Source organism: Coregonus clupeaformis, chromosome 7 (assembly GCF_020615455.1).
Source record: "Coregonus clupeaformis isolate EN_2021a chromosome 7, ASM2061545v1, whole genome shotgun sequence".
NCBI classification, from domain to species: domain Eukaryota; kingdom Metazoa; phylum Chordata; class Actinopteri; order Salmoniformes; family Salmonidae; genus Coregonus; species Coregonus clupeaformis.
The window spans coordinates 60,872,708-60,944,796 of NC_059198.1; the positions used below are offsets into that span (position 1 = coordinate 60,872,708).

General features: G+C 42.4%; 1 non-coding gene across 1 annotated transcript; it reads right to left on the reverse strand.

Annotated features, from left to right (window-relative positions):
• Positions 1–16,447: 16,447 nt before the first annotated feature.
• LOC121570800 lies at positions 16,448–16,504 on the reverse strand. The gene has a single exon (XR_006001540.1). It is a non-coding gene; the product is annotated as a U7 small nuclear RNA (small nuclear RNA).
• Between the last annotated feature and the right edge of the window lie 55,585 nt (positions 16,505–72,089).

Below are 72,089 nucleotides of genomic sequence, written 5' to 3' on the forward strand. Positions count from 1 at the left end.
AGTCAATAATATAATATGAGATCATGTAGATACAGTACATAGAGTTCATTAGAATCACCCAGACTGGAGGGTGTGGGTCCTTCCTTAGGCACATTTAGCAGTCTAATAAAGCATGGAGGGGCTGTGAAATATGGTGCGGTGTGGCATGCGTGTGTGGCACTGGCAGGCGTTTGTGTGTTGGGTGCATGCGGCAGGAGTAGAGCTTCTGATTTTATAGGCGTGTGCTTTAATACATGCTGACTGAACAGGGTTCTGGAGAGCCGCACACGCACACACACACGCACACACACACACACACACAAAATAGCCCCGGCTTATCCCCTAGACTAATTAGCCAAACTCTCTCCACTCTGTGATTACGTCCCAAATGGCACCCTATATCCTACATATACAGTACAGAAAATAAGGCTGCCATTTGGGACACAAAATGTGTTTTTCAGATCACCAGTCAGCGGGATGAGGCCCAAGCTATCTCAGCCACTGAAATTATTGTCAAATTCATTTAATCCATCTCCCGATGCACGCTAATGTAATTGCTTTTTGATTAATTGCGCTGATGGTAAAAAAAAAAAAGGGAACTTGGCGGTTGTTGTTGTGCTTTTCGTCAGATTACAGTCCGATGATATTCTTCAATGTTGATCTCTAGTTGTCACAACTTCCTCCGAAGCTGCCTCCTCTCCTGGTTCGGGCAGGCTTCGGCGTTCATAGTCACCGGCCTTCTAGCCACTGCCGCTCCTCATCTCATCATTCCATTTGTTAAACTCATCTTGTTTATTATAAACACCTGGTTCATATCCCCTCATTAGTACCTGTATAAGTGTTCCCTCTGCCCCCTTGTCTTTGTGTGTGATTGTTTATTGTGAGGAGAGTGAAGCTCGGTTGAGCTCCTTGTATTTTGTATTGCCGGGTTATTTTCCCAATGTGCCTTGCTAGTTCCAGTGTGCCAGTTTTGCGCACTGGACTGTTTTGACGCATTACTGCGTAACTCTGTATTCCGGAATAAATCCTGTTATTCTGTGATTTACCCTCCTGCGCCTGACTCCTTCAAATCACCCATCACACTAGTTGTAAATATTTCCTTCTCCTTTGGCAAATAAGGAAGGATTTACCCAGAAGTCGACATGAAATGTTGTTTTAATATTTCAATTGGATTGACTGCTACAGCTGTAAAATGCTCTTTCTAACCTTGGTTTGGAACATTCCCAATGTTTTCCGATACAATAGCTTTTGTTCTCGCTCTCTCTCCATACACTCAGTCAAAACGTCTCCAAATTCCTTTCGATAAATCCATCCCGCTCTTTATTCTGAGGTTAGAAAACGTAATTTAAAATATTTTACATTAATTAATATATCGAAAATGTATGTAGCTAGCTCTTGTCGACTAAAATAACGAATCATAGCTCACAACTATTAGAAAATGGTAGAGAGTTAGTGTTAGTTTGACAGTTCGACTGACAGGCCCGAGAGGGGGTCTTACTAAAATTGGCAAAAAGCCTGTGAAATACATTTGCTTTGATGACTAACTTTACTCTTAGATGGAATAAGTCTGCCTTACAAACACACTGAGGAGCGATTGGCTCTGTGGAGCTGCCAGACAGACACCTGCAGGCGGGGTGCCCTGACAGTCAGCCCTACGTAGGGGACTGTCTCCGGCTCTGCCTGAGAGAAGGGGAGAGACTGCAGTAGGGGTGAGACTACAGCCAGGCTCAGAAGATCACACTTAAATGGAAGTTAATAGCTTGGCCAACCTCTGGCCCTAAGGGAAAATGGAGTGAGAGACAGGGAGTGAGAGAAAGACAGGGAGTGAGAGAGACAGGGAGTGAGAGAGAGAGACAGGGAGGGAGGGAGGGAGGGAGGGAGGGAGGGAGGGAGGGAGGGAGGGAGGGAGGGAGGGAGGGAGGGAGGGAGGGAGGGAGGGAGGGAGGGAAAGAGAGACAGGGAGTTAGAGACAGGGAGTGAGAGAGCGAGAGAGACAGGAAGTGAGAGAGAGAGACAGGGAGTGAGAGAGAGAGACAGGGAGTGAGATACCAGGAGAGAGAGACTGACTGAGAGAATGGAGGGATAGAGAGAGAGACTATTGCTGCTGTCATCCTTACACTGACAGCTGACACTAGGCACAGTGTCCAAGGTGAGGAGAAGACATGCCACAGGAAACTGAAGTCTCTAGAGAAAAACCGCATTTTGTTGTCACTATTCTATCCTCTGTGGTTGCAGTTGAGTGGATTTTAAATGTCACCCTTCTGTGACACTTGTAAATGACTTTGATCCTGTTGGAGTAAAGTAATGCTGCATATTTCCCTTTTTCTTCAAAGCTTCTGCAGCTAACTCAAAAATGCCATATATTCAAATACACCAGGACTGTATAGACGTACGGAATAGATGGTTAACAATTTGGTTCCATAGGCTGCACTTAAAACAGTGATTATGTTTGTATGGACAGGTTATACCTTGTGCTAGTTGTGCTCTAAGCTCAGATTCACTTGCACACTAATAAATACTTTGGTAACAGGTGATAGACATATGGACCCCAACAGCAGGCTCAACTCAACGTAAAGTGAAAAACATGCAAATAATTGTGTTTTGTGACAGAATCATATGGTCCTCATTGCAAACATATTGTCATTAGCCAGCCTCTCCCCAAGTCACAATAAAAACGGATTTTAATCTGCGACACTTCCAGATATATAGACAGACAGCAGGATGAGCAGAGTAGAGGGTAACAGAACATTTTTAATTGCTCTTGTCACTGTGCATGTAGATGAGAAGAGAGAAATGAAGACAGGGAGGGATTTGAGACCCTCTTTTCCCTCCACCTTCTTCCTCTGTGACTGTTAGCTTCCTGTCTAGCGTTTTGACATCACACAGCAGAGCAACTCAAGACACTCATTACCTACTACTAATTCAAACACTATTCCACCTAGGTGTATTGAATGATGAACTGATGAGTATTGCTTCAGGACTGAATACACTCTTATATCTTTGACTGGATATATCCACTTTCCTTTATACATATCCTTGAGTGTCTATTTCCCAAATAGCTCTATATTCCTTAAGTATTGCACTGCTTTTGACCAGGGCTTCATAGGTCTCTGGTCAGAAGTACTGCATTACATAGGGAATAGGGAACCATTTGGGACGCAGACCAAGACTGTCCATGAAAACTCTCATAAAAAACAAAATCTCCTCAAATGAGTGGATCTTTTACACCTTATTTTGCCTCTTAGCCATTGCAAAGCATCCATTGTGCTTGATTAGAATTTTACACAGGGTGTGCAAATGTGTTTATATTTCACTTCCGAATAGATAACTAGCAGAGACAGTCCATTGGCGGCGGTGGTCAAAGAGAAAAAGGTAGGAAGATGTTTTTCCAGTCTAGCAGAAATCTCAGTGAGAATTGACGGTAGCAATTTAGCCCTAGACCCCTGAGAAGTTGAATGTGAGGAAACATAGGTAATTTCAGAGAGTTTTGAATAGTAATTAATCTTATTTGGGATGCCATATGCGTCAGGGATGCAATAAAGTTTGAGGGATGAGCGGAGGAATAAAAAAAGAACAGACCACTTTCTGGAGTCTCCTCAGACATTTCATTAAGTCAATGAGAAAAGAGGAGAGGAGAAGAAAGAAAAGATAAGGAGATGAGAACATGGCGTAACTTATTATGGTGTTGTTATTGTGAGGAGAGGACTGTGTACATGGCGTAACTTATTATGGTGTTGTTATTGTGAGGAGAGGACTGTGTACATGGCGTAACTTATTATGGTGTTGTTATTGTGAGGAGAGGACTGTGTACATGGCGTAACTTATTATGGTGTCGTTATTGTGAGGAGAGGACTGTGTACATGGCGTAACTTATTATGGTGTTGTTATTGTGAGGAGGGGACTGTGTACATGGCGTAACTTATTATGGTGTTGTTATTGTGAGGAGGAGAGGACTGTGTACATGGCATAACTTATTATGGTGTTGTTATTGTGAGGAGAGGACTGTGTACATGGCGTAACTTATTATGGTGTTGTTATTGTGAGGAGAGGACTGTGTACATGGCGTAACTTATTATGGTGTTGTTATTGTGAGGAGAGGACTGTGTACATGGCGTAACTTATTATGGTGTTGTTATTGTGAGGAGGAGAGGACTGTGTACATGGCGTAACTTATTATGGTGTTGTTATTGTGAGGAGGAGAGGACTGTGTACAAGGCATAACTTATTATGGTGTTGTTATTGTGAGGAGGAGAGGACTGTGTACATGGCGTAACTTATTATGGTGTTGTTATTGTGAGGAGGAGAGGACTGTGTACAAGGCATAACTTATTATGGTGTTGTTATTGTGAGGAGAGGACTGTGTACATGGCGTAACTTATTATGGTGTTGTTATTGTGAGGAGGAGAGGACTGTGTACATGGCATAACTTATTATGGTACTGTTATTGTGAGGAGCAGAGGACTGTGTCACATTCGTTGAATGACGGGTCAGACCAAGGCGCAGCGTGAAATGCGTACATGTTTATTAAACTAAATAAACACACGACAAAACAATAAACCAACGACACGTGAAGTCCTAAAGTAACACACAACAAACCTTACACGGAACAAGATCCCACAACTAGACAGTGCCAATAGGCTGCCTAAGTATGGTCCCCAATCAGAGACAACGAGCGACAGCTGCCTCTGATTGGGAACCACACCGGCCAACATAGATCCACACATACTAGATATACAACATAGAACAAGCACAACAAGGAATATACACACCCTGACTCAACATATAAGCGTCCCCTGAGTCAGGGCGTGAGCCCCCCCCCAAAGGTGCGGACTCCGACCGCACAACTTAAACAAACAGGGTAGGGGCCGGGTGGGCATTCCGCCTCGGAGGCGGATCCGGCTCGGGGCGTGACGACCTCTCACTCTCCGCCTCCCTGTTGCGCCCCTGGTCTGGTCTGGACCTCGGCGCGCTGCTTCCCCTCTCCTTCCTCCCACGATACGCCAGGCCCTGTCTGGACCCTGGTGTGGGAGACCCAAAACCTGGAGAGGGGCTGACGTCATGGTCTGTACTGGAGCCGCTGACCGGAGCTGGACTAGGTACCGGTGGAGCGGACTGCTCTGGCTCCGGAGTGGAGCCGCTGACCGGAGCTGGATCAGGCACCGGTGGAGCGGACTGCTCTGGCTCCGGAGTGGAGCCGCTGACCGGAGCTGGACTAGACCCCGGTGGAGCGGACTGCTCTGGCTCCGGAGTGGCGCAGCTGACCGGAGCTGGATCAGGCACCGGTGGATCGGACTGCTCTGGCTCCGGAGTGGAGTAGCTGACCGGAGCTGGACTGAACCCCGGTGGAGCGGACTGCTCTGGCTCCGGAGTGGCGCAGCTGACCGGAGCTGGATCAGGCACCGGTGGAGTGGACTACTCAGGCTCCGGAGTGGAACAGCTGACCGGCACTGGATCAGGCACCGGTGGAGCGGACATCTCTGGCTCCGGAGTGGAGCAGCTGACCGGTGCCGGACCAGGCACCGGTGGAATGGGCACGGGAATATTATGGTATTGTTATTGTGAGGAGGAGAGGACTGTGTACATGTCGTAACATATTATGGTGTTGTTATTGTGAGGAGGAGAGGACTGTGTACATGGCGTAACATATTATGGTGCTGTTATTGTGAGGTGGAGAGGACTGTGTACATGGCATAACTTATTATGGTACTGTTATTGTGAGGAGCAGAGGACTGTGTACATGTCGTAACATATTATGGTATTGCTATTGTGAGGAGGAGAGGACTGTGTACATGGCATAACATATCATAGTACATTTTACATTTTAGACATTTAGCAGACGCTCTTATCCAGAGCGACTTACAGTTAGTGAGTGCATACATTTTCTATACTGGCCCCCCGTGGGAATCAAACCCACAACCCTGGCGTTGCAAGCCCCATGCTCTACCAACTGAGCTACAGGAGGCCCAATGGTACTGTTATTAAGAGGAGAGGACTGTGTACATGGTGTAACATATCACGGTACTGTTATTGTGAGGAGGAGAGGACTGTGTACATGGCATAACATATTATGGTATTGTTACTGTGAGGAGGAGAGGACTGTGTACATGGCGTGACATATTATGGTGCTGTTATTGTGAGGAGGAGAGGACTGTGTACATGGCATAACATATTATGGTACTGTTATTGTGAGGAGCAGAGGACTGTGTACATGTCGTAACATATTATGGTATTGTTATTGTGAGGAGGAGAGGACTGTGTACATGGCGTAACATATCATGGTACTGTTATTAAGAGGAGGAGAGGACTGTGTACATGGCGTAACATATCACAGTACTGTTATTGTGAGGAGTAGAGGACTGTGTACATGGCATAACATATTATGGTACTGTTATTGTGAGGAGGAGAGGACTGTGTACATGGCGTAACATATTATGGTACTGTTATTGTGAGGAGCAGAGGACTTTGTACATGTCGTAACATATTATGGTATTGTTATTGTGAGGAGGAGAGGACTGTGTACATGGCGTAACATATCATGGTAATGTTATTAAGAGGAGAGGACTGTGTACATGGCGTAACATATTATGGTACTGTTATTGTGAGGAGCAGGGGACTGTGTAAATGGCGTAACGTATTATGGAGCTGTTATTGTGAGGAGGAGAGGACTGTGTACATGGCATAACATATTATGGTATTGTTACTGTGAGGAGGAGAGGACTGTGTACATGGCGTGACATATTATGGTGCTGTTATTGTGAGGAGGAGAGGACTGTGTACATGGCATAACATATTATGGTACTGTTATTGTGAGGAGCAGAGGACTGTGTACATGTCGTAACATATTATGGTATTGTTATTGTGAGGAGGAGAGGACTGTGTACATGGCGTAACATATCATGGTACTGTTATTAAGAGGAGGAGAGGACTGTGTACATGGCGTAACATATCACAGTACTGTTATTGTGAGGAGTAGAGGACTGTGTACATGGCATAACATATTATGGTACTGTTATTGTGAGGAGGAGAGGACTGTGTACATGGCGTAACATATTATGGTACTGTTATTGTGAGGAGCAGAGGACTGTGTACATGTCGTAACATATTATGGTATTGTTATTGTGAGGAGGAGAGGACTGTGTACATGGCGTAACATATCATGGTACTGTTATTAAGAGGAGGAGAGGACTGTGTACATGGCGTAACATATCACAGTACTGTTATTGTGAGGAGCAGAGGACTGTGTACATGTCGTAACATATTATGGTATTGTTATTGTGAGGAGGAGAGGACTGTGTACATGGCGTAACATATCATGGTACTGTTATTAAGAGGAGGAGAGGACTGTGTACATGGCATAACATATCACAGTACTGTTATTGTGAGGAGGAGAGGACTGTGTACATAGCGTAACATATTATGGTACTGTTATTGTGAGGAGCAGAGGACTGTGTACATGCCGTAACATATTATGGTATTGTTATTGTGAGGAGGAGAGGACTGTGTACATGGCGTAACATATCATGGTACTGTTATTAAGAGGAGAGGACTGTGTACATGGCATAACACATCACAATACTGTTAATGTGAGGAGGAGAGGACTGTGTACATGGCGTAACATATCACGGTACTGTAATTGTGAGGAAGAGAGGACTGTGCACATGGCGTAAAAAAAAAAAAAAGTGTTAAGTAAATTTTAAAAAAAAAGGATAACTAAAGAGCAGCAGTAAAATAAAATAACAGTACCAAGGCTATATACAGAGGGGGTACCGGTGCAGAGTCAATGTGCGGGGGCACCGGCTATTCAAGGTAATTGAGGTAATATGTACACGTGGGTAGAGTTAAAGTGACTATGCATAAATAATAGACAGAGTAGCAGCAGCGTAAAAGAGGGGGGTGGAGGGGCAGTGCAAATAGTCCGGGTAGCCATGATTAGCTGTTCAGGAGTCTTATGGCTTGGGGGTAGAAGCTGTTGAGAAGCCTTTTGGACCTAGACTTGGCGCTCCGGTACCGCTTGCCGTGCGGTAGCAGAGAGAACAGTCTATGACTAGGATGGCTGGAGTCATTGACAATTTTGAGGGCCTTCCTCTGACACCGCCTGATATAGAGGTCCTGGATGGCAGGGAACTCGGCCCCAGTGATGTACTAGGCCAGGGTTCTTCAATTCCGGTGCTGGAGGGCCGAAACACCTCTGTTTTTCATCCTCTCCTTCTAATCAGGGGCTAATTCAGACCTGGGACACCAGGTGAGTGCAATTAACTACCAGGTAGAAATAAAAAACAGAAGTGTTTCGGCCCTCCAGGATGTAACATAACATGGTGTAACATATCACGGTACTGTTATTGTGAGGAGGAGAGGACTGTGTACATGGCGTAACATATCACGGTATTGTTATCGTGAGGAGGATAGGACTGTGTACATAGCGTAACATATCCCGGTATTGTTATTTTGAGGAGGAGGGGACTGTGTACATGGTGTAACATATCACATTGTTGTTATCGTGATGAGGACTGGACTATGTCCATGGCGTAACATATTATGGTATTGTTATTGTGAGGAGGAGAGGATTACAGTCAGGTCAATGATTGGCACCCTTGATAAATATGAGCAAAAAATTATTGGCACCCTTGATAAATATGAGCAAAAAATACTGTATAAGTGTTATTATCCAAATACTGAGCTACAGTGTATGCTAAAAAATATATTTTATACTAATACAATTGCTCAGAGAAAGTTTAACAAGTAATAATTAAAACCTCAAAGGTTATTGCCACTCCTGTTTTCAATACCTTTCAATATCTCACTTTGGAGGATAACGGCACTGAGCCTTTTTCTAAAATGTTTTATGAGATTGGAGAACACATTGGAAGGGATCTTAGACTATTCCTCCATACAGAATCTTTCCAGATCCTTGATATCCTTCACCTGCGCTTATGGACTGTCTGTGTTTATGGACTGCCCTCTTCAATTCAGATTAACTTGTTGCCACGTTTTAGCCCCCTTGCACAGTCAACCAGGTTTTTGGCTACAATATCCTGGTGCTGGGTAAAGTTCATGATGCCGTTAAATAAAAAGGTTTTCAACCTTGGATAGATAATGTAACTATACCTCCTCTCAAGATGGCAAATGTATGGATGGATGTATGGACAAAGCTACAGAGAGTGTACACATAATGGTAGGCGATTTAGAGGGACAGAGAAGTATAGAGAAAAAGGAAAACAAATCTCTGAATCATGTGTTTTGTGTGTTTTTATTGTAAAAGCAGCAGCAGGCAGCACATAAATATAAAGGAATACAAGGAATAGGGCAGAAAAATGTGCAAGATGTTTTTGTCCTGAAAGCCGGTGAAGTCATCGTTCATCACCTCCGCTCCGTGTGCTTTCATCCCTGAAAGACGTCTCCGCTATTTGTTAAAGTGCTTTGCTTACTATCCCATTTGAGTGTGTGACTTATTCTACTTTATTTTCTTTATATTTTCAGTGAATGTTATCTCCTTCTCCTTTTTCCCCTCTGCTTCGTTCCCTTGCCTACCGTCCATCTATTTTGTTGACGCATCATCACACATTTCTTGAATTATATTGAAATTACTTAAGACACTTTTAACACCCCTGAGATCGCAGTGGGAGCCGCGGTGTGACTACTCTGCATGCTCCCATGATGGGTGTATTTGGGTGTTAGTAAAAAATGCCCTATTTACTTCTATTCATTTTTCAGCCCGGTACCGGGTTACCTTCAGACGAGTTTCGTGACACTTGGGGGGGCAAAACGAAGAACATCACCATGTTCGTGGAAGTCTCATCTTTCCAGATAGCTGTCATATTAGTGTGTAGCCCAAACCGTTCGGACGCTACAGACGTTTTTGTGAGAAGACCCATTTTCGGGCTGTCTCCTGGTCTGACAAACACCGCTGTAGCTCTGCCATCTTCCACCGCTGATGCGGAAGGCCGACATCGTTGGATGCAGTGGATTGAGACGCAGCCCATGGACAAAAGCCTATCTCTAGTGTGAGTCAATCAATTCTAGGGGGAAATGTAGACCTGTTGTAACAAAGCAACATGATCTGCCTCTAATTGGCCCTAACACCTTATTTATTGATAATTTAGACAATTGGTCAATTTGATAGCCCTGGAGGTTAATGGGGTAACTTAGCTGTTGATTCTAAAGTAAAGTGCAGTGATTCTACCTCATGCTGAACACCTGGTATTCGTCCCAAATGGCACCCTATTCCCTATAAAGTGCACTACTTTTGACTAGAGCCCTATGGGCCTTGGTCAAAAGTAATGCACTACATAGGAAATAGGGTTCCATTTAGGACGTAGCCCTGCTACGTCAGCCTTAATTGATCATAATGAACCATGGAGAGTAAAATATATAGATATATAGAAATTGCTTATTTTTTTGGTTTTATTGAATATTTTGAGGTGATGTATGTCATCCCATATGCTTGGCTATGAATGGGATCTACATAGTGGTATATTAATACAAAAACTAAGTTTTACGTGAAATATTTAGTGTTTGTCTGAAGCCGGAAACATACAGAAAATTAAAATCAGCATCAAAAAGCTAATTTGACCTATGCATTAACACGATTTTTCAGTGTATGCAGCTTTGACACCTGCTAGAGTACTGTAGCTTTATTGATCTACTGTACCTCAAACAACATGTACTGACATTGAATGGGCTGATTAGGATTCAAACCTTCTTTCAAACAGCCTAATACATACTCTTAGAGTAGGTTAACTCCATGAATGTGCTTGGCAGTGTAAACGTGTTTTTTCATGTAAGACATGATCCCATTCCACTCGTTAAATGTTTTAAAGGTGCAATCTGGCATCTGAGAATCTATTCAATGGTCCTGTTCTTGATATACTGTATACCCATTGGTTCTTAAAGGGGCAATCTTTTAAACAACAGCAAAGTGGTGACCCCATCACTGTTTTGGTAAAAAGCTGAGGAATGGGGCTGGAGAAATGTAGCCACAAATTCATCGTTTACAAACAATTGCGTAGAATAAGCTTATATTTTGGGTTCTGATGAGGTACAACAATTGAACTAAGCTTATGATGCATTTCTAAGTTATATTCTTCAAGAATTAAGGAGTGTGTTTCATTAATTGAAAGTCAACAAATGGATGTAGCAATTGCTAATTGCTCCTTTAAATGTGACCGAATACAGGTTTGTGGGTGTTTGATGCTATATCCTACTTTAAAGTAGGGTTTTTGGGAAAAGTGAAATAAAAGTTATAATTACAAAATTGTATGGGCTCTGTAAATATGTTTTTTTCCATTATGAGCCTAGTTTAGCCAAGGAGAAAGCACTGAGCTATAGGGATAAAAGCAGGATCCATGATAGGCTGAGATAAAGCAAGGGAATAATAGAGACTACTTTCTAGAGGACAATGGCATGCTGACTCAAGCATTTACATGTGAATTCTTAAAGAGATGGGTGGGGCTAAGGCTTAAGAGGGCGTAAACGATGCTGAAGTGGCATAAACAAAGAAGAGCTCTCTAGAAAGTGTGAAAATCATTCAAGAGCATTTTCTCGTACTTTTCTCCACAGTGGGATAATTATAAAAATTATAACATTTCCCCCAACTGCAGTGTATGATATACAATTTTGAAGCTCTGAGTGTACTTTTATAAATGTAAAAAAACAAAAACAATCTTCTAAATTTGACATAAGCTCACCTTTCTGAATTCAGTCACAAATAATTTCACTTATAGATGTTTTACTCTATCATAAAGCAAAATACAGTATAAGGCTGCAATTCTCCATTGTTTATAACAGCAACATAAACCATATATAGCTTCAAAAAAAAAATATATATATATGAAGCTTTTAATTTGATTGAGTGATCATTCCAGACGCCAATCTCCTCACCAGTCCACACATTTTGCAACTGAATGGTAATATCTCCTGCAATTAACACCCTGAGCAACTTGTCCGATTTTTCACAAGTGTCCTTCCTTACAGGAGATCCCAGGCATACCTGCCTTGTCCATTTCCCATCTGAGTAGGCCTGTTAGGCTAGGTCACGTGTAGGATTATTGTGCTCACTTCAATGTCATGTCTTTTTCTGCTTCTGACAAATCCTAGCTGTTTGTATAGTCCTGCTTTTCAACATTACCAACATAAACTTGTAACAAAATGTAACTAGCCTATTTCCTGAATCCTATTGAATCCAACACAGTTCATGATGACAGAAATAAAAGAGCATCATAGATGGCAACACATTGCTTGTGTTCTAGGCTATAGTTTTCTTACTTTAAGGAGCAGTTTTGCATACACAGATTACACATAGTCCTGGACTAGAAACACTTTTACCTGAAGATTTTCCTTTGATCCTGCTTTTTAGTCCAGAACTAGGTTTAGGTTAAATCCCAATACTCCCGCTTAGCCCTCCCCCTTAGCCCTATCCCTACGTTTTGTGTGATCCTGCAAGCCCAATCGAGGTGTCCCAATTCAACTTTGAGCGATACATAGTGCCTTTTCAGCCCTATAGTTGGCCCTTCAAACAAAGCGAATTGAGATGCAGACTCGCTGTCGAGTGTTTTCCAGAGAACATTGCGGACATTTCCTCAAGCGGCTAAAAAATCTCTGCAAGATGGCTGGCAACAAAGACACATACACATGTAAGTAATTATATCTTCATAACGATTTATGCAAAATATTACACTCAATTGGAATGTTAGTTTAATGCAATGGCAGGTAGCCTAGCGGTTAGAGTGTTGGGCCAGTAACCAAAAGGTTGCTGGTTTGAATACCTGAGCCGACAAGGTGAAAAATAATATGTCCCTGTTCCCTTGAGCGAGGCACTTAACCCTAATTTGCACCAGGGGCGCTGTACTACTATGGCTGACCCTGTAAAACAACAATGTCACTGCTCCTATCCAGTGTATGTGACAATAAAACATCTATGCTATAATTAATTTGTCCTATAAATGCTATTAAACGATGCTAGCTGGTTAGCTAGCCAGGAACTAGTTTGGCTAGTTAGCTAACTATATCGGCACGTTTGCCATACATGTACTGTATTAATTGTAATGCATGTTTTTTATGTTCTAGGGACTCCTGAGCAAACCAGGCTGCTTATAGAATTCCGGATAGAAAAAGACTAGTTCACCAAAAAGAGACATGAAGCGAAGCAACTTTTGGAGTGTGTACCTCGCTGCTGTTTACATTTTACTGGTCACCACGTGCAATGTAATTTCACATTGACAGTCCATATGAATGTACAGTCCATTATCTTAACACACACTAATATTGTTTCTGTATAGGACACTGGTCAAAGAACTGGGTAACCAGCCAACAAGTGTCCAAAAAGTGGGAGAACCTAAAGAAAAAATATAATGTGTGTTGAATAGTCGGTAAGGTTGGTGTGTCACTGCTCTAGAAGACTGTATGAAGTGCAGTGATTAATAAACCAAAAAGGCTGATGCGTGACAGTAATGACAGTTATCAGTAATGTAATTTCACGATATTTAATTCAAATGCATCTTAGGAAAAAGCATCAGAAGCCTACTGTCAGTGAAAAATGTTTATGTGATCAATACTGTATTTAAGTTAACATTCATGCTATTGCCTACATTGTGTGTTAAGTTTTGCAGGAACTGAAAACTCCCAAGAAGGGGTCTGGGACTGAAGATGGGGAGGTGTTGGGTGCCAGGCCTTCCATTATCCCCCCGGTCCTGATAGAGTTGTACGAATCGGAGCCCCCCGCCATAGCAGCCCCTTCAAATTAGGTTTGTCCTACTGTATGCACATTTGATACAGTACTCAGAACTCAAGGCTGAGTGGCCTGTGATTTTTTTGCCTTTTAATTTGATTGAGTGATCATTCCAGACGCCAATCTCCTCACCAGTCCACACATTTAGCAACTGAATGGTAATATCTCCTGCAATTAACACCCTGAGCAACTTGTCCGATTTTTCACAAGTGTCCTTCCTTACAGGAGATCCCAGGCCGACCTGCGATGAGCCAGCTCCCCCCACCCCAGTTCAAGCCCCCAGTACCCCTTCCCCCAAAAAGAAAATAAGGCAAATCCAGTATTGGATTTTCAACAAAAAAAGAAACAAAAATCTGCTAATGATGAGCGATGCCATGAAGAGACTGAAGTGAAGACCTAGCGCTTCTAAGGATTTTTGAAAAGATGGTAGGCAAAATGCCCAGTCAAATAAAACAGAGGTGTAGGTTGGAGTTGTGGGGATGGTTCTTATGATTTTGGGGGGTATATTTTAAAGTTATTTAAATGATCTCATGTATGTTGAAGTTATAAATGTTTTAATTTGGAGCATGTACACACACACAGGTTTGTTTCACCTGGATGTTTAAAAGAGGAAGTTGTTGTTAAAGAAAAATATAGGATTAACAGTTGGTGTTGATTAAAAACTATTTTCAATTCAATCACTTGTCATTGATTATAGGTATTGATTGTGATTTGCCAATGCAGCGTATTACTTAAATAGTGTCTTGCAAATTGTGTAGTATAGGATAAAACATGTTTCCACTTGTTAATCATTAATTAAATGAATGACAATTACTAAAGGTAATAAATGTTACACTATTGCTATTCAGGAATGAAATACATCATTAGGTAATATAAAATGTCTAACAAACAGAATCCATTTACATTTACATTTTAGTCATTTAGCAGACACTCTTATCGACTTACAGTTAGTGAGTGCATACAATCCACACTGTACAAACTATCAGAAATGTAAAAAAACAACATATAAGAAGCATTGTCCATGTTACATTCACAGAACGACTGGAGGATGTTTTTTAGTGCAACTCTCAGCCTGTGGAATGTGTAATGAAAAACAAATGGAGACAGTGGAGGCTGGTGGGAGAAGCTATAGGAGGACGGGCTCATTGTAATGGCTGAAATGGAACAGAGTCAAACGTAGTTTCCATATCTTTGATGTGTATGATACCGTTCAATTGATTCCATTCCAGCCATTACAATGAGCCAGTCCTCCTATAGCTCATCCCACCAGCCTCCACTGAATTGAGAAGAATCCTTTGGAATTCAAATAGTCTAATCTGCATCATCAGGGGGGTTTGATCAGCCGTCTATTGCACCCGCTTTGTCTAAATTTGCACTCCATGATAGCCAGCCAAATGCTTGTCCAACTGCAGCTAGCTCCTCTGGCCTAGGAAAATAAAATGTCCTGCTTCAAGTTGTCCCAAATCTGTTGTCCAATGTTATGCAAAACCCTGTGTGCTATGGACTTGGGCACACCAAAGCACTGGGAAACCACCCTAAAGGAATGTCCATGGGCCAGCCAATATACATACGTCAAGATCAGGGCCATAACTCTGAGGTTGTATTAAGTAAAAAACGAGTCTCCGGCGAACAATCCACTCTCTCCATGCATGATTCAAAATCTAGGCTAGTGAATTGGTGCTCCATCTATATCGACTGAATGGTAATGGGTGCTGCTAGTGTACTATTGTTTGGTATTTCAAAACGTTTGGTGGTGATAAATGCAAACAATTAAATTGCTCTTTAGTTCCAAAAGCCTACCATGTTCTTTTCCAAAAGCTACTGGCTACTATCGAGTATCAAAAACAGGTTTGAAAAGTCGATGGAAAATGGTAACAAAGATAACTTCCTGTTGAAGGCTTCTCTGCTTCTTCTGTGGGGTTTAACATTTGCCGTCACCTACTGTACACTTTTTAAGTGGGTGAGGCGGTTTAGGGAGTGGCACTTATTGCTAGAAAGGAACCATTTTTATTGCCTCAAATATAGTATATTAAATCAATTGCAAAAAAATGTAGGCTATTTTTGGGCATAATCATCATTAATCTACTTAAACTGTAAATTATTCGGTTTATCACTTTTTGTCATCCTCAATGATTTTAAATGCATTATGTTCACGTGTGGTTGTACTGTGTTTTTAAATTGGCAAATAAATCGAATCACCAAAATCACAACAAATATTAGGTATTTATAGAAATCCCTTGCTATTCTCTTTCAAATGACCTCATGTCTGGATGGCTCTCCTAGGGCAAATATTTTTTTGCGTACTGGGCAGCACACCAGCTACGTATCAAAATTTACCTTGAGCTGGTAAAGCAGCTCACCAACTTCAGCTGGTCAAGCTGTATTTTCCAGCAGTCTGTGGCTAAATAAAATCAGGCCAACAACCCACTCTGCCACCCTGTGTGGTACTTTACTCTAATGTAGCATCCAGCCAACCAGGCATCCAACCCACCCAGTGTCTTATCTTAATGAGTCTTCCTCAGCCTCTATCTCTGTATGCTCGTCACGTAGCCTGCCCCACTGCACTTGTTTATTTGTTCATTATCTCTTACGTTGCTCTAATGAGCCCACATGAAATAATACTATAGTGTATACTATGTTACGAATACTATAGTATTCACTGTAGTGTTTATTGTGTACTGTAGTGTTTTTGCGGACTGTAGTATTTACTGAAGTGTTTTTGTTTTATTATCTTTGACATCCAAGTGGGGTTTTTTCTCCTTGAGGAAACCTACTGGAGAAATACTAAAATAGCAAATTTTCCATAACCTGTAGAATCAGAATCAAATGTATTGTCCTACAAGAGGAAAATATTGGCACAGCTCACACATGAATACATAAAACAAATGTGAAAACACAGAAGAAACAAACAACAGTCAGGCATAGATAGTACATGGAATTGTTCACTATGGTGAAACTCCTCCCGAAACGTGCAGGGAGAAGATCAAAGCAAAGGTCAAGTGGGTGGTCCGGGCTGGAGATTATGTGGCAGGGATGAATAGCGCAATCATTCAGAAGGGAGAGCTGAGGAGTGGGGAGGCCAATCAGTTTAGATGCCGTTTTTGTGATCTTTAAGAGTTTGTTGCGTTGTGAGCGCATTGTGGTAACAGATGCTGCCATAGATGAGTAGTGGTTCAATTATGCTCCGGTACAGTAGCAGTAGTAGCAGAAGTAGTGCAGAAAAACTGCATTGTTGGTTAAGGGCTTGTAAGTAAGCATTTCACTGTAATGTCTACACCTGTTGTATTCCGCGCATGTGGCAAATACATTTTGATTTGATTAGATTAGATTTTTGACCGACGGGTTGTGCATACGTCTGATGACAGACAGACGTTGCTGTGATTTCTTAGTTATTTCAGTGGTGTGTTGTTCGAAGATGAGCTTGTGGTATATTGTTATTCCGAGATATTTGAATGAAGGAACCATTTCAACGTCACAGGTGGGTTTTTTGCGGAAGTTGATCGTTATTTCTTTAGGTAAGTAGGACTGGGTTCTGAAAGGAGAGTTCAGCGCTTCTGCCCTTTTCTCTAACCTGTAGGGAACACAATATATGGTCGATACATGGCATGTCAGTTTCTCACTTGAGGGTGGCACACATTGGGATATGGGGGAGGGGAATGGGCAGGGTATATGCAAATTAAATACTGTTGTACTTACCATAGTTTTTTAAATGTAGTGTTTTTGCAGACATTTCTGTAGTATTTACTACAGGTTTTTTGTGAGGATAATATTGTAGTATTTACTATAGTATTTTACAGTAAATTATATTACAACATTCTATACTAAGTACTACACATACGATACTACAGTGTGTTGTATAGTATTCTACAGTATAATACAGTTTACTACATAATTCTATAAGTACTGTAGTATTCTATAGTAAACTGTATAATTTTTTATGTGGGAGGTGGGGCTTGTGTGCGACGCTCTGAGGGCTGAGGCATCCACGGTAGATGCCTGAATAGAGCCACTGTCTCAGGCACAAAGGCGGGCACCTCTGAGGGTAATGAGCCCACCCACTGGCTGACAGGTCTATAAGGGTGATTAACGAACTCCCCAGGGTGAAAGGCCATGGGGACTGGGAACCCCTGAGATATCTGGCTAGGCTACTCTCTCTCTTATTTTCTTGTGTCTTTCACTATCTCTCTCTTTCTTCTGTCTTTCGCTATCTCTCTTTATCGCGTTCTCTCTCTCTCTGCGATGGCTACTCTCTTTCTTTATATATCTCTCTCTCTTTTGTTCTCTCTCTTAAGAAACACTTCTATATGCTGCTCTGTTGCTCCTCAAGATGGCGAGGCCCTGTTTTAGTGTGTAAAAATGTCTAAAAACACTGCCTATTTGTGGACACATGCAGAAGAAAGCATGCAGGCACAAGCTCACACAACTTGCATCAAACATACATTCTATCATTCATTGTTATTTTCTCTGCTTCATATGATTCTTCTCTATCGTGTAGTCCCTTAGCTGAATGTATCTCACCGAAGAAAGCATCTGAGCGAGTGAAACAGCGCACCTCTTTCTCAGTATGTGTAGCCCATCTATCTGATGCTGTCTGGTCAACAATATTATGACATTGTTGCCGCACGTAGCATTGAATGCAAGGAAAGCCAGCAAGCATTTGGCCTCCTTTGATAAACAATTTATAAAATAATAGCCAATCAGCATTTAGCTAAACTGAGTGAGCTCAACTGTGAATGGTCCAGTTTGGATTTGGCTTCACACCAATCACATAATTTACAGAAAAACATGTACTTGTTGCAGCTTGTTGTGACGTTGTCCTCCGGTGGCTAGCTAGCTAGCTAAAATCGTCCCTTTCCTAAATTAGCCATGGATGGAGATAGGGATTTGGACTTGTGGTTTTACTCAATTCTCTGTACTGGCAAATTATTATAATGGCGATTCTGATCCAACCATAAATTCATACATTGTGTCCCTGGCCTGAGAGGATGGAAGTTCAATATATAGCTAGATGTAGTAAATTAATGTTAACTAGCTGGCCTGGCGCATCGTTGCCCATGAAAGGAAGTTAGGCTAGCGAGCAAGCATTTTAGCCAGTTAGCCTAGGACAACAAAAACTAAAAGTATGTACTGTATGACAGAGTCATAGACCGTTTCGGCAACATGAAAAAGAGAAGGATGTAATTGGTGTTTCTCTACAAGTAGGGTGAGTCAACATGTTTTTTCTACGCACGCACGCAGCGGTCTATGGCACTGCATCTCAGTGCTTGAGGCGTCACTACAGACCCCCTGGTTCGATTCCAGGCTGTATCACAGCCGGCCGTGATTGGGAGTCCCATAGGGCGGCGCACAATTGGCCCAGCGTCGTCTTGGTTTGGCCGGTGTAGGCCGTCATTGTAAATAAGAATTTGTTCTTAACTGACTTGCCTAGTTAAATAAAGGTAAAATAAAATTTAAAAAACCCTTACCCTAATTCTAACCCCTAAGCCTAAAATAGCCTTTTTACAAGTGAGGACTGGCAAATGTCCTCACTTGGTGTACTATTCTTGAGAGGACTTGTGGTACTCACTTGTAGAGTAAAACGTGTTCACACACACTCTTACGTGTTGAGTGCTGGGAGGTGGAGCAGCCACAATCCATCAACATATTATTCTGTGATGTGTCCCATATATTTTGAGCTCAAGGTCTTCCTCCTTGCAGAAGGTATTCAATAAAAGCAGCTCTATTCTTTCCCAGACAGAATATTTCGAGTTCAATTTCCAACTGAACAAGGCCTATTTTATCAAGCTATATAAAGGCCAGGTTGATGGGGTTCTAAAAATATGGTGGTCTTACATTTCTAGACATAGCCAGCTCTAATAAAAGAGGGATGCCGCACTGATTTTTCCACTTTTTTTGCACTAATGTGCTCTCTATGCATGTCCTGAATCCCAATGGGGCTGCCTTGTTCACTCCTCCCTTCTCTCCCTCTTCCCTTTTCCCTCTCTCTCTCTCTGTGTCTCTCTCTCTCTCTGTGTGTGTGTCTCTCTCTCTCTCTCTCTCTCTCTTCCTTCACCTCCCCTCTCTAGTATATCTCTCTCTTTCTCTCTCTCTCTGAGAGACCCAATTCATTCAACAATGTTTGATCCCCCGTCCCCCCCTCTCCAGTCTTGCCCTGTATTGTTCTTTGTCTTCTCCAACAGACAGGGTGACATCATCAGACCTTTGCCCCAGCTAATTACAATCACAACTCCTCATCTAATTAATCCTGCCTGTAATCTACATCAGCGGCTGCCTGGGCCATAACTTTCCTCTGGCAGAATGTTTATAGTGTTTAACACTACTCCACACTTAGAACTGTGACATATGGTGATGATGATGGATGATAATGATGATAGTGATGAGGAGGCTGAGGCTGGAAGATGACGCACACCCTGGTCTGGTTGGTGGAGAGTTCTGGACCAATAAGAGAGGGGATTGGGGTTAAAGCCCAGCTGGGAGGGGTTAAACGGTTTCTGTTCACCTCAATTTCAAACCTCCTTTTGAAATGGAAATACAGTATAAGCACAAAACATTATACGAAATCCTAGATGATGTGAAAGCACCGTTGTTACTCTCATAAATACTAATTAAAACACCCTTCCCCCTCCCACTTTATCTCCACTTCCCTAGTTCCTCCTCCTCTCCCCACATCCTCTCCTTCATCATTAGCTGTATTTTTGGGTTCTCAGATGAAGGGGGGAGAGGATTGCATTTGCAGTGTGGCGCCTTGTTTTCAAATCACTGACCTTCATCAGACATATGCTCTCAGTGTGCTTGCAGCTAGGAGCACAGCCATGCAACATATGAAGATATGTGACACTTAATGCTCTGCATCCCAGTCATCTGTCATGACCACTGGCTCATGTTCTCACTGGGGAGTCACCATGTGGGTTGCCACTTCAGGAACGAACCGACATGGGCGGGTGGGCCATCCACTTCATCCTCTTTAATGGTACCCTGTCAAACACACACACATACTCACTCTCACTCACATACCCTGTCAACCTTGGCTCCTCCTCCTTCATTCCACCGCATCAAATAGTAGCACGTTTATCGTTACCCACTGTTATTGCTATATCTGGAGGTTGGCAGTTTGATCGCTTGCCATATGGTGTGTGTGTGTACAAGTAGTAAAGGCTCATTGTGCTTTTGATAGTAAAACAAACGAGACAAGGCACTATTACCAGAAACAAATTTCAGGGTTAGGGTCAATTAAGTTAATTCCAGGAAGTCAATTGTACTTGTCAATTTAATGGATTTATAATTGATCATTATTGTCTATGAGTATTTTCTTTATTAACTCATGTTATGCTGGAATCAATCATGAATTCTCTAACCAAGAGTTTAGGATGCGGTGGATTGAGCTATAAAATGGTGACAATGTCTTTGTTATTTTATTATCTTTGAACACCTGTTCCACTGTGTGAGTAAACAACAGTGTTTTCCTTTATTCTGGGCTGTTGGCTCTTTGGACGTCCTTCAATGGCTTGTGTTGTGTGCCTGCCAGTGAATGACTGCTATAATGTGAGGCCTTTATGCATTGTTTGATTTCTTAAACTCTCTTTTCTGTTCTAATATTTGTACATTTTCATGGTTGTGCTCGTTGACATTTGAACATCCCAGGGAGTCTCGACAAGTTGGCTAGATGCCAGACAGTCGTCCTTTCTTCCTCTCCTTTTCATTTTTTTGGTCAACTTTGTGACTGAGCATGAATTTATAAATTGAAAAAGCAGGGCAAAAAAATTGACCTTAATCCTCTCTCTCTCCTTCATTCTGCTGCAGGAAACGTTCTGGCGTCGACTGGGACTGGATTTATATCCACCATCTGTTGCGTTTTTCATTAACAAAATCTATTCCTCTGTTTTTTTAACCATGCATGCTCAGACAATGCCACCACGGCTCCCATCACACCAATAAATTGATGTGGAAAATGACTGAAAACCCAATCTCACAATTAACTCACAATAAACATTTTTTGAATAACAAGTATATTCAGTATAAAGGATTAGAGAGTGGAAATTGTAGAGCAAATTCAGATTGCAGAGGTCGAGGTGGAGCGGATGAGAATGTCTAGATATAATTGCATCAAATATCAAAACCTACTTGGGACAATTTTTTTGTTGAAATAATTTAAGTAATATATATGTTTAGAAGAAGGATTGGAGAATGAGCATTGGTAAGCAGTTAGATTCAGCTTGCAGGGGCCGAAGGGGACGTTTGTGTATGAATGAGAATGCCTGTTTAATTGTATCAAATATAAAAAATGTGACTCTTTATTTTGTTGAAAGTTGACCTTTTCGGAATCACCTTTATTCACCAAATACATTTACAGGATTTTGACTCTGAAATGGTGCTACCACAATAAACAGAATACACAGACAGACAATAAACAGAGTATATGGACAAAATATATAGACACAGAATATACACAATTCACATACAGTACAGTATGTACACTATGAACACTGAAGCAAAAAAATATAGACTAGAGTCTAGACTATAAACACTAAGCTACATTATAACGTATGTATGTAGAGATGTACGAATAAAAAACTATTTTACAGGATGATGTGCCATGAGGGAAATATATATGTAAGAGTCAGTCAATGGCAGAGCGCAAAAGGCAGTGCAAAGAGCAATGTGCAGTTCTAGGATGATAGTGCAGGGTGCATAGTCCATGTTGTTCAACTTATTCTGCTTGTCTGACAACAAAACTCAGCAACTAAGTTGTTACTAAGGTAACCAAATGTTATTTACAGAATTACAGGTGTACAATAATGGCAACATAATGTTAAGTGTTAGGTGCTACCAAAGTTTGTTTTAATATACAAAAAGTATGCTGCATTAAGCTATTTATTCAATTTTAAAGCATTGGCAAGTTATATAATTCCAACAAAGTGGCTACCCAGACAGTATACATCATGTCATCATTCTCTGATGGGATTATTGATCTCTGACTCTCTCCTCATCTCTCAAATGTTTCACCATCACAACTAAATGAGACAGATATATTCCAAATGCCCAAACAGATCATTAGAAAGATTTGGAAGCCATACTGTATCCCTAAAGACTTATACTATAATACAGCCTTTTTTATCTTGATTCCGACATGTAGGGGGGATAAAATGCTTCAGGGTCTGATTTATAAGTATTTTTAGTTTTATGTATTTACATCACTCACTATTAAAGGGAAACTTCATCGCTATACACTATTTGGGGTGTTTATCCAGTCTCCCTACATAAATATGAGCGACGAGAGGGTGTTTCAGACATACACTATACAAAAGCATGTTGACACCCCTTCAAATTAGAGTATTTGGATATTTCAGCCACACCCGTTGCTGACAGGTGTATAAAAATCGAGCACACAGCCATGCAATCTCCATAGACAAACATTGACATTAGAATGGCCTTACGGAAGAGCTCAATGACTTTCAATGTGGCACCGCCATGGGATGCCACCTTTCCAACAAGTCAGTTCGTCAAATTTCTGCCATGCTAGAGCTACTCCGGTCAACTCTAAGTGCTGTTATTGTGAAGTGGAAACGTCTAGGACTGGTAGGCCACACAAGCTCACAGAACTGGGCCGCCGAGTGCTGAAGCGCGTAAAAATTGGCTGTCCTCGGTTGCAACACTTACTACCAAGTTCCAAACTGCCTCTGGAAGCAACATCAGCAAGAACTGTTAGTCAGGAGCTACATGAAATGGGTTTCCATGGCCAAGCAGCCGCACACAAGCCTAAGATCACCATGCGCAATGCCAAGCGTCAGCTGGAGTGGTGTAAAGCTCACCGCCATTGGACTCCGGAGCAGTGGCAACACGTTCTCTGGAGGGATGAATCACGCTTCACCATCTGGCAGTCCGACGGACAAATCTGGGTTTGGCGGATGCCAGGAGAACGCTACCTGCCCCAATGCATAGTGCCAACTGTAAAGTTTGGTGGAGGAATAATGGTCTGGGGCTTTTTCATGGCTAGGCCCCTTAGTTCCAGTGAAGGGAAATCTCAAAGCTACAGCATACAATGATATTCTAGACAATTGTGTGCTTCCAACTTTGGTGGCAACAGTTTGGGGAAGGCCCTTCCCTGAATCAGCATGACAATGCCCCCGGGCACAAAGCGAGGTCCATACAGAACTGGTTTGTCAAGATCAGTGTGGAAGAACTTGACAAGCCTGCACAGAGCCCTGACCTCAACCTTATCCAACACCTTTGGGATGAATTGGAACGCTGACTGCGAGCCAGGCCTAATTGCCCAACATCAGTGCCCAACCTCACTAATGCTTGTGGCTGAATGTAAGCAAGTCCCCGCAGCAATGTTCCAACATCTAGTGGAAAGCCTACCCAGAGGAGTGGAGGCTGTTATAGTAGCAAAGGTGGGACCAAATCCATATTAATGCCCATGATTTTGGAATGAGATGTTCGGCAAGTATGAGTCCACATACTTTTGGTCATGTTGTGTATTTCATTCTCTCGGTCACAACTACAGTGGCCATCATGCAATGCTTTTATCTGCCTCCCTCTCGCCCACGCATCCACACACACGTAATCCCAGATTCTCTGTGACTTTGAGGGAATATCCCCAAAACTAAAACAATCATCATCCAATGTGTCATGTTCAATTTAAATCCATTATTAATGTAGATTACAACTACTCCTGTTCCACACCATGCTGGGTGTAAATATTAAAGACCTTGAACCAGATAAATCAGTATAGCCTACCACCACGTTCCCCAGCTCATTTCCTTCCCACAGTCTAATCTATAAGGAATTTAAGTTAGACCACTCTCTATGCATGCTAATTACTCAGAGTTTAGGATACACATATACTTTTCGAATACTCAATGCAGTTTTAGTTATTACCATACTAGTTTTTATTTTTTTTATTTAATGCTGTGACTCAGGGCAAGGTCATTTCTGATCAAGTTAATTACTTTGAGGAGAGCAGGAGCAGACCGTGTGTGACTAATTAAGGAATATGTCTAACTGAACTGTGGTCCATGACAGCCAGAGTCTTAGTGTGTACTGACCTATCTCAGCTAATGTCTCATATTTAGGATGTACAGAATGACCAATACCCAATCAAAACTCTGAATGTTCCTCCCTGTCAGACAGAATTCCAATGTGGAAGACTTGGTTCCATAGCTGGCTGGCTAGTACAGAACACGTCAACCGTAATCAGAAGGGTCTAAATCAATTCACTGATTGCTACAAACTAGTAATTATAACTCAGTTGCCACTATGTGGCAGGGTTGGAAAACATTAACAGTGTTAATCAGTGATACTCATGAACAATATAACCTTAAATAGACACCAATTTTGTCATGCTAGTTACACAATATCTGTATGACAAAAATGTTTCCCATAAGCTAAGTTGAGCATTTAAGCAGGTTACTCATGTTATGATTGTAAGCCAGAGATATGTAAGGATATAAGTCAATTTTGCCCACTTCACAGGGCATGAATACACCTGGAATGACAGGATGAGGCAATACATTGTAATAAAATCCTGCCTTGTGTTATTAATATAAATAACCCATATAAAGGAGACAGAATTATTTATAAGCAACAATTTGGAAAGTGCACAACAGAGAATTTGCAGATGGATAAAGACCTGAGTATGTGATGCATGTCCGGTGGCCCTATTTTGTGGCTTTCCTCTAATGCTTTGATAAATGGCTGTTATCTACACCCATTGGTATATGACAGCCATCTGCTCCTGGCTCCTCTAGGGCCAATTTGAGACGTTTAGATATCTGGGTCAGTTCAGGTGGATTTATTAAAGGGGCAAGTCGCTGACCAGACTGAGAGTCTGGTGAAGCTAGCCGAGACCATAGCTGTGATCTCTCTGGTTGCATCCCAAATGGCACCCTATCCCTTTATAGTTCACTACTTTTGACCAGGGACCATAGGGCTCTGGTCAAAATGAGTGCACTACAGTATATAGGGAATAGGGAGCCATTTGGGAAGCACCTCTCTGTCTGTGGCATAGGGCCATAGTGACCTCCTTATCTGAGTGGACAGAGATCCGTTCTTCTGGACTATACTGCAAAGTAAATTACACCTCAGAGGCCTTGGCGATGACTCCTTCTCTATTTTTGCCTACATCACACACTCCACCAACACACTCATGTAAGAACGAATAAACACAAAATCCCAAAAGGTCTAGCTTAGATATACTGTACAAACACACAGAGACCTCCACCCCTTTACACACACAGAAGCAGATTGCACATCAATAATCATGGGTATACATTAAATCCTTATGACCTTGTATCTCTTGTAAAAACATTAACTGTCACATATCACTGCAAGTACACAATATAAACGCCATAAATATCCGACCAAGGTTTTAATCATGCCTTCTTCCCCAATCTGTCAAAAAACTGTCAGATCCAGGTTCAGGTGGGTGGATTGAGTAGAAACCAGAGGCAGAGAGGGACAGAGCACTACATGGTTAAGTAGACTTGTTTGTTCCTTTGGGGGCCCTTTTCTTGGACTGAAAGAGATGAGACCAACGGAGCAATTAATCATGCTGGTATTGGCATGGCGAATACCGTATCCACTGAAGACCAGTCCCAAAGTACGTACGGCAAGTCCAGAGGGACACATACAGTGGGGAAAAAAAGTATTTAGTCAGCCACCAATTGTGCAAGTTCTCCCACTTAAAAAGATGAGAGAGGCCTGTAATTTTCATCATAGGTACACGTCAACTATGACAGGCAAAATGAGAAAAAATAATCCAGAAAATCACATTGTAGGATTTTTTATGAATTTATTTGCAAATGATGGTGGAAAATAAGTATTTGGTCAATAACAAAAGTTTCTCAATACTTTGTTATATACCCTTTGTTGGCAATGACACAGGTCAAACGTTTTCTGTAAGTCTTCACAAGGTTTTCACACACTGTTTCTGGTATTTTGGCCCATTCCTCCATGCAGATCTCCTCTAGAGCAGTGATGTTTTGAGGCTGTCGCTGGGCAACACAGACTTTCAACTCCCTCCAAAGATTTTCTATGGGGTTGAGATCTGGAGACTGGCTAGGCCACTCCAGGACCTTGAAATGCTTCTTACGAAGCCACTCCTTCGTTGCCCGGGCGGTGTGTTTGGGATCATTGTCATGCTGAAAGACTCAGCCACATTTCATCTTCAATGCCCTTGCTGATGGAAGGAGGTTTTCACTCAAAATCTCACGATACATGGCCCCATTCATTCTTTCCTTTACACGGATCAGTTGTCCTGGTCCCTTTGCAGAAAAACAGCCCCAAAGCATGATGTTTCCACCCCCATGTTTCACAGTAGGTATGGTGTTCGTTGGATGCAACTCAGCATTCTTTGTCCTCCAAACATGACGAGTTGAGTTTTTACCAAAAAGTTATATTTTGGTTTCATCTGACCATATGACATTCTCCCAATCCTCTTCTGGATCATCCAAATGCACTTCAGACGGGCCTGGACATGTACTGGCTTAAGCAGGGGGACACGTCTTGCACTGCAGGATTTGAGTCCCTGGCGGCGTAGTGTGTTACTGATGGTAGGCTTTGTTACTTTGGTCCCAGCTCTCTGCAGGTCATTCACTAGGTCCCCCCGTGTGGTTCTGGGATTTTTGCTCACCGTTCTTGTGATCATTTTGACCCCAAGGGGTGAGATCTTGCGTGGAGCCCCAGATCGAGGGAGATTATCAGTGGTCTTGTATGTCTTCCATTTCCTAATAATTGCTCCCACAGTTGATTTCTTCAAACCAAGCTGCTTACCTATTGCAGATTCAGTCTTCCCAGCCTGGTGCAGGTCTACAATTTTGTTTCTGGTGTCCTTTGACAGCTCTTTGGTCTTGGCCATAGTGGAGTTTGGAGTGTGACTGTTTGAGGTTGTGGACAGGTGTCTTTTATACTGATAACAAGTTCAAACAGGTGCCATTAATACAGGTAACGAGTGGAGGACAGAGGAGCCTCTTAAAGAAGAAGTTACAGGTCTGTGAGAGCCAGAAATCTTGCTTGTTTGTAGGTGACCAAATACTTATTTTCCACCATAATTTGCAAATAAATTCATAAAAAATCCTACGATGTGATTTTCTGGATTTTTTTCCCTCAATTTGTCTGTCATAGTTGACGTGTACCTATGATGAAAATTACAGGCATCTCTCATCTTTTTAAGTGGGAGAACTTGCACAATTGGTGGCTGACTAAATACTTTTTTTCCCCACTGTATCACTGCTTAACCATACATATCCTCGCCGTACCGTACATTCACCTGAATCTATTTCAGGACACTGATGCCATGGGGGTTCTGTGTAACGGTAACGATTGTGTTACGATGAGCTATCGAAGCTATTTGGCCCTGGTCACCCTCTTCTGTCATCAGGAAGGAAGCCGATGGATGCCATTTGGGACGCACCCATCTGTGCTTCACAGTAGCGCTGCATGCCTCTTTTCCTGATTGACCATACATACCCCTCCTGCCTTAATCAACCTTAACAATAAATCTCAATCAATTCTCTGGTAAGGATGCCAGACACATGCCCAGATGCCGAGGGCCGATAGTCCTGAAAGGCTGACACATCGCAACTCAATCAAACCAGCAACGCAGACGCAGTGAGAGTGGGTCCATTCTCTCAGTCTCTTAGGAGGAGTGTCCGTAAAGTGCAGCAATCTGCTAATCTTCTACAATCACTTTGCCACACAATCAGAGCTAATATCGTCCTCTGCCTCCCTCCCCACATCAAAACACTGACAACAATATGAGGACTTAGTCGTTTAATCGGAAACATAAACAAATCACAACCACTTAGTGCAGCAATCATTTTAGCAACACTCAGCGGGGACTCATCTACTGCAAGACTGAAAATGTAGACTGTGGCCGTTAGAGGGATTTGGTTACGGTGTACTCACCGGCAAACAGGTGGCTCTACTTCTATCGGCACCGTGCCAATACACACGGCAACTAACTAAGTAAAAAACAGCAACAGATGCCACCACTGTGCGTTGATTTGAGTGCCTCTTGCTTTAAGGCCCATTGAAGTATACCCTGCCTGCATCACAAATGGCACCCTATTCCCTATGTAGTGGACTAATTTGGACCAGGGACCATAGAGTTCTAGTCAAAAGTAGTGGACTAAATAAGGACACGGGTGCCATTTGGGACTCAGAACCCTGTCGCCAGCGTGGTTGACAGGCCGGGCCTGCAGGAGGACTTGACAGAGCTTGTGAACCCAGTAAGTACTGACTCTGCCTTACTGGGCATGGTTTGACAAGGGTGTCAAGCAAATGAGAGGGGAGCCAGAAGTAGGTGAGAGACAGAAGAAAACAGACACCCTGTTGTATAAGCAATGCAGCATGGCTGATCCGAGACATGCTAGTGTAGGGGAAGAAGAAACGTGCACCGAATCTTATAGCTTTCTGGCCCACACTTCTTAGAACGACAGCTGAGATTTTTTTAAAAGAGAAAAAAAAGTGAAAGGCCAGTGAAATATTTGGGTGTCTTTTTCTAAATATCACTGGCCTCTCGCTTCAAGGGGCGTCTAGCTAAAGTTTAATAGCGGTGACACCAGCCTTAAATCTGCATGACATTGATTATGCATCGTTTACGGCCGGCGTTGAGTCCCTCACCAGGACTAGAAGGTTATCGCCAGCACTCCTGCTGCCGTAGCAATGGTTGCCAGGACGAGATTAGATGGAAAAATAATAAAAACCATTTGGTTTTGATATGCTTTTAAGGAGGAGGAAGTTCATAATCTGGAACTGTGAGCCGGTAATGACACCCACGAGTGCGGATAGGAGAGGTGGGCGAGGGAGGGAGGGTGGGGCTGCATGTGAAATGTATATGTCCTTGAAAGAAGATCAGTAGACAGAGTGCATATAGAGTATGCTGGGAATTATGGTGAAAACGTGTGTAACTAACTACCATGTTCAGCTGCCGCCGATGAGCACAGGCTCCCTGGCTACGCACCACACTCAATTACAGAAGAAAAGACGGGGGAGAGGGACAGCAGGAGAGAGGAGGGAGGAAGAGAGGGAGGAACCAGAGTCATTTTCCCCTTTGATGACCTTCAGGCTAATGCGGCCCAGGAAATCCAGCTATTTCTGAATCCTCATTCGAAGACGTTGCAGTCTATAGGTGCGTCTCCAAATGGCACCCTATTTCGTTTATAGTGCACTACTTTTGACCAGGGCCCCATGCATGTGTACTATGTAGGGAATAGGTGCCATTTGGGACCAGTGCATGTTCTTGGAGAATTGTTTCTGCTTGATAACACATCTGACTTTGAGTGGGAGGTTGAGAAGTGGGTGGAGAGTGGGTGAGGCGGGTGAGGAGGGGTGAGGAAAGAGGGAGGGAAAACAAGCAGAGGTAAACATATCCACCTGTTGTGTTAAATGGAAGATAAGGTGAAGAGAAGGATCTGGAGAGATAAGGAGATTATTAGAGATGGTATTTACCATGTTGTCGTCATAGCTATAAATTACCTCTGATCATTACTCTCATACCAAGAGACAAGGTATGCGTCCCATATGGCACCCTATTAACAATATAGTGCACTACTTTTGACCAGGGCCCATGACATAGACTGACCAGGTGAAAGCTATGATCCCTTATTGATGTCACCTGTTAAATCCAAATCAATCTGTGGCTCTGGTCAAAAGTAGTGCATTATGTGGGGAATAGGCCATTTGCATGGAACCTCAACAATGCAATTACTGTGATGTTGATGCAATGCAGGGATGTTTATTTTTTCTCTCTCTCTCTCTCTCTCTCTCTCTCTCTCTCTCTCTCTCTCTCTCTCTCTCTCTCTCTCTCTCTCTCTCTCTCTCTCTCTCTCTCTCTCTCTCTCTCTCTCTCTCTCTCTCTCTCTCTCTCTCTCTCTCTCTCTCTCTCTCTCTCAATTCAATTTCAATTTAAGGGCTTTATTGGCATGGGAAACGTGTGTTAACATTGCCAAAGCAAGTGAAGTAGATAGTAAACAAAAGTGAAATAAACAATAAATATTAACAGTAAACATTACTTTCTCTCTCTCTCTCTCTCGCTCTCTCTGTGTGGAATTGGCCATCTGCACTGAGCCATACTACAGTATTAGTGACAAGGGGCTGGTACACTAGAACAAAGGGAATTAACACATGATCACATTGAATCTACACTATATTTACAAATTAGTGGATTCGGCTATTTCAACCACACCCATTGCTGACAGGTGTATAAAATCGAGCACAAAGCCATGCAATCTCCAAAGACAAACATTTGCAGTAGAATGGCCTTACCGAAGAGCTCAGTGACTTTCAACGTGGCACCGTCATAGGATGCCACCTTTCCAACAAGTCAGTTTGTCAAATATCTGCCCCGGTCAACAGTAAGTGCTGTTATTGTGAAGTGGAAACCTCTAGGAACAACAACTGCTCAGCTGCGAAGTGGTAGGCCACACAAGCTCACAGAACGGGACCGCTGAGTGCTGAAGTGTGTAGTGCGTAGAAATCGCCTGTCTTCGGTTGCAACACTCACTACCGAGTTCCAAACTGTCAGGAGCTTCATGAAATGGGTTTCTATGGCCGAGCAGCCGCACACAAGCCTAAGATCACCATGTGCAATACCAAGCGTCGGCTGGAGTGGTGTAAAGCTCGTCGGCATTGGACTCTGGAGCAGTTGAAACACGTTCTCTGGAGGAATGAATCACGCTTCACCATCTGGCAGTCCGATGAACGAATCTGGGTTTGGCGGATACCAGGAGAACGCTACCTGCCCCAATGTATAGTGCCAACTGTAAAGTTTGGAGGAGGAATAATGGTCTGGGGATTTTCATGGTTTGGGCTAGGCCCCTTAGTTCCAGTGAAGGGAAATCTCAAAGCTACAGCATACAATGACATTCTAGACGATTCTGTGCTTCCAACTTTCTGGGGAAGGCCCTTTCCTAATTCAGCATGACAATGCCCCCGTGCACAAAGCGAGGTACATACAGAAATGGTTTGTCGAGATCGGTGTGGAAGAACTTGACTGGCCTGCACAGAGCCCTGATCTCAACCCCATCAAACACCTTTGGGAGGAATTGGAATGCAGACCGCGAGCCAGGCCTAATCACCCAACATCAATGCTCTTGTGGCTGAATGGAAGCATGTCCCTGCAGCAATGTTCCTAAATCTAGTAGAAAGCCTTCCCAGAAGAGTGTTATAGCAGCAAAGGTGGGACCAACTCCATATTAATGCCCATGATTTTGGAATGAGATGTTCGAGATACTTTTGTTCATGTAGGTACCCTAATCCCTACATAGTGCACTACTTTTGACCAGGGCCCTCTGGTTCTAAGTAGTGCACTATGCAGGGAATAGGATGCCATTTGGGACGTAGACATAGTTTGTTAGAAGGATATGCACACATTAATTGGTCAGGTTTCCATTGGTAGTTATACAAAATCACTTATACAAAAAATGCTTTCTGGATAACATACAGTGGTACCAAATGTCTCCTAGGTCTAGCTGTCTACAAGCCAGCTGGATTTCTTTTGTAATAGAAATGAAGAGCTGCTGGACACAAATATCCATCTCAATCTCAAATGGCACCATATTCCCTATATAGGGCACTACTTTTGACCAGGCTCTGGTCAAAATTTGTGCACTATAAAGAGAATATGGTGCCATTTGTGACACAACCAATTTATTTATAATCACATTCAGCATTTCAATGAATTATACCTTTCAACAATATTTTCATGTTGGGAGAAGCTGTATAACTTTCATAACATGGGCTATTCATTTGGAGCTGTAATAGACAGTTGAGGCAAATTATAATTCATTTTGAAATAACAATCATTAAAAACATGGAGGGGTAATAATGACCCCCTCCAACATATCAGATTGAAAAATAAATAGCAATATTCCAGATAGTCTGTCCTGTTCTATATTTATCTGCTGCTGCACTTAGAATGTTGTTAAAACAAACACACAGAATTGTGGGTAACACTTTACATTTACATGCTCTTTTCTAGTGGTGTAGTGAAGGGACAGCGCAAGTAAACGCAGTTTACCCACTTTTTTTGCCCAAATGTTTTCAACCACCTTTTGCGGAAAAATGCATTAAAAGTATAGGGAGCATTACTTTTTTCACCGTGACTGGTGATCAGAGTTAACCCACACATTTTTTTTTTTACCACTACATCACTGCTTTTACCTGGGTGATTACAATAATTACATTATTATTGGGCCTACATAGGAACTGCTTTGTATTCATATGGTTACAGTGAGGGAAACAAGTATTTGATCCCCTGCTGATTTTGTACGTTTGCCCACTGACAAAGACATGATCAGTCTATACTTTTACTGGTAGATTTATTTGAATAGTGAGAGACAGAATAACAACAAAAAAATCCAGAAAAATGCATGTAAAAATGTTATAAATTGATTTGCATTTTAATGAGGGAAATAAGTATTTGACCCGTTTGCAAAACATTACTTAGTACTTGGTGGCAAAACCCTTGTTGGCAATCACAGAGGTCAGACGTTTCTTGTAGTTGGCCACCAGGATTGCACACATCTCAGGAGGGATTTTGTTCCACTCCTCTTTGCAGATATTCTCCAAGTCATTAAGGTTTCGAGACTGACATTTGGCAACTCAAACCTTCAGCTCCCTCCACAGATTTTCTATGGGATTAAGGTCTGGAGACTGGCTAGGCCACTCCAGGACCTTAATGTGCTTCTTCTTGAGCCACTCCTTTGTTGCCTCGGTCGTGTGTTTTGGGTCATTGTCATGCTGGAATACCCATCCACAACCCATTTTCAATACCTTGGGTGAGGGAAGGAGGTTCTCACCCAAGATTTGACGGTACATGGCCCCGTCCATCGTCCCTTTGATGCAGTATATTGTCCTGTCCCCTTAGCAGAAAAACACCTCCAAAGCATAATGTTTCCACCTCCATGTTTGACGGTGGGGATGGTGTTCTTGGGGTCATAGGCAGCATTCCTCCTCCTCCACACCCACAACACTTTCACCCAGTTCTCCTCTGAATCATTCAGATGTTCATTGGTAAACTTCAGACGGCCCTGTATATGTGCTTTCTTGAGCAGGGGGACCTTGCGGGCGCTGCAGGATTTCAGTCCTTCACGGCGTAGTGTGTTACCAATTGTTTTCTTGGTGACTATGGTCCCAGCTGCCTTGAGATCATTGACAAGATCCTCCCGTGTAGTTCTGGGCTGATTCCTCACCGTTCTCATGATCATTGCAACTCCACGAGGTGAGATCTCGCATGGAGCCCCAGGCCGAGGGAGATTGACAGTTATTTTGTGTTTCTTCCATTTGCGAATAAGAGTGTGCTCCTAATCTCAGCTCGTTACCTGTATAAAAGACACCTAGGAGCCAGAAATCTTTCTGATTGAGAGGGGGTCAAATATTTATTTCCCTCATGAAAATGCAAATCAATTTATAACATTTTGACATATGTTTTTCTGGATTTTTTTGTTGTTATTCTGTCTCTCACTGTTCAAATAAACCTACCATTAAAATTATAGACTGATAATTTCTTTGTCAGTGGGCAAACGTACAAAATCAGCAGGGGATCAAATACTTTTTTCCCTCACTGCAGGTCATCTATAAATCACTGCTAGGCAAATCCCCGCCTTATCTTAGCTCATTGGTCACCATAGCAACACCCACCCGTAGTATGCGCTCCAGCAGGTATATCTCACTGGTCATCCCCAAAGCCAACACCTCCTTTGGCCGCCATTCCTTCCAGTTCTCTGCTGCCAATGACTGGAACGAACTGCAAAAATCTCTGAAGCTGGAGACTCTTATCTCCCTCACTAACTTTAAGCATTAGTTGTCAGAGCAGCTTACCGATCACTGCACCTGTACACAGCCCATCAGTAATTAGCCCACCCAACTATCTCATCTCCATATTGTTATTTATTTTGCTCATTTGCACCCCAGTATCTCTATTTGCACATCTTCTTCTGCACATCTATCACTCCAGTGTTAATACTACATTGTAATTATTTTGCACTATGGCCTATTTATTGCCTTACCTCCATAACTTACTACATTTGCACACACTGTATATAGATTCTCTATTGTGTTATTGACTGTATGTTTTGTTTTATCCCATGTAACTCTGTGTTGTTTTTGTTTTTATCGCACTGCTTTGCTTTATCTTGGCCAGGTCGCAGTTGTAAATGAGAATTTGTTCTCAACTGGCTTACCTGGTTAAATAAAGGTTAAAAAAAACAAAAACAAAAAAAACATATATATATATATATATATATATATATATATATATATATATATATATAATACTATTGTAATACTAATAAGATACATTACTGTAATACTGTATCCTTTGAGTAAGATGGCTCACCTGTCTGTTATTCATTATGTTCTAAAAAGAAAAATGAATCTTAGATCAGCAATTCTACTCTGATAAACTTGATGTACACTGCAAATTTGACTTCCCTTTTCCTGATCACTATTGCAGTCATGATAAATAAAATGTGTACATAGAGCCTTGTCACTATATACTGTAAGCATACAGTCCCTAAACCGGACCACAAAAGATGACATTTATTGAAATGATTTCTGTACTTTCTGAGACAATTTTCTTTTCATATTTAGAATCGTTAATTTAGTCTCTGTACCCATCTGTTCCTGATCTTGAATTGTCAGTTTCACTTATTGCAAACGAGTCCTATTTAGAATGATGCCCCATAATGATTACATTTTCAGACTTAAAAGTATAAGCTAACTCGCCCCCTTGTAGATTCAGATCAAACACTTGTTTCAAACGGCAGATAAAATAACTGGAGGAAACTATATCTAGCTTGCCTATAAAAGCCATGTGCCATAAGAAATTCACTAGTCATTTTATTTTCCCTCTCATGAAGGATATCCAGCTGACAGTAACTCCAAGGTTATGATTAAAACCAAAGTTAACCCCTAGGTCCCACAGAATTATTCCCAATGCAACAAACAATGAATTGTACACTGAAAGTACACTGAGTGTACAAAACATTAGGAGCACCTTCCTACTATTGAATTACACCCCCTTCTGCCCTCAGAACAGCCTCAATTAATCAGGGCATGGACTGTACAAGATGCCGAAACTGTTCCACAGGGTTACTGGCCCATGTTGACTCCAATGCTTCCCACAGTTGTGTCAAGTTTGCTGGATATCCTTTGGGTGGTGGAAACTGTTGAGCGTGAAAAACCCAGCAGCGTTGCAGTTTGGCACCTACTACCATACCCCGTTCAAAGGCACTTACATATTTTGTCTTGCCCATTTACCCTCTGAATGGCACACACACACACACTCCATATCTCAATTATCTTAAGGCTTAAAAATCCTTCTTTAACCTGTCTCCCCCCTTAATCTACACTGATTGAAGTGGATTTAACAGGTGACATCAATAAGGGACCATTGCTTTCACCTGGATTCACCTGGTCAGTCTGTCATGAAAAGAGCAGGTGTTTCTAATGTTTTGTACACTCAGTGTATATCAAATAAAACATTTGAAAGGGAGGCCAAAGCAAGAAAGAGAGATAATGGCTACAATAGCCTTGTCGCCCTTTTTGGATTTATCCTTCAAGTATTTGACAGTGAGTTTTATTTTATATGTATAAAATGAAAAGCAGCCTATGGTAGTGTCAGGCTGTCAGTGTGATGCGGTAGGACGAAGTCAGGCGCAGGACACAGAGCTAATCGAAAACGTACTTTACTCGTAGGTAACGTAATAAACATAACCTCCACGCAGGGAGGAACAAACCCGCTCACCAGACGACAACCAAACATGAACAAACACGCACAAAACACAGTGGGAGCCAGAGGGTTAAATAGGGAAGAAATCAATACATAATGGGAAACAGGTGTGAACAATAAAGACAAAACAAGTAGAACATAGAAACATAGATCGGTAGCAGCTAGTACTCCGGTGACGACGAACGCCGAAGCCTGCCCGAGCAAGGAGGAGGAGCAGTCTCGGCTGAATCCGTGACAGGTAGTGAATGATAAGGGACTATTTGGACAGTATGGGTTATAACTTGTCTTGTGCAGTGATGGAAGTATATGAACATTTGACACAAATAAATAGAGACAGAAGTAGTGTTATTGCGATCATGTTGGTTGACCAGCCCTGATTGCTCTTCTCATACAGGAGGACAGAGAATTTCACTCTAATAAATGATTTAGTCTGAATAAAAGAGAGGCACAAAGGAGAAAATATCCTCTTTGATGTCTTGGGCAATGTCCCAAATGGCACCCTATTCCCTACAAAGTGTACTACTGTTGACCAGTAGGGTGCCATTTGGGAGGCAGTTGGAGAGTCTTCTTTGGTGAGCGCAATCAACGATACACATATCCAAAGCTTCTGCGTAACAAGGCTGATATTGCAGCAGAAATTAATAATGAACTGAGCAGAGTCTTCAGCATTTTTTCTGTAATCCAGCCACGGTCTCTCACTGTTTATTTCATCAAGCTTCAATAAAATGATACATGAAAAGTGACACATTATTACTGAAGGCAATCCGAAGCTGATCGAAGACAAAACAATCAAAGAAAGCAATCTCATAAATCACAGACAACAATCTCGACATTACAAATATTTAATTTTGGAAGCATGGGTAACAATCAAATAATTATTTCTCACAGGCAAGCAGGCAGCATTAGGAGGCTAACACCGCGAGATGCGGGCGGACACGGTTTGTTTGATTGCGAATGAAAACAGTAATGTCAAAGGTGTACTTTTGTTTTCAAACAAAGAACACAATCTCATTAGAGGGACATGCTCCTCTCGTTCAGAATCAATAAAGATTCACTCTCCTTCACGTTTCTAAGATTAAATCCAACATTTCTGCCGGCTGAATGCTTAAGCACTGTGCTATATTCAGCTCTGCGTTCAACACCATCATCACAGAACTATTACAGGACAAACTCACCCAGCTGAACGCACCAAACTCCATCTGGATCTCTGATTCTTGTCAAACAGGACACAGTACATGAAGACTGCCTACCCATCAGCACGGGGTGCCACAAGGATAAATGCTTCCCCCCACTCCACTCAATATACACCAATGACTAGACCTCCAACGACACATCTGCCAAACTACTGAAGTTTGCTGGTGATACCATCCTGGTCATCATCTCCGATGGTGATGAGTCCAAGTACCGAGGTGAGGTTGACCGACTGGTGGCTTGGTGCAATCGCAACAACCTGGAACTCAACACAGTCAAAACTGTGGAGACTGTGATAGACTTCAGAAAACGTCCCCAATCATATATCCCCTTTGTGAATCATTCAAATTCCTGGGGATCATTTATCTCCCACAACCTCAAGTGGGATGACAACTTTACAGCGGTGACCAAGAAGACTCAACAGATAATCTACTATCTGCGCCAGCTGAAGAAACTCAAACTCTCACAATCAATAAGTCCATTATTGAGTCCATCCTCTTCCATCACCGTCTGAGTCAGCCCGCACCAAGGGCAAACTACAGCGCATTGTATGATCTGCTGAGCGGGTCATCGGCTGTCACCTGCCCTCCACTGCGGACCTGCATGACTCCAGGACAAGGAAGCATACAGGAAAGAAAATTGCCGAACCCACCCACCCCAGACACCCCATCTTTCAAAGAATCCCCTCTGGCAAACGTTTCAGGTCAATCATGACCAAAACCACCTACCACCTGAATAGTTTCTTCCCCCGTGGCCCTCACCAACCGGCCATCGGGCTCATAGGGATTAAGAGACTTTGCATTTGAGCGGAACATTGCACCTTGCCATCAATGACCTTTATTACTACTAACTGCACTATACAGCATTTGCACCATGTACACCTCTGCACAACACTGTATATATTTGTCACGGCAGCATCCCTTCATCTGCATATATAGCACATACAGTACCAGTCAAAAGTTTGGACAAATCTACAGTCGTGGTCAAAAGTTTTGAGAATGACAAGTATTGGTCTTCACAAAGTTTGCTGCTTCAGTGTTTTTAGATATTTTTGTCAGATGTTGCTATGGTATACTGAAGAATAATTACAAGGCTTTTTTTTGACAATTACATTAAGTTTATGCAAAGAGTCAATATTTGCAGTGTTGACCCTTCTTTTTCAAGACCTCTGCAATCCACATCCTGACTGATGGCAGCCAATTCTTGCAAAATCAATGCTTGGAGTTTGTCCTAATTTGTGGGTTTTTGTTTGTCCACCCGTCTCTTGAGGATTGACCACAAGTTCTCAAAGGGATTAAGGTCTGGGGAGTTTCCTGGCCATGGACACAAAATTTAGATGTTTTGTTTCCCGAGCCACTTAGTTATCACTTTTGCCTTATGGCAAGGTGCTCCATCATGCTGGAAAATGCATTGTTCTTGGATGGTTGGGAGAAGTTGCTCTCGGAGGATGTGTTGGTACCATTTTTTATTCATGGCTGTGATCTTAGGCAAAATTGTGAGTGAGCCCAATTCCTTGGCTAAGAAGCAACCCCACACATTAATGGTCTCAGGATGCTTTACTGTTGGCATGACACAGGACTGATGGTAGTGCTCACCTTGTCTTCTCTGGACAAGCTTTTTATCCGGATGCCCCAAACAATCGGAAAGGGGATTCATCAGAGAAAATTACTTTACCCCAGTCCTCAGCAGTCCAATCCCTGTACCTTTTGCAGAATATCAGTCTATCCCTGATGTTTTTCCTGGAGAGAAGTGGCTTCCTCGCTGCCCTTCTTGACACCAGGCCATCCTCCAAAAGTATTTGCCTCACTGTGCGTGCAGATGCACTCACACCTGCCTGCTGCCATTCCTGAGCAAGCTCTGCACTGGTGGTGCCCCGATCCCGCAGCTGAATCAACTTTAGGAGACGGTCCTGGTGCTTGCTGGAATTTCTTGGGCGCCCTGAATCTTTCTTCACAACAATTAAACCTCTCTCCTTGAAGTTCTTGATGATCTGATAAATGGTTGATTTCGGTGCAATCTTACTAGCAGCAATATCCTTGCCTTTGAAGCCTTTTTTTGTGCACAGCAATGATGACGGCACGTGTTTCCTTGCAGGTAACCATGGTTAACAGAGGAAGAACAATGATTTCAATCACCACCCTCCTTGTAAAGCTTCCAGTCTGTTATTCGAACTCAATCAACATGACAGAGTGATCTCCAGCCTTGAACTCGTCAACACACCTGTGTTAACGAGAGAATCACTGACATGATGTCAGCTGGTCCTTTTGTGGCAGGGCTGAAATGCAGTGGAAATGTTTTTTGGGGATTAAGTTCATTTTCATGGCAAAGAGGGACTTTGCAATTAATTGCTGATCACTCTTCATAACATTCTGAAGTATATGCAAATTGCCATCATAAAAACTGAGGCAGCAGACTTTGTGAAAATTTATATTTGTGTAATTCTCAAAACTTTTGACCATGACTGTACTCATTCAAGGGTTTTTATTTATTTGTACTGTTTTTTACATTGTAGAATAGCAAAGACATCAAAACTATGAAATAACACATATGGAATCATGTATTAACCAAAAAAGTGTTAAACAAATCACAATATATTTTATATAGCCACCCTTTGCGTTGATGACAGCTTTGCACACTATTGCCATTCTCTCAACCAGCTTCATGAGGTAGTTACCTGGAATGCATTTCAATTAACAGGTGTGCCTTCTTAAAAGTGAATTTGTGGAATGTATTTACTTCTTTATGCATTTGAGCCAATCAGTTGTGTTGTGACAAGGTGGTGTGTGTGTGGGGGGGTATACAGAAGATAGCCCTATTTGGTAAAAGACCAAGTCCATATTCTGGCAAGAACAGCTCAAATTACAGAGATCATACGTTTCCTGTAGGTCTTGACCAGGTTTGCACACACTGCAGCAGGGATTTTGACCCACTCCTCCATACAGACCTTCTCCAGATCCTTCAGGTTTCGGGGCTGTCACTGGGCAATACGGACTTTCAGCTCCCTCCAAATATTTTCTATTGGGTTCAGGTCTGGACACTGGAAATACATCCACAGGTACACCTCCAATTGACTCAAATTATGTCAATTAGCCTATCAGAAGCTTCTAAAGCCATGACATCAGTTTCTGGAATTTTCCAAGTTGTTTAAAGGCACAGTGAACTTATTGTATGTAAACTTCTGACACACTGGAATTGTGATACAGTGAATTATAAGTGAAATAATCTGTCTGTAAACAATTGTTGGAAAAATTACTTGTGTCATGCACAAAGTAGATATCCTAACCGACTTGCCAAAACTATAGTTTGATGAATCCGTCTAGGGCCAAGAAACAAGAGCAATGGACATTACACCGGTGGAAATGTGTCCTTATATATATATATATATATATATATATATATATATATACACAGTGGGGAGAACAAGTATTTGATACACTGCCGATTTTGCAGATTTTTAGCATAGGTACACTTCAACTGTGAGAGATGGAATCTAAAACAGATGGGTCGTGGCTGGGTCTTCCAGCATGACAACGACCCAAAACACACAGCCAGGGCAACTAAGGAGTGGCTCCGTAAGAAGCATCTCAAGGTCCTGGAGTGGCCTAGCCAGTGTCCAGACCTGAACCCAATAGAAAATCTTTGGAGGGAGCTGAAAGTCCGTATTGCCCAGTGACAGCCCCGAAACCTGAAGGATCTGGAGAAGGTCTGTATGGAGGAGTGGGTCAAATTCCCTGCTGCAGTGTGTGCAAACCTGGTCAAGACCTACAGGAAACGTATGATCTCTGTAATTGCAAACAAAGGTTTCTGTACCAAATATTAAGTTCTGCTTTTCTGATGTATCAAATACATATGTCATGCAATAAAATGCAAATTAATATTTAAAAATCATACAATGTGATTTTCTGGGTTTTTGTTTTAGATTCCGTCTCTCACAGTTGAAGTGTACCTATGATAAAAATGACAGACCTCTACATGCTTTGTAAGTAGGAAAACCTGCAAAATTGGCAATGTATCAAATACTTGATCTCTCCACTGTATGTAAACTTCCGACTTCTACTGTATGTTAGATGGAAAACAAAAAAACCTTGGTGCTTATCACTTCACATCACTTCTTACAAACAGAAATCTGCATTCACCATTGCCCAAACGGGATACCCTTCTGTTAGTCTTGGCGACGTATCCCCCTCAGAAATGACGCATTATTCTGTAAAGACACAGAGGGATATGTTGATTAATTCCTCCGAGCCCCCAACTCTGAAAAAACTAATTTACACAAACCCAGAGTGGGGGAAAAGTAAAGCAGGACATTACTGGTGTTGCAGTGTTCCAGACAGTCTTAGGAGGCCAAACACATTCAGCAGCCTGTTCTCCAGCTGAGCATGGCACACCTGTGAAGCTAGGATCTTGGGGGTCTATGGGGCCAGCTAAGCCCGATAGCTCGCCACAGGAGAGGGACTACAGGACTCTGCTGGCAGCCTACGGGTGGCAGGGGTGTTGGTGGTGTTGGTCTGGGATGGAGGGGCGCTGAGGGAGGGTGAGCAGCCACCTGCCATGCTGGAATGAATTTCCGGAATGTCAGGCCAGCGAACAGACAGAGCAGGCAGCTAGACAGGCTTCCCTGGAGGAGGATGAGAGGAGGGGAAGGTGGGTGTGAACAGGCTCAAGCTACTGGAATGCTGGATGGGTTAGTTGTAGAACAGCAGTCAGGGACATGCAGGGCGTGGCACTAGGTGGGAGCAGTGGGAGGCAAGTGCTGTGCAGTTCGGAAGCACAGGAAGCTGGGAGCTGTAGAAGGTTTTCTGGAAGATAACTTTTCTAGAAACTATTTAAGCTTTTCTTTGACAATCTAACTGGTAAATATAGAGGTCACGCTCAAGGTGGGAGCAATGCATTGGAGGTGGAGTGATGTGCAGGCCAGGAGTAGTACAATCTTTAATTGGTCTGACTTGTAAGTAACAATAAAGGCTTGACAGTTCCTTAACATTGAATGTAACTATTGTAAACTAGTAAGAGAACAGAAGTGGTACCTTGTCTCACTGGTAGAGAGTGACTATAGTGAGACAAAGAGACAGCCAGAGTTCCAGTGTCCAGACAGAAGCTTTTCAGCCTGAGAGGTAACTAACTAAAGTTCATTATGAGCTGAAGGACTACTCTTTCAATTTATACCACTAACAGTTCACCACAGAGCAACTCAATAGCATATGATCTGAGAACAGCTCGTGGGGTCTTATTAATTACTTTATCTTCATTTGAAAGGGGGTTTGAATCTCAAAGGAAAACCCATCCAGCAGTTTCTTGAAATGTATACACATCATTCTCCTTTCTCGCTGATCAATCACAGTAACTGTCACAGCAACCTGAGGCATGGAGAGAGAATGGAGCACCCCCTTAGAGTCTTCACTGACAATGGAGAACTTTATTAAGCCCACTCTTACCATGGGGGACGAGTAGAACTAACTGCGAAAACATATTGGGCCTAAGTCATAGACAAGCAGTTCATAAAGGATGTCTGCACCATATCATTGTTTGCCATCCAGGAACAATTGATATCGTCATGTTGTGTTTGAGTATTTAAAATAACTGGATGAGCAAGAGCTAGGAAAGGAAAAGCTGAGGCAGATAGAGGTAGAGAAGAGAAAAGAAGACAGGATGAGACAGAAGATCAGCTAAGAAAGTGTGAGTTGTGTAGGTTACTGTATGTCAATATCAAACATGATCATTGATGATTCCCTGCAGTGCAGTATGTCTTTGTTCTTCAGAGATTTACCGATTTTGAGCACTACAATGGGGTGGAGAATTATGGCCCATATGTTCCAGAGAAATACATATTGCATAGTATTCAGACAGAAGTAGAGACCGCTATCAACCAACTTCTCTAACCCCTTTTCTGGCCTAAAAAGTATAGGTTCAGGTGTGGTCACTGTGAAATGTCTTTGTTTTTCAGAAATTTACAGTTTTGGCCACAGCAATGGGAAGATAATGGTGGCCCATATGTTCCAGACATTAAGAGAGTCATCACCATGGACAGATTGAGCCTAGGAAACCAGATCAGTGCCAGGCTGTGGTCCCGTGCAATAACCCTAACCCTTAGCCTCCTGGGTGAAGCGTGGATCCAAGCCCTCCTTCTCCCAACACGATGTAATGGCTCCATCCGAACAGGCCGTTAACAGATGGTGACATTCAATACCCTCCTGATGTCCCTCTCAAAGCTGGGGACCTGACTTTGACTTAGTGTTGTTTATAAGTCGGTGCAACACCTGTCAAATGCAGGCCCTCAAGGGATGGGCACCTGTCTAGATATAAAAGTAATTTGACTTGGTCATCATACGAGAAAACGAATGGGCCAGGCAAACGGAGACTTTGAAGTGATTTTAAGTCTTTAAGGTCTTTGTTTGTTGAAGACAAAGGGCAGAATTGTGATAATGTGAGGTGCATTCTTTATCATTTAGAGAAGACACTCCCTCTGTTTTAGGTCCTTTTCCTGCCCTCGTCATTCTCACACAGAGGCAGAAAGAAAGAAGACAAAAAAAAAGGAAAAGAAAGAGGGAGGGAGGCGTGAGTGGGGTACAGAGGTAGTTTATTTAAATGTTCCTGCTGAAGGAGTCAGAGGACCCTTGGCCATCTCACAGTCCTGTCTCGGTGCGCCCCGAGGGACACAGACGGCACCATCTGTGCTCTGTCACTCCAGTCACCACTTTGTTTGCTCCAAGAAATAAAGGCTACCATTCGTTCCACTCCATTCATGACATACTGATTTGACTATTTAGCTCACTTCTGTGTCCTTGGTGCGCTGCCATGGGTGTTCTGAAATTATAATAGAACGTGTGAAATGATCATTCACGTAGGCTTTTTGTTCTTTTTACAGATTACCGCTTGACATGTTATTTTGTTGTTTGATTGAGGATGGGTTATGAAAAATACAATTGTGGTGGTGTGTAATTGATTCAATAACACATCAAACAAATACATAAGGGTGCTTTTTCAGACAGCTTCCTTTTGGAATATTTTTATGTGTTTAAAACAAGGTCTGGTCACCTACCCAGTATATTCACCTGTCAGAGACTAGGAAAAGGGATTAGAGGAAATTACCCCAACTGAGACCAGTGTGACACTGTATTCTCTCACAAAACATACTGCAATAATACTGAAAGTGTGTGAGACAAACTCTCCCAATTACAAACATACAGTGCCTTGGGAAAGTATTCATCCCCCTTGGCGTTTTTCCTATTTTGTTGCATTACAACCTGTCATTTAAATGGATTTTTATTTTAATTTCATGTACTGGACATTCACAAAATAGTCCAAATTGGTGAAGTGAAATAAAAAAATTCAAAAAAATTAATAACGGAAAAGTGGTGCGTGCATTTGTATTCAGCCCCTTTGCTATGAAGCCCCTAAATAAGATCTGGTGCAACCAATTACCTTCAAAAGTCACATAATTAGTCCACCTGTGTGCAATCTAAGTGTCACATGATCTGTCATATGACCTCAGTATATATACACACCTGTTCTGAAAGGCCCCAGAGTCTGCAACACCACTAAGCAAGCGGCACCATGAAGACCAAGGAGCTCTCCAAACAGGTCAGGGACAAAGTTGTGGAGAAGTACAGATCAAGGTTGGGTTATAAAAATATATCCGAAACTTTGAACATACCACAGAGCACGATTAAATCAATTTTTTTTAAATGGAAAGAATATGGCACCACAACAAACCTGCCAAGAGAGGGCCACCCACCAAAACTCACAGACCAGGCAAGGAGGGCATTCATCAGAGGCAACAAAGAGACCAAAGATAACCCTGAAGGAGCTGCAAAGCTCCACAGCGGAAATTGGAGTATCTGTCCATAGGACCACTTTAAGCCGTACACTCCACAGAGCTGGGATTTACGGAAGAGTGGCCAGAAAAAAGCCATTGCTTAAAGAAAAAAATAAGCAAACACGTTTGGTGTTCGCCAAAAGGTATGTGGGAGACTCCCCAAACATATGGAAGAAGGTACTCTGGTCAGATGAGACTAAAATTGAGCTTTTTGGCCATCAACAAAAATGCTATGTCTGGCGCAAACCCAAAACCTCTCATCACCCTGAGAACACCATCCCCACAGTGAAGCATGGTGGTGGCAGCATCATGCTGTGGGGATGTTTTTCATCGGCAGGGACTGAGAAACTGGTCAGAATTGAAGGAATGATGGATGGAGCTAAATACAGGGAAATTCTTGAGGGAAACCTGTTTCAGTCTTCCAAAGATTTTAGACTGGGACGGAGGTTCACCTTCCAGCGGTACAATGACCCTAAGCATACTGCTAAAGCAACACTCAAGTGGTTTAAAGGGAAACATTTAAATATCTTGGAATGGCCTAGGTCAAAGCCCAGACCTCAATCCAATTGAGAATCTGTGGTATGACTTAAAGATTGCTGTACACCAGCAGAACTCATCCAACTTGAAGGAGCTGGATCAGTTTTGCCTTGAAGAATAGGCAAAAATCCCAGTGGCTAGATGTGCCAAGCATATAGAGACATACCCCAAGAGACTTGCAACTGTAATTGCTCCAAAAGGTGGCTCTACAAAGTATTGACTTTTTGGGGAGGGGGGGGGGATAGTTAAGCACGCTCAAGTTTTCTGTTTTTGGCTTATTTCTTGTTTGTTTCACAATAAAAAATATGTTGCATCTTCAAAGTGGTAGGCATGTTGTGTAAATCAAATGATACAAACCCAAACAAAAATCAATTTTAATTCCAGGTTGTAAGGCAACAAAATAGGAAAAATGCCAAGGGGGATGAATACTTTCGCAAACCACTGTACATGATGAAATCCCTGCAACATCACTGCTGCGGAGTTTCAGCACACAGAGCACAGAGGGTGACGCTTCAATGTGTTATTATAACCCCTTCTTTATGCGGTATATGTATATTGCATGAAAAGTATAACAGAGCCCATATGGTAATCGTGATCGAGGCCCAGAGGGCACTGGTCAAAAGTAGTGCATTTTATAGGGCCATTTGAGACACAGTATTGGAGACTGGACCTGCTTTAAATCTGTCCCAGGCAGCTTGCAGTAGCAGAATGGGCTAATGAAGCAGCAGGACTCGGGCTGCCTGGGGTCAAAATGCACAAGCAGTTCAGACGACTCCAACGATCTGGGGATTCAACCATGTACAGTATGCAGGCCAAATGGCACCCTATTCCCAACATAGTGCAATACTTTTGACCAGAGCCCTATGGGCCCTGGTCAAAAGTAGTGCACAAAAAGGGAATAAGGTGCCATTTGGGACTCTGTCCAGGCCTTTCTGACCAACCAGGGCCCTCAGGGCACACAACCCCTTCTCCTCCACAGGACCCCACTATTCATAGCAAGCATGCTGTATGCATAGGGCCAACAGGCCCCTATATACTGGACACAAATATGGAATGGCAGACTATGCCCTATATGGGTGGGAATAAGGCACTGGCCAAGGGCTCTAGCCAAAAGTAGTGCACTACTTAGAGATTAGGGGTGCCATGTTCAACATATTTCACTATTTCTCTGGCTGCAGAGCAGGACTATCCCACAGGACCAACAGGGGTAAAACCTCTGCCCCCCTCCCCAACTTCCACTGGATCAGTAATGGCGGTTAATGGCAAGAGCCACAACCCCCTGCTTCCATCCCATTCCCCTGGTGCATTGAGTACAGTAGTAGTATGTACGTTGGTGCCATGCCCCAAAAACAGACAAGCCAAGAGGAAGAGATGGGAGAGAGTTAGCCTGAGGCGACATGGAAGGTTTTAGTTGGCATCCTAAAATAACCTTTTAAAATGCGAGCAACCTCAGACCTCACAGGGGCAAGCTACTCACTCGCTTCGGGATGGAAGTGCTTATCTATTCAGCAAAAACACCTCAGTCTGCCAAAAGTACTGCGCTAAGCAGAGCTAGGGACTAGAGAAAGGTCACAGACAACTATATGTAAAATCCAAACCGTCTGCCTCCCTCCCATCCTGCTCACACCCTGTGTGTGCCCTGTGTAATATCAAATGCAATATTAAACAACTTTAAAAGATACATGCAATTTCTGGGGACATACGCAATCAATTTTCCAATGAAATAACGGGGATCTTGTGAACTGTTATTGCTTTCATATAATTTGGTGGGATATATTCATAAACAGCCCACTGGCACATAGTGGTGCTCAGCAGAAAATATGTGACAGATAAATGAATCAAAGTGTGGATGGTGCCGCAAGGACACCACCTCAACAGTACAACTTCTAAGATGGCCGCCGTGTAGAAAACGCTGAGTCAGGAAAGACCCAAACAAGCCATATTATTATTAATCTACTGTATTATCGGTTTATATACCAATAACATATCACATTTTATGAAAAATTCCCACAGAGGCACTCTTTGTCATTCAGTTTGTCCTTTGATGATAAGAACACATTCTACGATAGAAGTAACCCACTGAGCACAGATGTCAGTTCAATATCTAGTTTAATTTACATTTGGTTGAGTTTTCAACTAACGTGAATTCAACGTGAAATCACAAAACATGTCACCATGTCATTGGATTTAGGTTAAAAGTTGGGTGAAAAAAACCCAAAATGCCCTTAAGTTGATGACTTCTTGCAAATCCAATCAGTTTTCCACGCTGATTCAACGTCATCACATATATTTTTGGGGAGTTGAAATTACATGGAAACAGCGACGCTGTGCCAAGCTATGCCATGATGACTATGGGCATAATATGATTCTGTTTTTACTGGGTTGTACTGTAATTGCTATGGTATTTCATTTTTTGTAGATAATGCAAATGCCTGATATGACTATTAACACTGGCTGGGATGATGCCCTGCTCAGTTTAATGCATGGATTATGTTTTTCAAATCAATCTATAATCATGGACTTCATCTCAGCACTTTTGGTTAGGGATGAAGAGAATCCCAAAATCCCAAATCCGGAATACAGATTTTAAACTCCACTATTTAATGACAATATCTGAGCCTGTGAGTATATTGTAATCTCCTTGACTTTGTTAAATCAAAATGTATTAAAAAATTGTAGTGCATCAGACAATAAACTTGAAAGGCAGAATGTCATAATAACACTACACGAAAAAGGAGACAAAACATGACCAAAAATGAAAAACATTCAAGGCAACTCGATAGTAGTTTTTTTTTCTTTTTCTAGTTAGCAGTAGTAGTGGTTTCGGGGCATTGAAACGATGAGAATTTACACGTCACAGTATAATAAAATAAACTCCCCATCTGTGGACTTCTAAAAACAAGATGTGGATTGTACAACTGTAACCTGATGCATAGAGAGGGCAGCTTTCAGTGTGATCAATCTCCAAAAAGGCTTTTAATGAAATCAATAAAGAGAAAGGCCATTGATTTCCTACATAGTATAATGCCATTTTTAGATATCAGTCAGAGTGCCAAAACTCCTGGTTGGAACGAAAACTTCCATCCACCAATATAGGTTAATTGCATATCGAATAAAGCAGCCCCATTTGTTAAATGGCACACTTTCTTTCAGTGGCCATTAGGCCCAGGAAGCCAGGCAGGCAGGCACAGCTAGATTAATTTGAGAACTGAATAGTGATTTCAGCCCCTGTGAAGCCACCAATTCCTCCCTTGCCCAGATGTATTATACAAATATGGTTCTCTTAAAATAAACATTGGGAACGTTGTGGTTGTATCTACAGTGCCTTCAGAAAGTATTCACACCCCTTGACTTTTACAGCCTGAATTTTAAATTGATTAAATTGCGATTTTTTGGTCACTGGCCTGCACACAAATCCCCATAATGTAAAAACGTTTTTACAAAAAAATAAATAAATTAAAAGCTTAAATATCTTGAGTCAATAAGTATTCAACCCCTTTGTTATGTTAATTTTAAATAAGTTCAGTAGTAAAAATGTGTTTAACAAGTTACTTACAGTGGCTTGCAAAAGTATTCAACCCCCTTGGCATTTTTCCTATTTTGTTGCATTACAACCTGTAATTTAAAAATATTTTTATTTGGATTTCATGTAATGGACATACACAAAATAGTCCAAATTGGTGAAGTGAAATGAAAAAAAATACTTTTTCAAAGAATTTAAAAAAATTAATAACGGAAAGGTGGTGCGTGCATATGTATTCACCCCCTTTGCTATGAAGCCCCTAAATAAGATCTGGTGCAACCAATTACCTTCAGAAGTCACATAATTAGTTAAATAAAGTCCACCTGTGTGCAATCTAAGTGTCACATGATTTGTCACATGATCTCAGTGTATATACACCTGTTCTGAAAGGCCCCAGAGTCTGCAACACCACTAAGCAAGGGGCACCACCAAGCAAGCGGCACCATGAAGACCAAGAAGCTCTCCAAACAGGTCAGGGACAAAGTTGCGGAGAAGTACATTTCAGAGTTGGGTTATAAAAAAATATCAGAAACTTTGAACATCCCACGGAGCACCATTAAATCCATTATAAATTTTTTTTAAGAATATGGCACCACAACAAACCTGCCAAGAGAGGGCCACCCACCAAAACTCTTGGACCAGGCAAGGAGGGCGTTAATCAGAGAGGCAACAAAGAGACCAAAGATTATCCCTCTACAAAGTATGGACATTGGGGGGGGTGAATAGTTATGCACGCTCAACTTTTCTGTTTTTGTACAATCCCCCCAAAAAATCAATTTGAATTCCAGGTTGTAAGGCAACAAAATAGGAATAATGCCAAGGGGGGTGAATACTTTCGCAAGCCACTGTAAGTTGCATGGACTCACTCTGTGTGCAATAATAGTGTTTAACATGATATTTGAATGATGACCTCATCTCTGTACTCCACACATACAATTATCTGTAAGGTCCCTCAGTAGAGCAGTGAATTTCAAACAGATTCAACCACAAAGACCAGGGAGGATTTCCAATACCTCGCAAAGAAGAGAAGGTATTGGTAGATGGTAAAAATAAAATAAGCAGACATTGAATATCCCTTTGAGCATGGTGAAATCATTTATCACACTTTGGATGGTGTATGAATACACCCAGTCACTACAAGGATACAGGCGTCCCTTCTAACTCAGTTGCCGGAGAGGAAGGAAACCGCTCAGGACATTCACCATGAGGCCAATGGTGACTCTAAAACAGTTACAGCGTTTAATGGCTGTGACAGGAGAAAACTGAGGATGGATCAACAACATTGTAGTTACTACACAACGCTAACGTAATTGACAGAGTGAGAAGAAGGAAGCCTGCAATAAGGCACTGAAGTTAAACTGCTAAGAATGTGGCAAAGAAATGTCCTGAAAACAAACCATTATATTTGGGGCAAATCCAACACAACATATCATTGAGTAGCTGCTGGTGTAGTACGATTCAATCTTAGTCCTGTATTGACTCTTTGCCTGTTTGATGGTTCGTCGGAGGGCATAGCGTGATTTCTTATAAGCATCCGGGTTAGAGTCCCACTCCTTGAAAGTGGCAGCTCTACTCTTTAGCTCAATGTGGATGTTGCCTGTAATCCATGGCTTCTGGTTGGGGTATGTACGTACGGTCACTGTGGGGAAGACGTCATCGATGCACTTATTGATGAAGCCAGTGACTGATGTGGTGTACTCCTCAATGCTATCGGTAGAATCTCGGAACATATTCCAGTCTGTGCTAGCAAAACAGTCCTGTAGCTTAGCTTCTGCGTCATCTGACCACTTCCTTATTAACTGAGTCACTGGTGCTTCCTGCTTTAGTTTTTGCTTATAAGCAGGAATCAGGAGGATAGAGTTATGGTCAGATTTGCCAAATGGAAGGCGAGGGAGAGCTTTGTACGCGTCTCTGTGTCTGGAGTAAAGGTGGTCTAGAGGTTTTATTCCTCTGGTTGCACCTTTAACATGCTGGTAGAAATTAGGTAGAACGGATTTAAGTTTCCCTGCATTTAAGTCCCCGGCCACTAGGAGCGCTGCCTCTGGATTATCGTTTTCCTGTTTACTTATGGCCTTATACAGCTCATTGAGTGCAATCTTAGTTCCAGCATTGGTTTGTTGTGGTAAATAGACAGCTACGAAAAATATATATGAAAACTCTCTTGGTAAATAGTGTGGTCTACAGCTTATCATGAGATACTCTACCTCAGGCGAGCAAAACCTCGAGACTTCCTTAGTATTATATATTATGCACCAGCTGTTGTTTACAAATATACACCGCCACCACTTGTCTTACCGGAGTCAGCCATTCTATCCTGCCGATGTAGCGTATATCCCACCAGCTGTATGTTATCTATGTCGTCGTTCAGCCATGACTCGGTCAAACATAAGATATTACAGTTTTTAATGTCCTTTTGGTAGGATAACCTTAATCTTAGGTTGTCCAATTTATTTTCAAATGATTGAACATTAGCAAATAGGGTTGATGGAAGAGGCAGTTTACTCTCTCGCCGTCGGATCCTTACAAGGAATCCCAACCTACGTCCACGATATCTCAGTCTCTTTCTCTTTCTCATGCGATTGACGGGGATTTGGGCCTTGTCGGGTGTCTGTAGGATATCCTTCGCATCCGACTCGTTGAAGAAAAAATCTTCATCCAATACGATATCCAGAAGCTCTTTTTGGTCATAAGAGATGGTGGCAGAAACATTATGTACAGAATAAATTACAAATAACGCGAAAAAACACACATAAGCCTACAATTGGTTAGAGGGCTGTAAAACGGCAGCCATCTTCTCTTATTTGTTATTTATTTTTCATTATAAATTTTTTACTTAACACTTATTTTTCTTAAAACTGCATTGTTGGTTAAGGGCTTCTAAGTAAGCATTTCACTGTAAGTTCTACACCTGTTGTATTCGGCGCATGTGACAAATACAATTTGATTTGATTTGATCCAATCAAGATATTATTTTTATTTTATTTTTTTACAAATGTTAGGATTTTTCTTCCACTTTGATTTACAGTGTATTTTGTGTAGATCATTGTCCAAAAAAAGACTAATCCATTTTATTCCCACTTTGTAACATAACAAAATGTGGAAAAAGTAAAGGGGTATGACTACTTTCTGAAGGACCTGTACATGTGAACTATATGCAAAATCAGGTCAATTTGGCCATTTGTATGCTATAAATGTATCATATTTGATATTTGCATGTTAAATGAATCAGGGATATACTGTATACTTAACACTGCATTTGTCATGCATTGACAATAAAATGTAATGGTCAGAATCAAATTCTGGTGGTGGGGAATTATCTTTCCCTAGTGATTTCTATTCCTGCCCACTTAGAAGGCTAGAGCCTTTGTTGTTCCAAACAGTATAAAATAAAGTTGACTAACTCCTGATTTAGTTATTAAATGGGGGTCATCTGTCTCTGTCTCCTAAAGTCCTATTTCCTTCTCAAAATATAAATTGATCCCTGCTAATAATTCATGAGAGATAATATTCAGAATGGTGTTCAGAGCCAAGAGGGAGGAAAATAAGTAAATGTCATACTGTGTGTACGTGCAAAGTAAACAGGCACGTTGTTAGCTACAATACCAATACATCAGAGTGATTGAATTGGCACATATGAGAATATATGTTGATAGAAATTACATTAAATGACAGGGACGTCAGTGTCTTTATTCAAGGAGTCTATTTGTCTACAGTGCTGGCTCTCCCTCGCCCACCTTGGTTGTCTCTGTAGACAAGGTGGAGGTGGCTTGTGTTTGGAGATGACACGTTAATCTAACAGATATGACATGATGTTGATATGTTCACTCATGGTAAACCTGGATTAAACGCTCCTGGCAGATCTGTGGTGTTTTATTTCTCTGTCGATAAGCCAATGAATTATGAAACACACGTGCTAACATGTCAGGCACTTACATGCCAGGTGACAGGTCAGTGCTCAGCTCACCTGACACTGACACACAGCGGTCATGTCAAGTAGTTTTCCATTGGGTGTAACTCATTCTTCTCAAGTCTGTGTCATCCATTTACTTGTTTTATCGACTGTGTCTGCAGCCCAAATGGCACCCTTTTCCCTATATGGTGCACTACTTTTGACCAGAACCTATGGGCCCTGGTCAAAAGTAGTTCGCTATGAAGGGTATAGGGTGCCATTTGGGACACAGAATCAGTCAGTGCCATCCATTTCCTTGTCTTGTCGTCACTCCAACTACACAACAGTGTCTCTGAGCAGTAATCTGTTGGGAGCAGAAGTGTTGGGCAGATGCCCTTACACAATGTTCTTGTTGTACACTCAGAGGAGAATCTTGTTCATGTTAATAAAGCCACCAAAGAAATGTGCTACAGATAGATGCCTCCAGGTTATTTGCTTTGGTTTGTTTCTCTTTTATTTTCTTTGTCTTTGTTTTTATTTTGCTTCTTTAGTTTAAATTCCATGGGAGTTTTGTCCATATGGTGTGTAGGGACTGATATTGAAAAACTATGTTGTGGGGTTTCTACAAGGAGAATGACACCCCCTCTTTCTCTGAGCTTTCGACTGAGCCTCACACTTCTGAAAGAACTTTCAAAGACAAACATCTACAATACATGAGAAGTGGTAATTTAACAGCTCGAAACAAGAATAAAAAGCTAAAATGAGGAGTATTTTTCTCTGTCAATACAGGAGTAATAAAGGCCTAGTTCACTAATTTTAAATTCACTAAAATGTTGATTTATCAGGCAGCACTCCTAGATCCTGCGGCTACAGTGAGGGAAAAAAGTATTTGATCCCCTGCTGATTTTGTACGTTTGCCCACTGACAAAGACATGATCAGTCTATAATTTTAATGGTAGGTTTATTTGAACAGTGAGAGACAGAATAACAACAAAAAAATCCAGAAAAATGCATGTCAAAAATTGTATTAATTGATTTGCATTTTAAAGAAGGAAATAAGTATTTGACTTAGTACTTGGTGGCAAAACCCTTGTTGGCAATCACAGAGGTCAGACGTTTCTTGTAGTTGGCCACCAGGTTTGCACACATCTCAGGAGGGATTTTGTCCCACTCCTCTTTGCAGATCTTCTCCAAGTCATTAAGGTTTTGAGCCCGACGTTTGGCAACTCGAACCTTCAGCTCCCTCCACAGATTTTCTATGGGATTAAGGTCTGGAGACTGGCTAGGTGTAACAGTGTTGCTTCCGTCCCTCTCCTCGCCCCTACCTGGGCTTGAACCAGGGACCCTCTGCACACATCGACAACAGTCACCCTAAGCACCGTTACCAGTCGCTCCACAAAAGCCGCGGCCCTTGCAGAGCAAGGGAAACAACTACTTCAAGGTCTCAGAGCGAGTGACGTCACCGATTGAAACGCTACTAGTGTGCACCGCTAAAAAGCTAGCCATTTCACACCGGTTACATAGGCCACTCCAGGACCTTAATGTGCTTCTTCTTGAGCCACTCCTTTGTTGCCTTGGCCGTGTGTTTTGGGTCATTGTCATGTTGGAATACCCATCCACAACCCATTTTCAATGTCCTGGCTGAGGGAAGGAGGTTCTCACCCAAGATTTGACGGTACATAGCCCCGTCCATCGTCCATTTGATGCGGTGAAGTTGTCCTGTCCCCTTAGCAGAAAAACACCCCCAAAGCATAATGTTTCCACCTCCATGTTTGACGGTGGGGATGGTGTTCTTGGGGTCATAGGCATCATTCTTCCTCCTCCAAACACGGCGAGTTGAGTTGATGCCAAAGAGCTCGATTTTGGTCTCATCTGACCACAACACTTTCACCCAGTTCTCCTCTGAATCATTTAGATGTTCATTGGCAAACTTCAGATGGCCCTGTATGTGTGTTTTCTTGAGCAGGGGGACCATGCGGGCACTGCAGGATTTCAGTCGTAGTGTGTTACCAATTGTTTTCTTGGTGACTATGGTCCCAGTTGCCTTGAGATCATTTACAAGATCCTCCCGTGTAGTTCTGGGCTGATTCCTCACCGTTCTCATGATCATTGCAACTCCACGAGGTGAGATCTTGCATGGAGCACCAGGCCGAGGGAGATTGACAGTTATTTTGTGTTTCTTCCATTTGCGAATAATCGCACCAACTGTTGTCACCTTCTCACCAAGTTGCTTGGCGATGGTCTTGTAGCCCATTCCAGCCTTGTGTAGGTCTACAATCTTGTCCCTGACATCCTTAGAGAGCTCTTTGGTCTTGGCCATGGTGGAGAGTGTGGAATCTGATTGATTGATTGCTTCTGTGGACAGGTGTATTTTATACAGGTAACAAACTGAGATTAGGAGCACTCCCTTTAAGAGTGTGCTCCTAATCTCAGCTCGTTACCTGTATAAAAGACACCTGGGAGCCAGAAATCTTTCTGATTGAGAGGGGGTCAAATACTTATTTCCCTCATTAAAATGCAAATCAATTCATAACATTTTTGACATGTGTTTTTCTGGCTTTTTTTTTAGTTTTTTTTTCTGGCTTTTCTCACTGTTCAAATAAACATACCATTAAAATTATAGACTGATAATTTATTTGTCAGTGGGCAAACGTACAAAATCAGCAGGGATCAAATACTTTTTTCCCCTCACTGTATGCATGGAGGGAGAGACCACTGCAAACCACAAGGTCTCTAAGTCTAGACAGACACTCTACATGTCAATGATATGGCCTGGAGGTGAACCCTCTATAGGTCCTCAACCCTCTATAGGTCAATTTCCTTAATCTTCCATGTCAAATGGAGAGCGAGACTAAACATATTGGTATCATCTGACTGCTGTGCTGCTGCATCCCGGTGCATCCTCCCGCCGTAATCCTTATCAGCCACTGATCCTCACACTGATGCTACCCCCCCCCCTAATGGCTGTGTCTCAAATGGTGCGCTATTCCTTATTTATCTCACTACTTTTGACCAGAGCCATATGGGCCTCTGGTCAAAAGAAGTGCACTATATAGGGAATAGGGTGCCATTTGGGACACACCCAATGACTGCATTCCCTTTACTTCCTGTACTGTTTCACAGTGCTAATGCATGTTCTTGGGTTTAGTTTACACAGCTCTCTCTGGCCCCTTCCTAATCTGAGAAACATGATTCCTATCTGATCTTCACCAAAGAGCCACTTAAACAGCCCCACACTGGGCAGGTCAGGAGTAGGCAGACACCAGTGATGCGTCCCAAATGGCACCCTATTCAATTTATATTGCACTACTTTTGACCAGGGTCATATGGGCCCTGGTTAAAAGTAGTACACTACAAAGGGAATAGGCTGCCATTTGGGATGCAGTTCATCTAAGCAACACAGCTGGCATTTTTTGGTGGTAAAAATTGAAAAGGTAGTGGGTTAGATTATTGTAATTTGAAATGCCTTTTTACAAGAGCACTCTACTCTTGGTGCCGATGGAAGTGGAACCTAATAGTTCATGTATATCAGCCATTGGCATGCATGTGTGATAACATGGATTCACACTGAAATACAACCACATAGGCTACACACACGTGTCCTGCTGTTCTTTAATTATTTGTGATTTAATAAATTTTTTACTTATCAATTTTTTTACTTAACACTTAATTTTCTTAAAACTGCATTGTTGGTTAAGGGCTTGTAAGTAAGCATTTCACTGTAACGTCTACACCTGTAGTATTCGGCGCATGTGACAAATACAATTTTATTTTATTTGAAATATGTTGAATGGTATTGAATGGTGTGTCTTCTTGAATGGTGTGCAGACACTTCCCTGTCAATGAGTCTCTGTCATTTGTATTCCAAACATTAAAACCTCTGTGAATCAAGTACTTTCACTGCACTGTCCGCCTCCCCTTACGGAAAAACCATATGATTTCACATGTGAAATTTCTGGAACATGTGAAATCTTGTGAAACCATGTGTTTTTGGAAGAATTCACATGATGATATTTCACATGAAGATTCACGTGTGAATTTTCCCATGTGAAATCATGTGAAACCATGTGTTATTGGATCACATCACATGTGATGATATTTCACCAGTATTCTTACACTTTGGACTTCACTTTTTAAAGTAGCAGTTTCACATGTCAAAAACGTTCACAGGAACGACACACTAGATAACTGGAATGTGTCTTTATTTCCCATTCCTTGCTGTTACTATAAAGGCCCAGTGAAGTCAAACACATGATTTTCCTGTGTTGTATATACATTTCCACACAATGAGGTTGGAATAATACTGTGAAATTGTGAAAATTATGATAATGACTTTTTTAGTGTAAGAGCTGTTTATGAAAACCACCTGAAATGTCTGCCTGTTTTGGTGGGATGGAGTTTTGGCATCACCAGACGATAAATTAGTTGATAGACCAATAAGAAAGAGAGTTCCGAACCTCTCTGTCAATAACAGCTAGTTTTAAGTTTTCCCCTCCCCACTCACAGTCCTAGCTAAATTCTTGCTTGAGTTACCTAGAAATTATTTGATATTGAGATAAAAACGGCTCCATTGGGCCTTTAACCACTATAGTAGAACCACAGTGTGCAGGACAATAGAAGAAGGGGAAGATAACACAGGGTTGGAATGAGGTAAACAGTCTGAAATGGCACCCTTTTCCATATATAGTGCACTCCTTTTGACCAGGGCCCATAGGTAATAGAGTGCATCCCAAATTTACATTTGACATTTTAGTCATTTAGCAGATGCTCTTATCCAGAGCGACTTACAGTTAGTGAGTGCATACATTTTTCATACTGATGACACCAACAGTGAATTGAGCGTGGGAGTATCCCCATGCCAGCTGTCTGTCCCTGCTAAACAACAGGCTGGCAGCTGATAGGAGAACACTGAGGCAGATAGTGAAACATATCAGTTTGTCGATGACAAGTGATATCCGGACGTAGATCATTTCAGCCAATCAGAGCAGAGCAGGAAGTGCATTTCTGTGGAGGTATACTTCTACATGCCTGGACATGCCCAATCATTAATGACAGATCTGATCAGTGCAGACATGCATCAGTCCTGCATCAGACCCCATTAGTCCTGCACTGTATGGGAACAAACCTGCAGGTCCTTTTAGAGAGAAGGAAGAGATGCCCATCTATGATCAATACATCACAATCTGGCTGTATCTGCCTCTCTAATATGCTGCACAGCCACTTTCCCTTCTCCCTCCCATGTCCACAAGGCATTGGATCTGAGAATGTTGACTTATGGATCGCCACCTTTCCCAAAAAGCCTGGAGTCAGCAAGCCAAGCACAGCCACATTACATTACAGTACAGCCAGGGCTTCTTATTTAGGTCAGTCATCCAACTTTTTGCCAACAGAGGAGACAGATTTGCTGTATATTTTCATGCCTGTGTATCAAAACGGCTGACAGGACTGGCGAACCTTTCCATTACTTTAACTAACTCTGCCCTGAACTTTAGTCACTGTTATTAGCCGGCTACCATCCGGTACTCAACCCTGCACCTTAGAGACTGCTGCCCTATGTACACAGTTCTTGAACACTGGTCACTTTAATAATGTTTACATACTCTTTTACCCACTTAATTCTAGTCAAGGCTCATCCTATATAATTCATGCTGTACACTCCTTTTCTATTAATATACTGTCCATAATGTCTATAATACACCATCATATACTATTTTTGGGATTTGTGTGTATTGTTTGTTTTGTATGGTTAAGTATTAACTGCACTGTTGGAGCTAGAAACACAATTTTGCTACACCTGCAATAACATCTGCAAAATATATGTGTACGCGACCAATGTTTTACATTTTATTTGACTATCATCACTTTATGTAATAAAAGAGAGATGCCCCTATTCCTATGATGTACAGTAAATCCTCACACACCCTCTGTGACTGGGTCTCTGTGCTGAGATACTCTGTTCAACAGGATAGCGACCTCAGTGCTGGCCCAGCCCCAAAGCTTTCTGTACCCCTCACTGAAAGGGTCACCCCTCCTCCATATGGGTAGCCCTACCCCCACCCCACCAACCCACCCTAGGGATCCCCACATAGTCCCTGCCTCAATGCCCTCAGCACTTAAGGACCACTGATTTACTGAGCCCATCTCCATATGGACAGGCCTTTCAAAGAGCAACATCCAGGAAATATGGTAAGGTTACATCAGGCTCCCTAATTCATAGTGAATTGTTAAAACCAACCCTCACCCATTCTTGCTGAGGGCACTTGAGGCATATAGTACTTCCAGACTTGTCCCTGAAAGCTTGCCTTTGTGTTTGTCCCGAATGGCACTCTATTACCTATATAGTGCACTACTTTTGACCAGAACCCAAAGGGTCCTGGCTAAAAGTACTGCAGTATAAAGGGAATAGGTTGCCATTTGTGACACAGACTACATGTTTCAGCTGTTTAGGCACATATCCTCCATGTCTGTCTGTCTGGTTCTCTCTCTCTCTGTGTGCATTGTGTGGTTTGGGGGATTTAGTGGTACAGGAATGGTGATGTAGTTAGCATTGAGCCTGGAGAAAAGGAGAGAGGAAAAGAGAGGAGGGTGGCGGCGGAGGAGAAGGACAGGAGATGCCACGCTGGAGGCTCGCCACAGGCTACGTCTGACATCCCTCTCTCCGACAGGCTGATGAGATTACCCTGACATTTTTTCCTTCCAACTTAAATTGCATTACCTCAAGGATCTTATGTTAGGCAGATCTTCATATTATACTCAGGGGGATTTCAGTTCCATTTCGCTATCCCTCGTCTCGTCGTTCTATTCTATTTTTCTCTCTCTCTCACCCTCGAAAGAAAGGCTGAAATCTTCTTACAGCTTTGCATGCATTAACCGTGTAAAAATACATAGGTCCCCATATCAAAGGTTGTGTGGCAGTTTGTCTACCATATCCTTGTAATGCAGTGTCCTAGTTCAATCACAGTTAGTTGGACTGTTTCATATATGCCGTTTAGTAGACTGTTATCCAAAGCGACTTAGTCACGCGTGCATACATTTCAAATGTAATTTTTCAACGTTTATTAGCCACATGCACAGGATACAACAGGTGAAAAAAAGTAACATGAGAGCTATTTCCAAACAATGCAGTGATAATAATAATAATTATTATTATAATACAAATAAATAAAAAACACACAACTACGAGTTAAGGAAACATGACAATGCAAGTATATACAGTGCATTCGGAAAGTATTCAGACACATTTTGTTACATTACAGCTTTATTCTAAAATGGATTAAATGAAAAATGTTCCTCATCAATCTACACACAATACCCCATAATGACAATACGAAAACAGTTTTTTAGAAATGTTTGCAAATTTGTTAAAAATAAAAACAGAAATACCTTATTTACACAAGTATGCAGACCATTTGATTTAGACTCGAAATTGAGCTCCGGTGCATCCTGTTTCCATTGATCATCCTTGAGATGTTTCTACAACTTGATTGGAGTCCACCTGTGGTAAATTAAATCGAATGGAAATTATTTGGAAAGGCACACACCTGTCTGTATAAGATCCCACAGTTGACAGTGCATGTCAGAGCAAAAACCAAGCCATGAGGTCGAAGGAATTGTCCGTAGAGCTCCGAGACAGGATTGTGTCAAGGCACAGATCTGGGGAAGGGTACCAAAAAAATTATGTAGCATTGAAGGTCCCCAAGAACACAGTGGCCTCCATCATTCTTAAATGGAAGAAGTTTGGAACCACCAAGACTCTTCCTAGAGCTGGCACCCCCGGCCAAACTGAGCCATAGTGGGAGAAGGACCTTGTTCAGGGAGGTGACCAAGAACCTGATGGTCACTCTGACAGAGCTCCAGAGTTCCTCTGTGGAGATGGGAGAACCTTCCAGAAGGACAACCATCTCTGCAGCACTCCACCAATCAGGCCTTTATGGTAGAGTGGCCAGACGGAAGCCACTCCTCAGTAAAAGGCACATGACAGCCCGCTTGGACTCAGACCATGAGAAACAAAATTCTCTGGTCTGATGAAACCAAGATTGAACTCTTTGGCCTGAATGCCAAGCATCACATCTGGAGGAAACCTGGCACCATCCCTATGGTGAAGCATGGTGGTGGCAGCATCATGCTGTGGGGATCTTTTTCACCGGCAGGGACTGGGAAAATAGTCAGGATCGAGGGAAAGATGAACGGAGCAAAGTACAGAGAGATCCTTGATGAAAACCTGCTCCAGAGCGCTCAGGAACTCAGACTGTGGGTGAAGGTACACCTTCCAACAGGACAACGACCCTAAGCACACAGCCAAGACAACGCAGGAGTGGCTTCGGGACAAGTCTCTGAATGTCCTTGAGTAGCCCAGCCAGAGCCCGGACTTGAACCTGGACGAACATCTCTGGAGACCTGAAAATAGCTGTGCAGCGACGCTCCCCATCCAACCTTACAGAGCTTGAGAGGATCTGCAGAGAAGAATGGGAGAAACTCCCAAAATACAGGTGTGCCAAGCATGTAGCGTTATACCCAAGAAGAGTTGAGGCTGTAATCGCTGCAAAAGGTGCTTCAACAAAGTACTGAGTAAAGGGTCTGAATACTTATGTAAATGTGATATTTCAGTTGTATATTTTTAATACCGCAAACATTTCTAAAAACGTTGTCATTATGGGGTATTGTGTGTATATTGATGAGGGAAAAAAATACAATTAAATCAAATTTAGAATAAGGCTGTAACGTAACAAAATGTGGAAAAAGTGAAGGGGTCTGAATACTTTCAGAATGCACTGTACAGGTCAGTGCCAGTACCATATTTATTGTGCCAGGGTACTGGAGTGGTTGAGGTGGGTTTATACATAAAAAGTGACTGGTAGTAGGATATTCATGTAAACAGGGCTGAAAAGTGACTTGTAGCAGAAATATATAATTACTTATGGTAATATACTAATAGTAATATATACATGTAAACAGGAATAATAGTGACCAGTAGCAGGACATATAAATACATAATAATGATAAAGGCAATTAATAATCAATGGACAGCATCGTAAGGGAGTAATAAATCAAATCAATAATAATTTTAACAGCAGCGTAGGTTGTGTGTGAGTGGGTAGAGACCTGTGGAAAGGCATATAGTCAGTGTGGATATCTGTGGGAGAGGGAGTGCAGTAGTTGTTAGCCATTTTACAGTCATATGGCCAGGGGATATAAGCTGTTTAGGAGTCTATTGGTCTGAGCCTTGATGCACCGGTACTGCTTGCCAGACCGGTGCAAGGAGAACAGTCCATGTCTCGGTTGGCTGAAGTCTTTGGCAATTTTTCTGACCTTTTTCAAACACCGCCTGGCATGTACGTCCTGGATGGCTGGGCGCTTGCCCCCATGTGATGCGATGGGCCGCCTGCACCACCCTCTGTACGGCCTTCCGGTCGTGGGCGGTGCAGTTGCCATACCAGGCAGTGATACAACCAGTCAGGATGCTGTTAATGGTGCAGCTGTAAAACTTCCTGAGGATCTGAGGGGCCATGCCAAATCGTTTCAGCCTCCTGAGGGAAAAGAGGTGTGAGTGGTGTTGTCATGGCACACTGGTCTTTCTGACGTTGAGGGAGAGGTTGTTGTCATGGCACACTGCCAGTTCTGTGACCTCCACACTGTCTCATCGCCATTGGGAATCAGGCCTACCATTGTCGTATCATCAGCAAACTTGATGATAGAGTTGGAGTCGTGCGTGGCCACACAGTCATGGTTAAACAGGGAGTACAGTCGGGGTATAAGCACACACTCCTGGGGGGCCCCGTGTTGAGGGTCAGCATGGGGGAGGTGTTGTTGCCTATATACTCTCATCACCTGGGGTCAGCACGTCAGGAAGTCCAGGATCCAGTTGCAGAGGGAGGTGTTCAGTCCCAGTGTCCCGAGCTTGGTGACGCGCTTGGAGGGCACTATGGTGTTGAACACTGAGCTGTAGTCAATGAACAGCATTCTTACATAGGTATTCCTCTTGTCCTGGTGGGAGAGGGCAGTGTGGAGTGCAATTGAGATTGCATTGTTTGTAGATCTGTTGGGGTGGTATGCAAATTGGAGTGTGTCTAGGGTGTCTAGGATGATGGAGGTAATGTGTGCCAAGCACTTCATGATTACAGATGTTAGTGCTACATGGCAGTAGTCATTGTGGCAGGTAGTGTTAGAGTTCTTGGGAACAGGAATGATGGTGGTCGACTTGAGGGGGGGATTACAGACTGAGACAAGGAAAAGGTTGACGATGCCTGCCAGCTGGTCTTCGCATGCTCTGAGAACGTGCCTTGGAATACCGGCCGGCCCTGCGTCCTTGCGAGTTTTGACCAGATTAAAAACATTACTCACGTCAGCTTCGGAGAGCGAGATCACCCAGTCCTCTGGAATGGCGGGGTCCCTCGTTCACGGTTCGGTGTTGTTTTTGTCAAAGCGTGCATAAAATGCGTTGAGTTCGTCTGGTAGAAAGGCATCGTTGGGCAGATCACGGCTATGCCTAACTTTGTTATCTGTAATGGACTGTAGCCCCTGCCACGTGTCGTGTGTCGGAGTACGTATGGGTGGTCTCTGGAATCAAACGCACTATCCTGGCGTTTCAAGTGCCATGCTCTACCAACTCAGCTACAAAGGACAAACGTCATATATTCAATACCGGTCGGGGGGAGCCCATCTCACCCTCCTACACACCACATTAACAGCAATGTGTCTGAGTCCAAATTAGTAAAAATGACTACATAGGGAATAGGGTGCCATTTGGGCCATATACATCACCTGCTGGTTCTCAGTGAACCATGGAACTCGATTAATCTACTATCCTTGCGTTCAAGACTAGCCCAGTAGTGAATCAACAAACCAAGACCCTCCAGCTCACCAGTTCATTGATAATTAAAATTAAAGCAAATGAAACAGGTAATCCAAACAGGTACTCTGACCCCAAATGGATTGGGGTCATGGAACCATGTTTTTTGGCTTATTGTCACCTCTAATAGGTCTTACATTTCCCGCCTCCATATTTGACTGGTAGTAATTTCAACCTTGACATTTAAGGTTAACTGACAAATTGGGCAGATACAGTGGGGAAAAAAAGTATTTAGTCAGCCACCAATTGTGCAAGTTCTCCCACTTAAAAAGATGAGAGAGGCCTGTAATTTTCATCATAGGTACACGTCAACTATGAAAGACAAAATGAGGGGAAAAAAACCAGAAAATCACATTGTAGGATTTTTTATGAATTTATTTGCAAATTATGGTGGAAAATAAGTATTTGGTCAATAACAAAAGTTTCTCGATAGTTTGTTATATACCCTTTGTTGGCAATGACACAGGTCAAACGTTTTCTGTAAGTCTTCACAAGGTTTTCACACACTGTTGCTGGTATTTTGGTCCATTCCTCCATGCAGATCTCCTCTAGAGCAGTGATGTTTTGGGGCTGTCGCTGGGCAACACGGACTTTCAACTCCCTCCAAAGATTTTCTATGGGGTTGAGTTCTGGAGACTGGCTAGGCCACTCCAGGACCTTGAAATGCTTCTTACGAAGCCACTCCTTCGTTGCCCGGGCGGTGTGTTTGGGATCATTGTCATGCTGAAAGACCGAGCCACGTTTCATCTTCAATGCCCTTGCTGATGGAAGGAGGTTTTCACTCAAAATCTCACGATACATGGCCCCATTCATTATTTCCTTTACACGGATCAGTCGTCCTGGTCCCTTTGCAGAAAAACAGCCCCAAAGCATGATGTTTCCATCCCCATGCTTCACAGTAGGTATGGTGTTATTTGGATGCAACGCAGCATTCTTTGTCCTCCAAACACGACGGGTTGAGTTTTTACCAAAAAGTTCTATTTTGGTTTCATCTGACCATATGACATTCTCCCAATCCTCTTCTGGATCATCCAAATGCACTCTAGCAAACTTCAGACGGGCCTGGACATGTACTGGCTTAAGCAGGGGGACACGTCTGGCACTGCAGGATTTGAGTCCCTGGCGGCGTAGTGTGTTACTTGATGGTAGGCTTTGTTACTTTGGTCCCAGCTCTCTGCAGGTCATTCACTAGGTCCCCCCGTGTGGTTCTGGGATTTTTGCTCACCGTTCTTGTGATCATTTTGACCCCACGGGGTGAGATCTTGCGTGGAGCCCCAGATCGAGGGAGATTATCAGTGGTCTTGTATGTCTTCCATTTCCTAATAATTGCTCCCACAGTTGATTTCTTCAAACCAAGCTGCTTACCTATTGCAGATTCAGTCTTCCCAGCCTGGTGCAGGTCTACAATTTTGTTTCTGGTGTCCTTTGACAGCTCTTTGGTCTTGGCCATAGTGGAGTTTGGAGTGTGACTGTTTGAGGTTGTGGACAGGTGTCTTTTATACTGATAACAAGTTCAAACAGGTGCCATTAATACAGGTAACGAGTGGAGGACAGAGGAGCCTCTTAAAGAAGAAGTTACAGGTCTGTGAGAGCCAGAAATCTTGCTTGTTTGTAGGTGACTAAATACTTATTTTCCACCATAATTTGCAAATAAATTCATAAAAAATCCTACAATGTGATTTTCTGGATTTTTTTTCTTCTCAATTTGTCTGTCATAGTTGACGTGTACCTATGATGAAAATGACAGGCCTCTCTCATCTTTTTAAGTGGGAGAACTTGCACAATTGGTGGCTGACTAAATACTTTTTTCCCCCACTGTATATGGGTAGAAGAGAAAGAGGTGGATGGTGTCCACCATTAGTCCATCACATCAGCACACTCTCTTTGCTGTGCCTCGTAGCGTAATGGGCTCAATTAGTCTCAAAATCACCGGCGTTAATAATTCACCTCTCTCAGGCTTCATTTCCTGCGATCCTAGTCAAGCATGGTGCAGGAAATGACACTTCAGGAACTTTTAAAAAATGACGAGGACAAGCGGAGCGATCAGGGGGAGTAAATCAGGTGAGCGGAGCGACTCTTTCTCTGTCTCCCTTTCTCTCGCTTCATTGCGGGGGTTGCGGGTGAGTGTCAGGGGGACTGTCCCTCCATTGGCGACATGTTCATCAAGATTCATGTTGTGACATCACTCAATCATGGTCGCCTCAGTCACCGGAAAAAAACAAAGTCCCACGCAACGGAAATTGCACTATTAGAGCTTCAAGAGAATAATCATCAGTTAGCGTAGGTACACAGTGAAATATATCAATACACTGCAAAAAAATAAAATGGGAGAGGATATGTATAATAAAAATGGACTGTCTTGAGACTGGATCAAACACATCAAAAACTATTTGAGATGTGCTTGATTTAGCTTTGAATATGCACTTTGAGTTCTCAATTGGCTCTATTGTACCTGGCAAACTAAATCAAAGGCAGCTTCAAGTATTTGAACCTACTTGACATATGTATTTGATCCAGGTCTGGACATGAACACTTCGTCTGCATCCCAAATGGCACCCTATTCCCTCAATAGTGCAGTACTGTTGACCAGAGCCCAATGCGCTCTGGTCAAAAGTGGTGTACTATATAGGAAATAGGGTATCATTTGGGACAAAGTCCATAATTGCTGCAGGCATGTCTGTGATCAAACTTCATAGCAACCAACCCATTATTTGCACCTTGTAAAAGTTGCTGCGTGGTGTAACCACCCGAGGGACAGCCAGGGGATCAGTTGTGACCTTGAGTCAATCAGGGGGAGGATAGAAATGTTTTCCATATTCATCCTGAGCTGTAAATCATGACTAACCAATCATTAACATGCTTATAGATTGGCATCCCCCTGCACCATACCCACCCCACTCTACCTCTCCATGTATCATGCAACTAGCTAATGATAATGACTATTCAACTTGCATACATGCCCAAGCTGAGCCGACACATGCCATTAAGGACACATCCTCAGTAAACCGCATCTGTTTACCTATATAGTTTGCTACTTTTGACCAGCGTCCATAAGGTTCGGTCAAAAGTAGTGCACTATGTAGGGAATATGGTGCCATTTGGGACACAAATAGTTTCCTCTGCCCCTTCTTGCCCTGTGTAACATAACATGCCATAGGTTTCGGTGATAGGGGTTTATTTTAATTGGTGCAGATCTCAGATCTAAATGAAAAAGTTGTAACTTTAGGCATTTATCACCTTTTGACTGTGCTGATTGTTTAAATTATTAATTCCCCCCACTAGACAACTTGCTCTCAGAGTTCAGCACAGAATATGAATGAGAAACACTATGGTTGCATCCCAAATGGCACCCTATTCCCTATGTAGTGCAATGTTTGTCAAATCTTTCAAATACTTTTAGTGTTTGCTTGAGCATGCCTGGAATGCCGGGTGAACATGGTTTGACGTTTTGTGACTATTCGATTGGTTCCATTATGCCAGGCAAACTCAATAAAGCACAGATAACATATTTAAAAAATGATTTCAAATACTATTTGAACCCAGGTCTGGTATGAACAACCACTCTTTCAGCAACGTTAAGACAAGAGGGACACAGACAGGGCTGGTGCCATATTGTTGCCACATGTATTGATGTCTCAGGGGAGAGTTGGAAATAGTCAGGGTATGTCTCCTATCTGCCTCCCTCCCTCCCTCCCTCCCTTCATCCTTCCATCTTTGTTCTCTCCATCCACACCCCACTGCCTACATCTCCTCCCCTCAGTGTGTGTGTGTGTGTTTGATGTCCAGATTGAGCTTTGCCTCAACGCCTCCATCTCTATCTCCCTCCATTCCTACCTCTCTCTCCTTTCCCTTTCACGAAGGAGGAGACTCTTACACAACCTAGCTGTTGCTTGCATCCCAAATGGTACCAATTCCCTATATAGTGCACTACCTTTGACCCGGGCTTGGGTCAAAAGTAGTGCACTATATGGAATAAGATGTCATTTGGGATACAGCCCTATAGCTGTTGTGTCTCCTGCTGTCTCCCTCACTTAACCCTTCTCACTGACCCTGCTGAACACTGGTCAAGTGCTCACTGAGGTGTGGTGTGGCCGTCACTCTATCGCGACATGTCTAGGCTAGGGAAGGGGTGGAGGAAGTGAGATAGGGGGCGCCGTATGGGGGGAGGGGGGTAAGGAGAGGGGGGGAGGGGGAGAACAGATTGGTGGATAGCACACTCTCCCTCAAGGGATGGGGGGGGGGGGGAGAAGGAGGAGGGGTTACTGACTGGGGAATTGTAGGAAATGGTGAAATCTCAGGACCAGTGGGTTTGGTGTGCCTTGACCCCGTGCCGACCCCTATTTCCTGTCTCAATTGCCTCTGCGTGAGTTGGATTCTGTCATTCATTAATGCTGTGTTCCAGTCCGCGACCGCCTGACCTTACATGGGACATATGTATGTTGTTTCTGCTTCATCGTATCTAAATGAAAACAAGGTTCTTCATGACACACAAGGGTGCATGATTGTTTATTCTTTACCCTGCATTACCGCAACTTTGTGACTCCACTTAGGTTCATTCATAAAAACAAAATAATACTATCATTCTTACAGGAAATCAGGCTTGCTTGCGGTCATTTCCATGTAAAAGGATCCATGAGCAGCAACGTGAAGTGCATAGGAGTGTGTCAAATCTGGTGTCAAATGAAAGCTAAGAGTCTATATTTTTTGGGGTGAAATTAAAGCATATATAAAATGTTCAACCACTTTCTATCCTAAATATTAGGAATAAGCAAAGGCTTTGATATCTGGTCAAACAGATGGACAAAATATCTATACACAAGTATGTCTCTGTGTGTCCGCCCACTTAGAGCGGAAATAAACAAGAGCAGGTCCTGGATTGCAACAAACACTCTCTCTTTTGTAAAAAATAAATAAAAATGCCACTTAAAATCATCCATCACCAGCCCAATGAAGAGGGACGTTTGTAAGAGGAGAGTAGGGTCCCTAAAAGGGAAGGTTTCCACTTCAAAGCTGTCCAATAAAATCCATCATTAGACATAACCTCAGGGCATTGGCCATTTCCCCTCATGGGAGTTGAATGGTATGACTATGGTCTGTATGTTCCCAAATGTGTCTCCCAAATGGCACCCTATTTCTTATATAGTGCACTATTGTTCACCAGGGCTCTGGTCAAAAGTAGTGTACTATATAAGGAATAGGGTGCCATTTGGGACACAACCAATTGTTCTCCACAATGGTCACTGATGAAATGGAAACATATATGGATTGGATTGACATGTTACAATATAAAGGCTTTCAAGATTATTTATAACGTTGGAATCCAATAAATGTCCTCTAACATATGAGATAAAGTAATGAAACACTGAGAAATATGTGGCTTTAAAACCACCATTACATGGAGTGAATATTGAGCCATCCATATGACATAGGCTGCATCCCAAATGGCACCCTATTCCCAGTGTAGTGCACTACTTTAGAACAAGTAAACGCTGTGCTTTGATCTTTACAATTTCATCTCGTCTGATTACTTCACTAATCACTTATCCATGTCACAAATCCTGAATGAAAAAACACACCAGATGGAGATTATACCCATTCACCTTCCCTCATAAATTACCATGTACAGTATCATCTCTCTTCACATGGTGAAAAACCATGGTTTGAATGAAAGGCACCAAAAGAGAGGGTCCTTCTTATTCCAGCATCAGCACTCGGCAGTCTTTCTAGATCACTTCTAATGGGCTGAGAGAGAAGGAGCTAGCCCGCTCTGTATCACTGAATCAATCATTCACTCTGTTTTCCTCCTTCTGCAGCCTTCCACTGGATCACTTTGGTGCTTTAATGAGCCATTTCAATTCCTATCAGATGATCTGTGTCGCTCCCGTGTGTGCCTGTGTGTGTATGTGTGGAGAAATTGTGTGTGCGCCTCTACCCATCACATGGTTACACTCATGCTGATGCCATATTGTTCAAATGGAGTTTGTGAGATATTAGTCTCTCTGTCTCTCTCTCTCTTCTCACTCTCTCTGTCCCTCCCTTCCTCTCGCTCTAATTCCTTCTCTCTCTAACTCCCTCTCTTCTCTGACTCCCTCTCTTCTCTAACTCCCTCTCTTCTCTAACTCCCTCTCTTCTCTAACTCCCTCTCTTCTCTAACTCCCTCTCTTCTCTAACTCCCTCTCTTCTCTAACTCCCTCTCTTCTCTGACTCCCTCTCTTCTCTAACTCCCTCTCTTCTCTAACTCCCTCTCTTCTCTAACTCCCTCTCTTCTCTAACTCCCTCTCTTCTCTAACTCCCTCTCTTCTCTAACTCCCTCTCTTCTCTAACTCCCTCTCTTCTCTAACTCCCTCTCTCTCTAACTCCCTATCTCTCTAACTCCCTCTAACTCCCTCTCTTCTCTAACTCCCTCTCTTCTCTAACTCCCTCTCTTCTCTATCGCTCTGTAGTGGACAAGACAAGATTGTGCCACAACGGTAATTGCATTGTGTTGTCATCCTGCTTGGTCTCCGCTCATCTGTCTCTTTTATATCCACTAAGCACTCTTGACCTTGAGGAAGGCACGATCGCACCCGCCAGTGTCAGACCTAGTGCATGACTGCATGTCTTCTCGCTAGAGAGAAGAAGAGAGGAGAAAGGGGAGAGGACATGTGAAAGTAAGGCAGAGTATAGGACTACAAGACAGAGACAAATAGTGTGTCAGGGAGAGGTAGAGAGAGAAGTAGCTAGAGGAAGAGAGGTAGAGAGGTAGGTAGAAAGAGAGGAACAGACAGGAGTAGAGGTTTAGAGCGAGGTATATGTAGAGAGATGGTAAAGAGAGATGTAGGAAGACAAAAGTAGAGATAAAGGTAAAGGGTGAGGGTATTTCCATGTAAAAGGACCCATGAGCACCAACATATGAAGTTCAAAGTGGTACTATTTCATATGCCAATAACATTTCTGATCACTTAATGTTTTTGAGTACTGTTAACAAATATTAGGTTATTGAGTAAATATAACTATATATATTTGTGTTCCGCTAATCTAAAGTTATTGAGTTTTTACAGGTTATGATTGCTTAATATGTATAAGTAAATCTAACATTCATGAAATAAGTTGTTCTTACTTGATAAAGAAAGTAATAAAGTTGTAGTCAGACACATTGATATTTGAGTAAAAAACTGTTGATTTCTCTGTGCTGTGCCGATATAGAATTATTTTGTTTTTGCAAGTTATGAACACTTAATAGTGCCACGTGGCTCTGTTTTTAGAGGATTGTGGGAAAATTAAAAAATGTTTGACTTCATGATACTTTTACACAATGTTGTATGCATGTTTGAATAAAGAAATGTATATTTCTAAAATAGTATTAAGCAGTTTGTTGTGCTATGAGGTGTAATTGATCATAATGAACGAATATCAAAACGGGCAAATTGACGTTCAATAATGAGGAAAGCCATTCCCACCATCAACAAGGTCATAAGTGCCACTCTTAATGACAGTGGCTAATGCAGCATCCAGTAATGCTTACAGCTCTACCTCCAGTTACTGCTAGAGGAATGAGTACTGTGATCAACAATGCCTGCTAAGGTGGGTTAAAATAACAAATCGTCAAATACATAAAACAATGTTAAACATTAATACACAACCACTGAGAATTACTAATCAGAACTACTTACTCTTGAGCAAAAAAAGTAATTAAGGTTAATAATTTAAGTAGTTCTGAATACATATTGCAGATAACCACATGGGTGGTGATGTCACTTTTTACTTTAAGTATTGAACACTGAAATACTTTGAATTGGATTACTTGAAAGGTTCTAGGCAATGGGTTTCCACCCCCCAAAAATAAAATAAATCCCCTCTCTCTCTCGAAC